Source organism: Brachyhypopomus gauderio, chromosome 6 (assembly GCF_052324685.1).
Source record: "Brachyhypopomus gauderio isolate BG-103 chromosome 6, BGAUD_0.2, whole genome shotgun sequence".
Lineage (NCBI taxonomy): Eukaryota > Metazoa > Chordata > Actinopteri > Gymnotiformes > Hypopomidae > Brachyhypopomus > Brachyhypopomus gauderio.
Genome location: NC_135216.1, coordinates 4128744 through 4198674, shown reverse-complemented (window position 1 = coordinate 4198674; position 69931 = coordinate 4128744). Strand labels below are relative to the sequence as shown.

Below are 69931 nucleotides of genomic sequence, written 5' to 3'. Positions count from 1 at the left end.
GGCAGTTGAGCATCTGAACTGATGCTTATGCCAAATAAATAACACCGCCAGGAGCCCTGGTTAGCTCAGTCAGTTAGGTGCTGCCTTTACAGTTCATGACAGTATAATGCCACACACAACAGGGCAGGGAGCACCAAAACTGCTTAGCTGCCTTGATGGTTGAGTCACAAACTGCTCCCTACCCCCTATAATGTGCCAAGTGCACTATATACGGAATGAAAAAAATGGTTCTGGCATCCTAGGTAGTGCACTGTATGTCAGATAGGAAGTCATTTGGCATTTAGACAGCCAGCCCTGCATAAGCAGTGTCTAGCTTCCAACCACCTGGCTACCGACAATATTATGCAAATGAATTCAAATACTGTTTTAAATCGCTGCAAGTTAGTTCTTGCATTTTAAATGTCATCTCTTCACTTATTTAAATGTACTCCATTAAGTGTTAAGGAGACCTTAACAAGCCATTTTCATTTCTTCAGGTAGAAAACGTTTGACTCCATCTACTCAAACCTCATTACATCACAAGAGCCGACCCTGGCAGACACTCGTAAAGGCGTCCAGTTCTGTCTGTGGCTCTGGTCAACTGCAAAATGCCATCGCATGATGCTCAGGGCACAGGAACATAAGCCCAGTTCTGCTCCAGTATGGCAGGAACACTCCAGCTAAGCAAAGCATCTGCCCAGGGCCCAACCCAGAGTTCACTGGTCTCCTTCTTTATATCCAGATGTAATCGAGATCCAAGACATTTATAAAGCGGATTGCATAAGCAGTGATCAGACGCGTGATCAGACGTGTGATCAGATGTTCACGGTTCATGGCGAGGTTTCCCTACCCAGTGCTTGAGAAGCCCCAGATAGTGCAATATGTTTGTAATATTCCAGCTATTACCACAAAAATGTTCCTTCTCTGGGGGTCTGTGAGGCCTGGCTGATCTCAGACTACTGAACACAGACTAAGGAAACTAGTTTATGGTGTCAGTAGTCTTCAGATTGTACCTTGCTGTAAGGACATGCTGCCAAAAGCTCAACTTTACAACACTGCGATGTTATTAAATACATGTATTAAATTATCTCCAGGGGGGGAAAAAATATTTTTTTTGTAGTGTACCATGCTACATTCCACACAATGATAAATTAAATGTCACTAGAGTCAGATATCACAAATGAGTCACAGATCTCTGAATTTACAGGATCACCTGTACAGCGAAATTGTACTCTCAGTCACTGGGCCACCACAGCCACAAACGCACTGGCTACCACTTGTGTGTGCCTAAATACCTACTGTGAAACAGTACCGGGGGCTGCTTCCTCTTTTCCACACTGCCATTTGACAGATAAACCAGTTTGACACTGCAGCATAACCGCATGGTTTCTTGTGATGCTATGCGAACTAGTCTCTGTGATGCTTCCCCTGGAACTTTAATGCGGTTAACTGACAGCTTTTTCTCAAAGACTGCCCTATCCAGCACTGAAATGCACGTTTTACTAATTTCTTGTTCCAATCAACCCAATTAAATTTGAATGGCTAAGCCCAAACAGAAGTGTAAACATGGATAAAGCACTAACTCTATAGAGCTTCATCACAACTATCAAACAGGCTGTCTGCTAAAGGACGTACAACTTTATCGCAGCATTCTGGATTTAACAGCTGTTGTAATATCTTTGATGCATTGTTTTAACTAAGCGTTTCAAAGATTACACGCTTGAACAGGACACAGTAAACTTCCGTGGGCTGTGCATATTATTACAATGTAATAGGCGAAAAGAACTTTAAGCGATTTTGCAATCGGTTTGCAAACACAAACAAGAACACACCTGTACCTAATAGCTGTACGGAGAAACTACTGGTTTTACAATAGATGCGAAATTTTCATTTTGTGGGGATTTCATAAAAAGCCATAAAATATAATATAGCCAATCTATTAACTGTTAGAAAATTAAAGTAAATGTATCTTAACTACAATAAATCTGTATGAGCATTTATTAATATGCCAGATGGGTTAAAATCAGTTTTTACCGATCTGGGTTAAGAAGTTTGGACAGACGACTTTGCTAATGTTAGAATTGTTGCAATACAATACAGCAAAGTAAAGGCAAATATCGTGCCAAAAACATTTGTTATCGATGCAAATTCTGTTTATTTTGATCAATGACCGATATGAACTGATTTAAGAGGTTGCTTTGTTAGCCAGTTTAACAAGTTAGACCACTAGATAGTTAGGTTTATCTCTTTCGCTAGACAGGTGGTGTAGCTAGCAAGACAGATCAGCACGACTCACTAATGAGTCTTTCAATAAGTTTGACTTGATAAAACCAGTTTAATTAACATTATGTTTGGAATGTACGCATGCCAAAAATGTTGAACTCAGAAATATTCGCTTAAAATGTACGCTATTATATTAATTATATATCTTGGATAGTTAAATTAGATAGTCAGCAATACCAGTTAAATAAAATAATACTTAGCTGGCTTGCTAACTACATGACCAACAAAACCCCAGAGACCCAATTCAGAGTTATCCTGGTAGAAAATAGAGGGATGTTCTAGCTAACCAGATAGAGAGAGAGATGTTAGCTAACCAGATAGAGAGAGAGATGTTAGCTAACCAGATAGAGAGAGAGATGTTAGCTAACCAGATAGAGAGAGAGATGTTAGCTAACCAGATAGAGAGAGAGATGTTAGCTAACCAGATAGAGAGAGAGATGTTAGCTAACCAGATAGAGAGAGAGATGTTAGCTAACCAGATAGAGAGAGAGATGTTAGCTAACCAGATAGAGAGAGAGATGTTAGCTAACCAGATAGAGAGAGAGATGTTAGCCAACCAGATAGAGAGAGAGATGTTAGCCAACCAGATAGAGAGAGAGATGTTAGCCAACCAGATAGAGAGAGAGATGTTAGCCAACCAGATAGAGAGAGAGATGTTAGCCAACCAGATAGAGAGAGAGATGTTAGCCAACCAGATAGAGAGAGAGATGTTAGCTAACCAGATAGAGAGAGAGATGTTAGCTAACCAGATAGAGAGAGAGATGTTAGCTAACCAGATAGAGAGAGAGATGTTAGCTAACCAGATAGAGAGAGAGATGTTAGCTAACCAGATAGAGAGAGAGATGTTAGCTAACCAGATAGAGAGAGAGATGTTAGCTAACCAGATAGAGAGAGAGATGTTAGCTAACCAGATAGAGAGAGAGATGTTAGCTAACCAGATAGAGAGAGATGTTAGCTAACCAGATAGAGGGATGTTAGCTAACCAGATAGAGGGATGTTAGCTAACCAGATAGAGAGATGTTAGCCTGCTGGCTAACAAGCTTGAAGAAAAAAACCCACACAGGAAACCAAAATGTTGCGCACAGTTTTACGCTACACTTTTCCAAATGAAAATAATTAAAATAAACGCCACATCCCGTGGTTAATTATACATACTTGACACAGTATAACATTTGGTCGTACATGGCGAATAGTCTATATTCAACTCACCCATTATTTTGACGCTCCCAGCTGCCTCACTCAACGAGCTCTCACTGAGCCACACTCCCCTTCCGCAACTCACGGCAACTCCTCGATTCTCCACGATACTACGTAAACTATTTTACGTAGAGTAAAACGCCATCAACGTGGATGTAAGAAAACACGAACGTAGTGGAACTTTCGTGAATGGCGCCAGCATATAAATCTCGCGAGATGTGGCTGAACGAAAAAGATTATAATAACCAAATCACTGATAACGTGTTGGAACAGACTAGGATGTATGCATGATCAAATGATTACCCCAAATCCTATGCAGTCGAAGAAACGTCAATCTATTAAATTCAAGACAGCTCGAAAACTGAGTCCTTGTTCGTCACTGTAAGAAAGTAATACAAATCCGTATCCAAGTCGAACTGATATGCAGTAAATGGATATATTCTAATTATATAAATAAACCAAATCAGTTGTATAACGCAACAAAGACCAAAAGTAATGCAACAGCCTGTTGCATTGTCAGTGTCAAATGCTATCCTTTCTTAATCATATCATTTAAGAAACGAGTATAGGCTACTGAATAGATTTCGTTGTTTATACTGAACGTTTGATATTCAATACATACATGTGCTACAGTACTGCCATCTAGTGGTCAAAGTCATGACAGTGCAGTTTAACAATCAAACTCATGAAGTATGGAGTGAGATTACTGTCTTTAATATGAGAGCGCAAAGATAAGGTTAGAATCAGTTCACTAAAAAGATTTGTTCAAAAGATTCATTCACCGAATTGTTCAGTGCTTGGCAGGAGGAGCCTGCGACCCAACTAACTTATACACAGCTGAACGATTCATGTTTCAGTTTAGTTCACGGCCGCCAGGACCAGGAGACGAGAGTTTTGTAAAAATGTATGAATAAAAACATGCAACTAAATGTTGGGTTTGTTATAGGAAATATAAATCACATTACAAATACAGTAATCCCTCGTTTATCACGGGAGATTGCCGAACCACCTGCGATAACCAAAAATCCACGAAGTAGAAAGGGTATATTTATTGAAGTATATATAGACTATATTAGGGCTTTATAAACCCTCCCCACACCTTTACATAAACCTTTCCCATTCACTTAATAACCATTCCCACTGTTCTGTGCATGTGTGCTTGTCCAGCGAGCAACCAACCGTGTTGTATACAATCTCATGTAGGCGAGTAGCGTCTCAGGCAAGTGATGCTGGTTCTCGTTTCCGAGAGTAAATATGCACTATTTACTGTAATTTGTACTATTTTATTATTTATAACATTCCACTAGCCCCCCACTAGTGAACGGTGGCACCAGCTGACGACCCGGCAGGTTTGCCTGAAGGCAGGCTTCCAGGCCTTTCGGGTTGTGTTGAGCATGCATCTGTGATATGGGAGCAAATACAGCATGCCAAAAGGGAGAAGGGCAACCTACACGTGGTATGGCTAGACTTGGCAAATGCCTATGGCTCAGTCCCACATAAGTTGGTAGAGTTTGCTCTGGAGTCCTTCCACGTCCCTGGATGCATCAGAGACATCATTGGCAAGTATTTTGCCAATTTCCACTGGAGGTCGGAATTGCCATGGGCTGCTCCATATCACCAATTCTCTTTGTGGCAGCATTTGAAGTATTACTCATTAGAGCAAGGCAGAGTCTTCCCCCAACAGGCGGAAGACTCCCTGCGCTCAGAGGGTACATGGATGATGTAATGAGCATCTTACAAACTGCTCCATGTACAGCACGACTCCTCAAACGATTCGATGAATTGAGAGCCTGGGCAAGGATGACGATCAAGGCAGCCAAGTCTAGGAGCCTCTCAATCAGGAAAGGGGTGAGGGACGACAAAACTGTCTTCACAGCAGGAGGAGAGAAGATCCCGCTCCTAGAAGAACAGCCCATCCGAAGTCTCGGGAGAGAGTATACACCAGAGATATCAGACAGGCAGACGGGGAGGACGGTACAGAAGAGAGGGCCTTGCCAGGATCAATAGTAGCCAACTTCCAGGGAAGCTGAAGGTGTGGTGCTACCAGGTCACTCTCTTCCATCAAGTGATCTGGCCACTGAAAGTGGGAGAAATCCCATCGTCCATGACCAGCAAGCTGGACAGCATCTCAAACAGGTACATCAGGAAGTGGTTGGGACTGCCTAGCTGTTTCTCAGACACCGGCCTCTTTGGCAAGAACGTCCTGCAACTCCTTCTGAAGTCCATCAGCACAGGATATAGATAGGAGAACACTGAAAAAAACAACTTGTTGGATTTACTCAATTCAATAGTGGACATTGGTTGCACACATTTGTTTTGCTTCAGCAGCAACTTACTCTCTCTGTGTGTTGTGTAGTTTTTACACAATAAAATTACATGTCTGTTTAAAACATGAGGCAGTTGTGTTAGATGCTCAAAATGCTTACATAAATCCAAAACATGGCTAGTCTCTTTTTTTCATTGAAGACTCGCCTTGTCCTTGAGCTGAGGGAGGCCAGAGACGAAGCAGTGAAGGGAACAGCGGTGACCGTCCGTTCTGGGCGGAAGTGGAGGGCACATGAAATGAAATGTGCCATATTTTGTCAATTGTGATTTTTACACCCCAATCGAAATTTGTCCTCCGCTTTTAACCCATCTGTGCAATCAGAACACACACACACACGCACTAGTGATTACTAGGGGGCTGTGGATCACACGTGCAACACAAGGAGATTCTTGGAAGAGTCCAAGTCAGTCGGGCAGGGTTAGGCTATCGGCAACCAATCCAGTTGTGGTCCAAAGCCACAAGAGAACAGAGGAAGGTTATGGTAGTGGAAGAGGTCTCTCAAGTGGTGCAGGACCACTACATCATTAAGGCGGTGTCCCAGGCAAAGCAGGAGCTTGGACTCGCTGGGAAGATACCATCCACAAAGCCGTAACATGGGCTGACATCTGGCGAACCCCACAGTCACGGCTCAGTTTCCTCCTGAGGGCAGCCTATGACACCCTTTCATGCCCTCGTAACCTTTCCCAATGGTTCGGAAGCAAAGGCAAGTGCCCCCTGTGTAGCAAGGAAAATGCAGGCATCCAACACATTCTTTCAGGGTGTAACGTTGCCCTAATGCAGGGGCAACAATCAGGTGCCGAGGAAACTGGCAGAGCTGGTGCAGGGTCGGGCCTTTGCATTGCGTGGCCTTTGCACAGCAGTGGGGAAGTTAGTGTAACCCGTGTGTCCCTCCTATCTGACCTCAGTAGGTAATAAGATTACACTCCAGAAGGGTGATGGACCAGTTCTAGGTTCTAGGAGTAGTTATACTCACTGGTATTACAAAAGAGAAGTAGACTCCAAATACCAAAAGACCATTAACAAGTTGGGTTTTAATCAAGACAATAAGGCTTGCAAGAATTCTACCAATTAAAACTCGAATCCCTTTTTCTAAAAAAGTAAAAAAAATATTTTACCTCCTAGATTTGATGTCTAATTATTTTATTTTTGTGACGGGCAGGGTGTGCGAACCAAAAGGAAGCGATCACGCCAAGTCTCAGGGAAAAAGGATGGTTTAATAGAAAGTGTGCAAACCTAAAACCCGTGCAATAGATCCAAATTAAGGATATAATGACCAGCGGTCAACTGGTACAAAGACAAGACATATATAGGCAAACAAACGACCCTCAGGTGAGACGGATCACGGGCTTCGCCCACCTGAGGGACGCACATGACGTCACCAGACAATAACAACAACAGCCGCTGTGGACAGAGACGGCCGGTAGGGGGCCGCCTCACCGTGACAATTTTCACTCATATATATATATATATATATATATATATATATATATATATATATATATATATATATATATATATATATATATATTTATATTTACCAGTTATAGAATTGTATTGTATTAGTAGATAGTATTGTATAGTAATAATAGTATTTTTAGGTTATTATTGACTTAATTAATTCCTAATTATTAATTCCTGTGACGTTCGGTGCAGCGTGAAGGACGAGACAGAAGTCCGACTTGACACTTGACATCACATTTTATTTTACACATATACAGTGTTGTATAAAGTATTAGAGACCCATACTTGAGTAAAAGTACAAGTACTCTATCAAAGAATTGACTTGAGTAGAAGTTGAAGTGTTCTTTAAAAACTTTACTTAAGTAGAAGTACAGAAGTATTCAGCATTTTTTGTACTTAAGTATTGCAAGTAGTTTTTTCTAAAATTTATTACTCAAGTACTGAAAGTAAAAAGTACAAGTATTGTGTTTTGATCTAATTAAAGAAAGCCATCAAAGTTTGATTATGAATTGTTTTTATATATGTCTTACAAATCAAAGATGTCAAAGACCACAAACACTGTATGTTCTGTATGTACAAACAAGTAGCAACTTAAAAAAACTGGGCTTAACACCTCGTACACAAAAAACAGATAACCTATGTCCCGCTACGTCATATGTTTGAAGCAGAAGTACAAGTTCGACTTAATTTAACTGAGAAAATGAGTTGTATTTTGGACGTAAAAACCGTTCGTCAGATACTGAGGATGAGCCTACTGCCCTGCGTTTACCCTCAATAAATGCCCTTACCCTATAAAAACACTATAAAAATGGGCACATGATTAGTCAGCATGAAAAGAGACATGGCTTACTGTTGCTAAAAACACAACATCGCTGACTGCCAGCTAATGTTAAGTGAATACTGCAGCACGTCATGAACATAATTAGTTTAGTTAGCAAAGATATATTCTGTGCGTTATGTTTATAACTTACATTGATGTGTTTCTTCAAGTTCGAAGGTGAATTTTTGAAGGCCAATATTTCACCCTCTTTAGGGAGTCAGAGATGGCACTTCATCCTATAGGAATTTACTTTCACTCCAGCAAACGCAAACACTGTCTCTAGGTAGGGCCAGGGTGGTCTCCTTCCTCACCCTGACCGCCACGATCACTCGATGTTGAAGGTGTGGAAGGTGCCAATATATGTACATTAAAACACCAACAAGCTTATTATGCAGCACTTATGCTGCTCTTCTGCTGTTACCAAACACGGTACCATTTCTTTTAATGAGATAAAAAACTAATTATTTGGAATAATTTCGAGTATATGTGTATAAGCTGAAGGTGCTAGAAAATACTGAAAATTGACCTTCAAAGTGCCTGCACAAAAATCGAGAGGTGCACGACCTCGTGACGCGCCTACGCGCATGGGCGGAGCCACCGCGATTGCGTCATTTTGCCGCGCGGACCCTTGTGGCAGTCACGACGTGTCAAGTGAACCTAGATTACGAAGCTCAAGTGTTCAGTGAAGGCAGCAGCAGAGTAAACGAGACGCAACCGGAGCATGCGTAGTTTTCTCATAAGACAGCCTGATCGCTTGACCCGGTGACAGCGCCAGCTAACTTGTTTATAATTGTAACGAGTAACTATACAGCACGTAAAAAATGTATCGGAGTAAAAGTATTAAACTGATGGAAAATATGTAGTGAAGTAAAAGTGGAAGTAGGAGAAAAAAATAATACTCCAGTAAAGTACAGATACAGCATTTTAGTACTTAAGTACAGTAGTGAAGTAGTTCTACTTCGTTACTATACAACTCTGCACATATACTGCGCTCGAAGCGCACGAAGAAACATAACACTCACGGTAACGTGTGGACTCAGACAACGACAAGCACAGGACACAGCGCGAACGCACATTAAATAGACAAACCACATAATCCCCACGTGATGACGAGACGAGCCACAGGTGAGACGTATCAGCACAAGACGTAACCGCACCCACGGAGATACACAGACGCAGACAAGTAGACGTTAACACACACCCAAAAGGGAGGGGCCGGGGACCTCAATGTGACAGACGCCCCCACCAAGGGCACTACCCGTCCCGGGGTGCCAACAGGACCAAGTGCCCCGAACCCACATCCTGCGTCTGGGAGATGACCGCCCTCGGTGGAGAGTCCGCCACGAACAGCCTAGAACACCTTCCCTGGGAAGATCGGGGAAAGGACGTTAGACACACATAATGGGACGATCACAAACACACAAACTGGTACATTAACACATAGAGGCACGAAATGGAAAAGGGATTAGGCACACATACGGGAAGACATACGAACACCGGAACAGACACACATGTAACAGGTGCCAGGCTTCGCGCCAGGAGGAGAGCGGCTAGCGTGGAGAACCCGGGAGCTGCGGGAGCTGCAGGAGCTACGGTGGGCGGTCCTCTTAGCTCTCCTAGCCTGGCAGTGGGAGAGCTGTCAGCGACTTCCATCTCCTCTTCCTCCTCACTGCCCAGGCTCCAGCACATGGGCTCCACCGGACTCTCACCCCGGGAGCAGTCCATAGCGCTCCCCTCCCCCCTTTCTCCCCTTGACGGTCCCAGCGGAGCACTCAGAAGGGGGCGAACTCCCCTCATCCTCTGTGCATAGCTCGCTGTCTGTGCACTCGGAAATACCCGAGCACACGGACGGTGGATATTCTTCTTCTCCGCCCCCACCGTAGCATTTGGTGGGGGCGGAGCATACAGAGGGGAGGTAGTCATCCTCCTCTTCCTCCTCCTCTTCCTCACCGTAGTCTACGGTGGGTGCAGAGCAGACAGACGGAGGGTAGTCCTCTTCCTCCTCCTCCTCACCGTAGTCCACGGTGGGATCGGAGCATATGGATGGAGGACGGTGTTCCTCCCCCTCCTCCTCCTCCTCGCTCAGAGAGTCCTCCTCCCCGAACTCGCTGTCGGGGGTCTTCTCTGTCGTGCAAAACTCGAAGGAGCGCACCCGGAGGGGTGAGAGCTCCCTGGAGGAGGAGGGGTGTCGCCTCTCCCAAATCAGCACCGCATCCTTGTGGAGCTTTTCCGCCATCTCGGGGATGGGAATCTCCCGAGCCTGACGCAGCAGGGACGCACACAGCGGGTCCTGCTCCATCAGCTTGGGGTTGACGGCGGCATCGCGGTGCTGGGCAGGGGATGAGGCGTGGCGGCGCTTGTCGGGATGCTTGCCCTTTTTTGGCCGGGTTGCATAGCCTGGCATTCTGTCTCTACAGAAGGCTCATCGTTCTGTGACGTTCAGTGCGGCATGAAGGACGAGACAGAAGTCCGACTTGACACTTGACGTCACGTTTTATTTTACACATATACTGCGCTCGAAGCGCACAAAGAATGGTAATGTGTGGACTCAGACAAGGACGAGCACAGGACACTGCGCGAACGCACATTAAATAGACAAACCACATAATCCCCACGTGATGACGAGACGAGCCACAGGTGAGACGGATCAGCACAAGACGTAACCATACCCACGGAGATACACAGACGCAGACGAGTAGACGCAGACGACGTTAACACACGCCCAAAAGGGAGGGGCCGGGGACCTCAACGTGACAATTCCTAATGGTCAATAAGCTAATTGTTTTATAATGGATATACTTAAAGCATTTTGGGTTCTAATGCTAATTAATGTTCTTTTTATAACAATGTAATACCTCAATATCGTCTTATGGATTACCCAAATTATATCAAAAGAGAGAAAAAAACAGAATGTAACAAGTTTTTCCTTCAAAACACAGAATAATAACACAATGGCGGTTACTTTACGTCTCACAGCGCTTTGACACTGGCTCACAGTTGTAATACGGCAGTCCTCAATATAAGGAAGAAAAATTAAATCTTCCCTGTGTTCACCGACTCCGCCTTACAGCAACTCCACCAATCAAAGTCCTTTCTACCGTAGCGATGCAATCTCAAAACAGTTCTTACTCAAACTGCACTACGCTCGCTGTCGATTCACTCTGAAGATCCTTTGAGAACTTGTGGGTGGCTCGCCATCTTGGCCCTCATGTAGTGACGAATGTCCATCTGCACAATTTACATTTTTTAATCTCTCGCTCGTAGCAGTTCGCTTTGCTGCTTCTTGATATCGCGTCTACGTAAAAAAGGGCGAACTATGTTCAGTCTGTCTAACTCGTTGTCACTCACAATTACGTCCTATTTCTTAAAGGGATATTAACCAATTTCCAGTCTTACATTAAAAGTAGCCTGGGTTACACCAGCATGTTTGTTTAGCCCTGGCAAGAGCTGGGAAATGCTTGTCGACTTGGACAAAAAGCTCATTTTTCCAACTGAGATAACTCAGACGATGCAAAGACCTGACATTATAATGTGGTCTATGGCCACAACCAAGGACGGAAATAGGTGCAGAAGAAGGATTGACGTGCATAAAACTTGGGTGTTGTTATGCAACACCCAAGATGGTGTTACGGTGACAGTTCCGGACCCTTCCCTGTGGGCGTGCCGCTATGTTGTCTGTGTGCTGTTATGTCCATATAAGTAGTTCCGTGGGTGTGGGTTGTCCGTGAGCGTGTTCGTAGTATCACCTGTGCCTTGGGTCTGTGTTAATCACATATATAATGTGCGTTCGCGCAGTGTCTTGTGCTCGTCTTTGTCTAAAGTTTCGTGTCTGCGTGAGTGTGAACTGTGTGCTGCTCGCGCTCCGCCCGGAGCTTCACGTCAGTCTTAATAAATCGTTGTATGTTCACTTTCAACGTCGTGGTGCCTGCCTCCTTCACCCCGTCGTTACAGATGGGATACTTTAGAGGGAATTGGTATTAGCATTGATTTACCTTTTAACTGATACTAATAATGAGCTCATCTGGCCCAGTACAGCTATAATCAAGGAAGACCGTGGCTACACAAATAACCAGATTTATTCAATAACCAACAAAATATAAAACAATAACATAACCATACTAGATTAAAGTAACAATAATACCTAATGGAAACAGATACCGACCGGTGCAGGCTGCCTCACGGAGAAGAACCCAGAAGAGGATGAGAGAGAGAGAGAGAGAGAGCCAAGAGCACAGATGAAAGAAGAGCAGAGCCAACAAACTTCTCCTTTTATATCCCCCCAGCATCTCAAAGGGACACCAGTCACAAAAACCAGGTTAACCAATGGGAATCAGGTTGCTGGTAAAGACAACAGAGGACATTTGCATACAGAGTGCATTCCATACAGGACTGCCACATTTGGGGTGAAGTCTACAAACCTTCTCAGGGAGTGATGGAACTCTTACCCTGTTAGCATAACCTTTCCCAGCACACACCAAGCTGCAAAATGAGACTAAATATGCCATACAAACACACTGATATAACTAAAATACAAATGGTCAGTTTTATCCCATTGCTCTGGGAACCTCTTGAGGTAACCCACCATTTGTTGCCCCCCATGGTTTTATGAGGAACACCAGATCCTGCCTCCCCCACAGGAACACATTCGAGCACTCCTACACTTGGGAGGAAGGAATACCAGTAGCACATGAACTCAAGCGGTCCAAGTACAGTGATCTGGTGCAGGAGTGCAAAGGTGGAGGCTGGGCCGCGACCATTCACCCTGTGGACGTCGGGTGTAGGGGCTTAGGAAGAGGGCAACCAAGCTAGGGGGCGAAACACCAGTAAACGGTGACACCAGCTGACGACCCTGCAGCTGACCTCAAAGTGCACTGGAGGAGGTGCGACAGGCAGAGATGCCAAGCAGCTAAACCTGTACTACTAAATGAAAATTGTTAGAATTTATATTTATAATATATTTTTATGCATTTTGGGATTTTTTCATGTAAAAAAATCATAAAATATATATATTTTCCACAGATCGAATTCCACAAACAACTGGCGAAAAAGCGATGACCCACAAATTATTTTTTCCCATTAATATCTTATTAAAATCTGCAAAAGAGTGAAATCACAGAAGGTAAAGCGTGATGTGGCGTGGAAACATAATACAAAAATAAGTATGAACTAACCTACAACTTTGAGTGCAAAAGAAACAATAAATTAAGAGCAAAATTAAGATAGAAACTGTACATTCAGAAGAAAATATCAACTTAATCAAAAAGAAAATGTGAGTGAGTGGCAGCGCAAACGTGAATCACGTCCTTAGCAACAGTTCTCTGGGTAGCAGCGTGAATTATGAATTATAAATGTGAATTACAGTGACAGTACATTCGGTGAACGAATCAGAGAGTGAATGAGAGCCCTCAGTTCAGTGAACGAATCAGAGAGTGAACGAGCGCCCTCAGTTCAGTGAACGAATCAGAGAGTGAACGAGAGCCCTCAGTTCATGAACGAATCAGAGAGTGAACGAGAGCTTTCAGTACAGTGAATGAATCAGAGAGTGAACGAGAGCCCTCAGTTCAGTGAAGGAATCAGAGAGTGAATGAGAGCCCTCAGTTCAGTGAAGGAATCAGAGAATGAATGAGAGCCCTCAGTTCATGAACGAATCAGAGAATGAATGAGAGCCCTCAGTACAGTGAACGAATCACTGAGCATGCGCAGTTCCCTCGCAATGAGAGTCTCCGCCTCCAGATTGGCGGGTGATTCGGTGATTCACAGATCACACTGCAGTTCCCCTGCATGGTCGCTGCTGAGCTCAACTACTGAACTGAGAAAGAAGCGAATCAGCTGAGGAAGTGATTCGATTCAGTACGTTCACTCAAATAATGAGATACCCCTCGCTGCAGAAGCAAAAGTCCAGGGGGTGGAGCTGGATCTAGATCCAACTCCTCCCACCATCGTGTTTTCATTGGTCTGAAGTAATTGCACTACGCAGGAGGAGTTGTATCAGATCAGCCATTTCAAATCACTGTTGCCATCCTAATTTGCTATTCTTATTTACTCACTTGCCGTTCATTTGTGAACAATCATGAATGTGAAAGTTAGTTCACAATAAACCAGTTTTCATCTTACTAATGCTAGTAACTAGTTTCCTTTGGTGATTATACTAAATCTGACTGTTTCTGTTTGCACGAACACTGTTAAGTTTATCTAATTTAGGTGTCTAAGTAAGTGACGGTAAAAACTGATGTTAGAAGACGAGCGGTTAAACAGAAAATAGATGTATTAAATACTTATGTATGTTGTGTTCTTCATATTGGACATAAACTGTTAAATTAATTAGTGTTTGCTGTAGTTACTTATAATTTGTAATGGTTGTGCTGTTCGGTACCGCATGGACATGTCGAGGGGGGGGTTATTCAGTAGTGCGTGCATGTAACGGCCATGATCCTCATTAACCAGTTCACTGAAAAACTTCACAACTAATATAATGCTATTTATATTTTGCCATCCATCTATAGATGCATATCATGGTTTTAAAAAAAGGACAGACGCTTTCAGTTGTGCAGTGCTCTACATGTTGTAGTAAATACCACTGTCCATTCTGCACATCTGAAGTGTACCATCCTAACGAAAAAAGTATTTTTATTAAAGGTAAAAAAAATGAAATAGTACATATTTAAGAAATGTACTTGTAACGTTTTCAGGGGCGGGTGTGACGCAAATGCAAGATCAAACTAATTTATTCAATAATAACACCACGAAAGACATACAGAATCTAGGGAGAAAACCAGAAAACAGACACTAAACAGACAGCTCCAACTAGACAATGCACATAGGGAAACACTACTGGTAACCTATAACAATGGAACAGTAACGGGATAGAACACGGCATACACACGTAACAAGAGAGCTAATCTAACCGCTAAGAAGAGGACACAACTAAAACGGGTAAACTAAACAACCGGGAAATACGAACACATGGGAACATAACAACTAACAAAACATAAACACAAGAGAATCAAAAAAACCAAGGGCAACTAGACACCAGAATTCTAAAGCATAAATGAACCACTAAACAGACAACGAGAGGACGAATATCAATGAATACTAATAACAGAGAACAAACACAAAGAAAGCATAAGCGAAAGACACTGGGAAATAAACCAACACGTGGAGACTAGGATTGAAACAAAAGGGAGAATATGAGTCGCAAGAGGAACAGGTCTTACAAAAGGAAACAGAGGGAAAGCGAGGGATTACTGTACAGGGAATGACCGACAAGGGAGTAAAACACTAGGGGGTTTTTATACACAGAGACAAGACGGTGAAACAAGACTCAGGTGTACGAGACTGATGACGAGGACGTGACAGACAGAGGGAGGAACGAATGGGAGCGGGGAGCTAGGCGGGACCAGGGAGGAGGGAGGGGCTGGACGTGACATAACCCCCCCTCAAAGCGTGCAACTCCGGGGCACGCCAACCAGGGAGGGCCGGACAGACGCTGGGGACAGAGACACCATGACACAAAGGGAGACGAGCAGGCGAGGCCGGGGCAGGGACAACAAACACGGGGCAGGATGGATACAACGGCCCGGACTCCGGACGCATGGGAGGACCAGGACAAGGAATGGGCGGTAACGTGGGAACGGGGCTAGACGGGATAGGTCTGGGGGTCGACACAGGAGGCGGGACCAAGGGGGCTGGACAAGACGGGGTCAAGGGCACAGGACCGGACACCAGGGAGGACTGGGACGCAGAGGCAAACAGGCGGAGGACGACGGAGACAGGGACGGGAACAAAGTGGGTGACGATCTGCGGAACAGAAACAGGCACAGGGATATGGAGGACACCACCAAGGACGGACACTGGGACAGGCACGCGGACGCGGACAGAGACGCACACAGGAACAGGGACCAACAGGAAGCCAGGGAGGGGACAGGGCAACAAAGGGAACACAGGCAAGTACAAAACAGGACGAACAGAGGGTTCAGCAGGTACATAGAATGGCACAAAACCAGTCCCAGGCCCACAGGCGGGCAAAGCAGTCACTGTGGGGGCTGGCGTATACTGAGGGGCGTCTGGGGGAGCCGGGGGAGCCGGAGGAGCGTCCAAGGGAGCTGGGGAAGGGTCCAGGGGCACTGGTAGGTCCGGCTGAAGGACAGCGGAGACAGGGGAGGACGGCGAAGGGGCCGCAGGGACCTGGGTGGCCAGGCGACGGGCCGCAAGGACGGGCCGATGGGCCGCAGGGACGGGCCGCAGGGACAGGCCGACGGGCCGCAGGGACCGGCCAGGTCTGTTGGCTGGCAGCGGGAACAGGCCGAGTCAGTTGGCCGGCAGCGGGAACCGGCGGGGTCCGTTGGCGGGTAGCGGGAACAGGCAGGGCCCGCTGGCGGGCAGCAGGAACAGGCAGCGACTTCCTCCGAGTTGCGGGCACAGGAGGCAGAGGCGCCAAGGAGGCCCTGAGGTGCCTGGGCGATGAGGAGGCCCCGGGAAGCATGGAAGCCAAGGGGGCCCCGGGGACAGGGGTGTCATCTGGGCCCGAAGCAGCCGGGCGGACGTCATCTGAGCCCGAGGCAGCCGGGCGGACGTCATCTGAGCCCGAAGCAGCCGGGCGGACGCCATCTGAGCCTGAGGCAGCCGGGCGGACACCGTCTGAGCTCGTGGCAGCCGGGCTGACGTTGTCGGGGGGCGTGGCCGCCGGACAGACATCATCCGGGGGCGTGGCCACCGGAACGCAGTCATTGGGTGGCGTGGCCGCCAGAATGCAGTCATTGGGGGGCGTGGCCACCTGACCGCAGTCATCGGGGGACGTGGCCACCAGAACGCAGTCATTGGGCAGCAAGGCCGCCGAGCAGACGTCATCGGGAGACGCGGCCGTCGTGCAGAACGTCATCGGAGGGCGGGGCCACCGTGCAGACGTCATCGGAATGCGGGGCCGCCGTGCAGACGTCATCGGAAGGTGGGGCCGCCGTGCAGATGTCATCGGAGGGCGGAGCCTCCGGGCCGACGTCATCTGGGGTCGGGACCACCGACGAGGTACCCTCGGAACCAAGGGACGCAGGGCGGAAGGTGTTTGGCGACAATGCAGACGAGACGCTGGGAAGCACGATTGACGAGGATGTGCCAGCCTTGCGGTCCCTGATTCTCCCCACATGGCTGACGGAGTCGGCCTGTTCGGATCCACGGGGTTGAGTACAGCCACCCGCAAAATTTCCTTTGGGGAGTGCCCCCGCAGCATGTCTCCTAATCCAAAGGGAGGAGGGCTGTATAGCGACACCAGCTAACCTAGTGCGCATGAACTTACAAAACCCCTCTACAGTTAAGGCTTCAGTCATGCGTTTGGACAACACTAAGTTTGCCCACTCAAGCGCTTTGGCCTTTAGGAGAGAGCACATAAATAAAACCAAGATATCCTCCGGGGGGGCAAGTTAGTAGCTGGATATACATTTTGCATTGCAAGATATAACTGTCCGCAGGCGTGGTCTCCCCATCATATTCCTCAGGACAGGGGGCTAGCGAAGGCAGGGCAATGTAGTTATCCCTCAAGTCCTTGACTAGTAAGGCCTGCAGTTTATCCAATCTGGATTGAAAACAATCCTTTTCCTCGGGAATCAAGGGGCTAACGGAGGTGAATGACTCTTGCTGCGTCATAGTCTGGTCGGTCATTCTGTAATGTTTTCAGGGGCGGGTGTGACGCAAACGCAAGATCAAACTAATTTATTCAATAATAACACCTACAGAAGACATACACAATCTAGGGAGAAAACCAGAACCAAGAGACACTAAACAGACAGATCCAACTAGACAATGCACATAGGGAAACACTACTGGGAACCTATAACAATGGAACAGTAACGGGATAGAACACGGCATACACACGTAACAAGAGAGCTAATCTAACCGCTAAGAAGAGGACACAACTAAAACGGGTAAACTAAACAACCGGGAAATATGAACACATGGGAACATAACTAACAAAACATAAACACAAGAGAATCAAAAAAACCAAGGGCAACTACACACCAGAATTCTAAAGCATAAATTAACCACTAAACAGACAACGAGGACGAATATCAATGAATACTAATAACGGAGAACAAACACAAAGAAAGCATAAGCGAAAGACACTGGGAAATAAACCAACACGTGGAGACTAGGATTGAAACAAAAGGGAGAATATGAGTCGCAAGAGGAACAGGTCTTACAAAAGGAAACAGAGGGAAAGCGAGGGATTACTGTACAGGGAATGACCGACACCGGGGTAAAACACGAGGGGGTTTTTATACACAGAGACAAGACGGTGAAACAAGACTCAGGTGTACGAGACTGATGACGAGGGCGTGACAGACAGAGGGAGGAACGAATGGGAGCAGGGAGCTAGGCGGGACCAGGGAGGAGGGAGGGGCTGGACGTGACAGTACTGTACATTACACTGTACATATTATTGTGTTGGCAATCACAGATGATTATTCCTGTCCACTTTTACGTTTTCTTGTAAACTTAAAAAAATGTCTATTGTGTTATTTAAATAACATTTAAAGAACATTTTGATCTTTAAACGGTAAAAGTCTTAAGGGTGAATTGATTGGATTTATATTTCCTGGTCGGAAAACGTAAGGGACACGTAGGAGAAGTTGGATTACATGCAGCTCCGCCCCCTGGACCGACCAAAAGAAACTATGGACGATGGGAAAAGTTGGATCTAGATCCAGCTCCACCCTCTGGACTTTTGCTTCTGCAGCGACGGGTACTTGCAAATAATTCGTTCATTCGAATATTAAATACAGTTTTAAAGTTTACAGTTGTAAAGACAGTAATCTCACTCCATAAAGAAGCTTCCTGTCTCACCACATGTGTGAACTCGTGGGTCGGCATGCCTCCATGTTTACCATTACAATAATAGGAAAAGTTGGACATTATTACCAAATATTATATATGAACGATATAGTAGAAAATAGTATTGGCTTTGATTTTCAAAAATTTGCCTTTCGAATTTTCTTTTGGTTGCTGATGTAAATTTTGATACCAGCTGCTTTTTTCTCAAGTAAATTTTGAACCTTTTATGCATTTATTTTGGCCTTGAACCCATATATTCTTGCATGTCTTTCCAATTAATAAATGTTTTACTTGCCAAATGTTACTTTCATAAATATGTTGGGTCAATTAGCCTCCAACCTCTTCATGTTTTTCAGAACGACACCACAAAATCCTTTAATCAGACACTCTAAAAATTCTAAAAAGCTCTAAATACTCTAAATGCTTTAAATTTTCTGACTTTTCTTTGTATGTGTGGATGCTTCTGTGTCTTCTCTTCTAATCGCTATTTGCTATATTGTCTGTATATTTCTGCTTTTCTCATAAAATAAAAAAGTAAACAAAAAATCAGGAAAAACAGACAGATGTAGGCATGTGTGTAATGTGAGCATTCTGTTAGGATAAACCATGAAGTTTTAATTAACCGTTGAGGGAGCGGCAGGAAACTAAGGAGGCAGACGGCTGCTGCCTCTCAGGGAGAGGCAGTAATAACACGGAAAGGCATCGGCATCTTACGTAAAGGTTACGCTGGCATATGAAATTGACATTAGCATCTTACGTACAGATGACAATGGCATATAACAACAACATTTTGTTTTCAGACACTGGCATGTGCCTATGCCCATGTCATTTGACTTTGTGTCTACGCACACAGATGTTTACACTACTGGAAATTATTTGAAAGCTACTGAAAGTCATTTATAGGTGCCAGTAGCACCATATTGTTTTCCTCTTGGGAAAGACTACAAATGATATTGGGACAAAAGTGTTGGTCGTAAAGGTCCCAGAGCACTGCACAGTTTTTTTTTATAGCTTTTATCCCGTCCATCACAAGACCACCAAACAAGTTGTGTTAAATTAAGTGCATCCTAAACAACAATCTCTTGAATTGGTATTAATAACTTTCATCTGTATTAGTGGTGGGCAGTTTTCGTTTAAAAATTCTATTGCCATTGATTAAATTACCCAACACAGATTCTTGCCTATAGAAAAGTAGTCCCCTTTATTCTAAGGATGAGCTCAATGTTCAATAAAAATACAAACATTAAAAGTTAATGTTATGTCTTAAGACATAAACTGACCACAACAAATAAGGCATAAATACCCAGCTAAGAGTTGGAGATTGTCGTACATCATGCACTTTATGTAATACAACTTGTTTGGTGGTCTTATGAAGGACCGTTTTAAAGGTATTGAAATTATTGCAAAAAACAGAATGTGCTGTGCTCTGGAGCCTTTACGACCGTCAATTTCGTTCGTGTTAAAGTAATTTGTAGACGGTGCCTTAGACGTTGCAGTGGCGAGGGTAGTGCATTTAAAACACGTCTATTTCTGACGTAAACAAAGTTGTAGGTGTTTACGTATTTTGGCACTTTTGCTAATATTGTCTTAGTTATTGAAGAAAGAATTCCGAATATGCAAACGTGACACCAATTTTACCGCAGTTTTTCAGCCGTAGCCTACATATGTCGATGCCACACTGTCACCTAAATGTAAGAGGTCGATGTGAGTGCCGTATGCCACTGTCGCCTGTACGTAAAATGCCTTTCAGTGTTATTACCGCTACTGCTCTCAGACGTGAGTGTTGAAACAGCGCAGATCACTGCAGCAACACAAACATCTCCACAAATGAGTTTTTAATGAAGCGGAACATACAAATACGTGTGTGACCCCTAATAAACCCAATAGTACTGTTGAATAAACGTGTTTTTACAACAGCTGAACACTCAAGTAGGTTCCCGCTTCCTTGGGTCAGGTGGGCGTGGCCACATATGAGAGAGAGAGAGAGAGAGAGAGAGAGGCACAGAGAGAGAGAGAGAGAGAGAGAGAGGCACAGAGGGAGAGAGAGAGAGGGGGGGGCAGAGAGAGAGGCAGAGAGAGAGAGAGAGGGGCAGAGAGAGGCACAGAGAGAGAGAGAGAGGTGCAGAGAGAGAGGGAGAGAGAGAGGGCGGGCAAAACTAGTTTGTGTCTGAAGTTTAGAAGCAGTCTGTTGAGTGTGTATGAGCCACACAGTATCGGTGATATGATAGACGGAGTGTGTTTAACTTTTCCCGACCTATGGGTGGTTGTGTTTACTAACGTGGATGTGCTGAATAAACGGGGCAGATAGCTAGCCTGCTAACCCGCTAACTAGAAGTTTGGTAGATGTTGTAACTACGTCAGGTAACGTTACATCGTGACATGAAGTACAAGTTTAGTGAGATCGGTTTGATATGGCATGTCTGACCTTTCCTAAATATTCCTGGCTGGATTTTCTTTTCACTTTAATCGGAGTGTGTACGTTTCTGCTGGACGTTGGCTCGGATATCTGGGTAGCTACGGAGTTTTACCTACGAGGGGATTTCTTCTGGTTTGGACTGCTGCTCGGTTTTATGCTAACGGCATCTGTAATAGTTCAGTTGTTCAGCTGGTTCTGGCTTAAATACGACCGTGAGCTCGAAAACTTCGAATCCGAAACGTCTGATAAATATGCTGTTTTCGGCGGGTCTGGACATGTCAAAGTTATGAGCTTGCTCCATGTGTGTCAGCTCGGACTGTTCTTCAGGTAAAGTTCACGGTGTTTGGCTAACGGTCACCACGGACTGCTTCATGACCCCGTGACGTCACCAGAGGTCTATAATCCAGGTTCAGAAAGTAAAAGTCCTCACCAGGATTTTGTTCAAGATAGATTTTCTAATTAGTGCAATCCAGGTACAATTAGTGGTATCAACACAATCCAGGAAGCCTGAGGAAATTCCTGGTGAGGACTTTTAATTTTTTTAACCTGGATTAAACACCTCTGCATCAGACTAGTGCTGTTTGCATGTATTGTTTCTGTAAGCCTACATAATGAGAGGCGTCTTGTCATTGGGGAATGAAACGTGTTCATACTCCATTCTTTGTTTGCAGACACATATCGGCCATCTGGCAGGGTTTCTGCGTGTGGTGGCGAGGAGAGGGAGGCTCGCACTACGTGATCTATCTGACCCATGACCTCAGTATGCTGCGACTCATCGAGACGTTCTGCGAGAGCGTCCCACAGCTCACCCTCATGATGTACATCGTGCTCCGCACCAACCACGCCAGGACCATGCAGTGTGGGTATCTGTCCAATGAGCATGACGTCTGTGCAGTTGGACGTGCTGTTCTTGGTGATCAATCAATCAAATTTTATTTATATAGCGCTTTTTACAACAGTTGTTGTCACAATGCAGCTTTACAAGTGCCGAGTCCTAGCCCCCAGTGGGCAAGCCAAGGGTGACAGTGGCAAGGAAAAACTCCCTAGTTTTTTGCATGAGGAAGAAACCTTGAGAGGAACCAAGACTCAGGGGGGGAGCCCATCCTCCTCTGGCCGGTGATGTGATGTGGGGACTTCTGTATGAGAACTCATACTGTATGTATGAGAAATTTTTTTTACTAAAAGAGAGTTTAGTATAAGTTTCAGGAAAAGTCTTCCAGGTCACTGAACTGTCTGTAAATGGACAATGAAGAACATGTCAATGCTGTAAATTTTAAAAGGAGATTTTTTTTGTTTATCACCAGTCATTTGAACTGATGAAGGTTCGGGATTGATTGGCTTTTATACATATTCGATCACCATGATTTCCAACAATAACACAAGTAATTTTATTACAACAGTGTCATTTAAGTGCTTGAGGAACTAGTAAATAGGAACTTGATACACCGAACAGTCTATATTGTGAGAAGCATGCAGATGCCTTTTTTTTTTCTGATGTGACCGTAACCGTGACATTGCTGCATGTGCCCTGCAGATGTCAGTGTGGTAGCCTCTATCATATCTGTGGCATGGATGCTGGTTGACTACCATCGTTCACTGCGATCCTTCCTGCCTGACAAGACCAAGCAGTACTGGTTCTCCTCTGTGGCCTACTTCCTGTGGAACCTGTTCCTGATTGCCCCACGAGTGGTCACGGTGGCACTCTTCGCTTCGGTCCTGCCCCCGTACATGGCCGTCCACTTCCTGTCTCTGTGGCCTGCGTTTGTCCTGTGGGCCTGGCTCCAGGACACGTGCTTCATGGACAGCACCGCCGGAGAATGGCTCTACCGGGCCACCGTAGCCATCATCTGGTACTTCAGCTGGTTCAACGTGACGGAAGGTCGTACCAGGTGGAGAAGCGTCATCTACCACTCCTTCATCCTGCTGGACGGTGGAATTCTTCTGTCGACGTGGTGGAGGCTGAGGGACCCCGAGACCACGCACGCGTACGCCCTGCCTCTCCTCGCTCTTGTGCCTCTGTCGTACGTGATTGGTCTGCTGCTCAAAGCTTTGTATTACAGTTGTTGCCACCCCACGCTGCAGTGGTCAGCCGACACCCGAAAGCTTCAGGGGGACGTGCCTGATGGGATTGTGTACCAAAATGCTGTTAATCAGACTGATGCTGCTTATTCCCAGACTGTAAACAAGAGAATGGCCAGTCATGTTGCTACGTTTTACAGCGTGAACACAACTGCTCTGGCTAGGACAAGTAGACAAGAAGGAACTGGGATTATATGAGGACAGAAATTAAGTGTCAACTGTCTTCTCCAGTTGACATTTTTTTTTTGTAATGAACTGTGACTCATACTGTACTGTCTAGGGTGTTGATCTTTTTTAAAAAAAAGCTTAATATATTTAGCCAAATAAGTGTTGAAACAGTTCTAAACAGGATTTTATTTGGAGATTTGCAAATAAAATCATCATCTCCAAATTAAATGGAGATTGGACATGACAATTTGATGTATTCCAAGGATTTATGATAATCTGAAAAAATGGCCTTCCGGTTATTGTTTTTTGATGTAGCAGTGGTAGTTATTAATGTTCAAAGTATGTAGGTAAAAGAAGTTTTAAAAGCTTAAAATGTTAATTCATTTAATGCACGATACTGTGTATCAGTTTATGTAAATTCTCTGTAGTGTAGTGTGTTTTAAGTCATGAAGTGATCATATGACCCATATGTATGTTTGTGTCCCATATCATCAGTTTCAGTGCAGAGAATCTACAGTTGGTTTGTAGTCATTTGGAAAATAATTTGTGGTTTTTGCGACTTGTTTGAAATGTGCTCTTGTTCTCACATGGAAGGGTTGATTTCACATTCTTGAATTTGCATGAAGTTATAATGTTGTAAACAATATGGTGTAAAGGTTATATACACACCCACGCTCATCTCACACTCTACCTATAACCTGCCTTAGAAAGGTGTTTATATAAATATTCTTTTTAAAAAGAAAATCTAATAAAGTCAGACTAATAAAGAACTGGTTAATTAGTAGGCGGGTGATTGTGATCTGAGGAGCGCACAAGAGGTGGAATGTTGTGAAGTGGGCGGCTCCCCTATGGAGCCGGTCCGGCCTTCCGTGATAAATACATTGTTCTTCAGATGTTATTAAATATCATATACTATTCTTCAGACATTATTAAACATACAATGTTCTTCAGATGTTGTTAAATATTATATACTATTCTTCAGACATTATTAAACATACAATGTTCTTCAGATGTTATTAAAGAGCATACATTGTTCTTCAGAGTTTACCATCAGTTTGTTTATTCTGCAGTCAGTAATACATCTTACATACCACATACACATATCACAAGTTAAGGTAATTTTAATTTATGAAGGTATAATTCTTAACATCTGCTGGTTTAAAAAACACAATAGAAGGGGTAAATTTCATACTGGTTTGCTTTGTACTCTGGTAGTGTATATATTGTATGTTTCACTGGAGGTTGGTCTGTCAGGAGCTTACTTATTAATTATTAACATGATATGTTATGGGACGTAACCTTATGTGTGTAGTATAAAAAGTTATGCAACTTACAATTGAAAGGCGTGCACTGGCATGACCTATGGATAAGTGACATTGTTACTTTCACTTTCTGCTTAAATACTTTGTCAGAGTTGCAAAGTGGCAGCTTCACCATGGAGGAGACTTTTCCATTTCATTTGTTCAAGGTGGACATTCTGCTTTCCCTTCTGGGTTTCATTTTTAGCCTAGTGGACATAGCACTGGATATCTGGGCTGTGGTGTCTCTCTATCAGGAGGGCTCCTACATCTCCCTGGGACTGTTAATATTCCTGCTGCTGGGATCTTCAGTCCTTCTCCATGTGTTCAGCTGGATCTGGTATTCAGACCCCTCAATTATTCTGGAAACCAAAACAGAGAAGTTTGCGGAGAAGTACGGTTTACTGGGGCTGCTTCACATCTGTCAGCTGGGCATGTTCCTCAGGTTCGTGTTGGCTTCACTGTCTTTTAATACTGTTGAGACAAGCCAGTTCATTTGAAGGAGTAAATACTATCCTACAATTGTGTACATTTGGAAAACTCATCAAATGCGCAAGTGTATTTGTTTTTGTATTAGTAGAAAAGATATTTTGTATCAGTAGCAAGTCTTTGTTTTATATTTTAGTAGAAAAGGTGTTTTGTATCAGATTTTTTTGTTGGGCAGTTAGGTTGCTAAAATGTATCTAAAAACATCTTGGACATAATTGACTGAGCAGACGTGTGCAGATAATAGGAAGTTTTTATTACCACTCAGGCGTGTATCAGGTGTAGGGTCAAAACAGTAAAGATAAACTAGCCAAAACGTGATCTATAAATGAAGTCAAAAAACAAAGTAAAAATACACAGAGGGCAAACAATATCAACAGGCAAATCCAAAGAGGGTAGTAGAAAACAGACCAGGTCAAAGTTACCAGAGAATGAAAAACAATACCACAATAATCCAACAATGCTCAGTTTGCTCACTAAGGTTAGACAATACTTTGCTCGTCCAGGTATATATACACAGTCATGGCCAAAAGTTTTGAGAATGACACAAATATTATATTTTCACATGATCTGCTGCCCTCTGGTTGTTATGTGTGTTTGTCAGATGTTTTTATCACATACAGAAATATAATTGCAATCATATTATAAGTAACAAAAGCTTTTATTGACAGTTAGAATGAGTTAATGCAGCAAGTCAATATTTGCAGTGTTGACCCTTCTTCTTCAGGACCTCTGCAATAGTCCGTGGCAAGATCTCAATCAACGTCTGGACCAAATCCTGACTGATAGCAGTCCATTCTTGCACAATTAATGCTTGCATTTTGTCAGAATGTGTAGGTTTGTTACGTTCTATCTCCCCCTCCTTGACAAGCCACACCTCCGTGGTTGCTAGGGTCGGCCCCTTTTTGATTTCTTTGATTTGTTTTGGTGGTTATGCCTTCTGTTCTTAGCTCCGCCCCTATTGATTAATGTTCAGCTGTTCCTAGGGGTTTTCTTGATTAGTTAGGTTTATAATTCTCTTGGGTTTAGTTCTTTGTTGTGAGTCGTTAAGAGTTCATGTTGGTTCTGCAGTTTGGTTGTGTTTCCATGTTTAGCATTTCTCCGCGGTGTTCGCATTCCTGTGTTTCTTGGTCTTTAGCGAGTGTCAGTGTTGTAGGTCGTGTTTGTGAATCGTACTTTGGATGTCTATCAGCTTGTATCCTGGTTTTCTAGATGGTGGTGTTAATCAAACGTCTGTTTTCGTATGTGTAGTTTGATTCTGAATGAGTGATTGTTGCTGTGGTCGTTGCATTCAAAGTAATGTCTCGGTAGTGAACAATTATGTGTGTCCTTTCTTGTTTGCATCGGTAGTAGAACGGTTAGGTTAGTGGAAGAATTAAATTAACCTGGTCACAGTTATTTCTGTGTTGCTCGTGTATGTTGTGTTAGTCTTACTGCTTTGTATAACCCAGTCTTTCATGCACTGTGTTGTGTGTATATCGATGCATCAAAGTTTACTTCAGCCTTCGTTGTTGTGTTAGTTCTACTGCTTTGTATAACCTAGTCTTTCATGCACTGTGTAGAAGACCAACATGCCGCGTCGATCTCGTACAATACGAATCGGCGTTACCGTGATTCAACCAGTCTCGCTCTCAGTTCAAAATAAAACACACTCTGTATCGCATTTGTGTCTGCCCCCTTGTCATGAGACGTTACAAGGTGTTTGTTTGTCCACCCGTCTCTTGATGATTGACCACAAGTTCTCAATGGGATTAAGATCTGGGGAGTTTCCAGGCCATGGACCCAAAATCTCTGTTTTGTTATCTGAGCCATTTAGACAAGACTGGTGGTAGCGCTCACCTCGTCTTCTCCGAACAAGCTGTTTTCCAGATGTCCCAAACAATCAGAAAGGAGATTCATCAGAGAAAACGACTTTACCCCAGTCCTCAGCAGTCCACTCCCTGTACCTTTTGCAGAATATCAGTCTGTCCCTGATGTTTTTTCTGGCTTCTTTGCTGCCCTCCTTGAGACCAGGCCTTGCTCCAAGAGTCTCCACTGCAGATGCACTCACACCTGCCTGCTGCCATTCCGGAGAAAGCTCTGCACTGCTGGTAGCCCGATCCCACAGCTGAAACACTTTTAAGAGACGGTCCTGGCGCTTGCTGGTCTTTCTTGGGCGCTCTGGAGCTTTTTTGGCAACAATGGAACCTCTCTCCTTGAAGTTCTTGATGATGCGATAGATTGTTGACTGAGGTGCAATCTTTCTAGCTGCGATACTCTTCCCTGTTAGGCCATTTTTGTGCAGTGCAATGATCACCACGTGTTTCTTTAGAGATAACCATGGTTAACAGAAGAGAAACAATGATGCCAAGCATCAGCCTCATTTTAAAGTGTCCAGTGGTGTCATTCTTACTCAATCATGACAGATTGATCTCCAGCCCTGTCCTCATCAACACCCACACCTGTGTTAATGGAGCAATCACTGAAACGATGTTAGCTGGTCCTTTTAAGGCAGGGCTGCAATGAAGTTGAAATGTGTTTTGGGGGATAAAGTTCATTTTCTAGGCAAATATTGACTTTGCAATTAATTGCTGTTAAAGCTGATCACTCTTTATAACATTCTGGAGTATATGCAGATTGCCATAAAAAAACTGAAGCAGTAGACTTTGTAAAAATTTATATTTGTATCATTCCCAAACTTTTGGCCATGACTGTACATAGGTTCCCCCATCTCAAAATGGACAAGGCATTACGTCTGAGACTGAGCACCCCCTGAGGAATTTACGGAAGACTAAGAACCGCATGGATGGGGAGGTGGGTGTGGTGCAGGACGGCAGGGTGCCACTGGTCGGGTTTTAGGAATCATCAGAAGATTACTGTTTGAAGACCTGAGAGACCTGACTGGAACATATCTAACCATCATTTTACTGAGGTAAAGAGGAGCAAGACCATGAAGACATTTAAAAACCATCACTAGAACCTTAAAATCTATTCTAAAGCTGACAGGTAACCAGTGCAGTGAGTGGAGTGCAGGTGTAATATGATCTCTCTTTCTCCTGCGGGTCAGAACCCTTGCAGCAGCGTTCTGAACTCGCTGTAGGTGAGAAATAGAGCTCTTTGGAAGAGCAGATAGAACATTGTTACAATAATCTAGCCTTGATGTGATAAATGCATGGACAAGTTTTTCACTGTCAGCAGGAGAGCATATCTCGGACCTTAGCGATGTTTCGAAGGTGAAAATAAGCTGTCTTGCATGTGGTCATGATGTGTGATTTGAAGCTGAGCTCATTATCAAAGGGGACACCCAGATTCTTAACACATAGTTAGGCATTCACATTAATTTGATTTAAATAAGTCTGGACATCATTCCTTTGTGAATCACTACCAAGAACAAGAACCTCTGTCTTCTCTTTATTTAATTGCAGAAAATTGTCAGACATCCATGTCTGTATATCATCTATGCAGTCAAACCGTGAGCAAATTGATTTTAGGGCTTTAGGTTCTAGAGAAATGTAAAGTTGAGTGTCATCTAGATATTGATGATAACTAATACCATGTTTATTAATGATGTGTGGTAACGGAATCATATATAGGTTGAATAGTAACGGCCCAAGAATTGATCTTTGTGGGACGCCACAAATTATTTTTTGACGTGTGGAGGAAGAGGTATCTAATGCAACATAGTAATCACGCCCAGTTAGATACGATCTAAACCAGTCTAAGACTAAGCCACTAAGGCCTACTCAGCTCTGTAGTCGATCAAGAAGTATTTCATGATCAATGGTGTCAAATGCCTGCATCCTTATTCAATCTCAGGTCATTTACTACCTTAATTATCTCAGTTAATGAGATATTGGATAGTGGATCCACACCTCTGGGATTCTAGGATATCTCAAATCATGTAGACTGGGGTACTATCATAATCTATGACCACATAATTTTATTTGTAAATATAGTGGAATGTTTTCAGGTGTGGCCTAATCCAGCGGACCTGAAACCACAGGCTTTAACATGGAGACATGAATTGGGGACATAAATTAGGGTCCTGTGTCTGAAGGGGCCTCCTCTGTACTCTGAAGTTCTGAAAGACATGCTGGACGAGTGCTTTGGCTGGCTGGAAAGCGGTAGGAAGACTTGAACAGGATATAAAACGTACACCTCGATAGAATCGGTCGGTTACCAATAGTGGTGTAACCCATAGACTCTGGCAGGTCCGTCATGAAGTCCAGAGCCATATTTGACAATGGTCTCCCAGGTACGAGTGGGTGTAACGTGCCTGCAGGAAGAGTCTTAAGGGTCTTGTATTGGAAACAGACAGTGCATGAAGCTACAAAACGTAAGTGTCTCCCACCAGTAGTGACATGTGAGCAGCTGCATGGTTCATGCCTCAGCTGAGTGTCCGGAGTTCAAGGAGGTATGTGCACAGGTAAGAAGTCTGGGCAGGGGGGAGGATCATATATCTTCTCTGGCGGCCTCCTGTTCTTCCTGGTACATCTAGGATAGGATATCAGCTCTGATGTTCCTTGTGCCTGGTCTGAAAGTAATGCAAAAATGTAATCTTACATAGAACAATGAGCATTGTGCATGCCTTGCTGACAGCCTCTTGGCATTATGCAAAAAGTCCAAATTGTTGTGATCTGCAAGTACAATTATGGATGTTTAGCCCCCTCCAGCCAATGTCATCATTCCACCAAGACTAATTCAATAGCCAGCAGCTCCTGTTGCCCTATACCATAATTGAGTTCTGTGGGTTTCAGTTTATGGGAAAAGAATGCCACTGGGTGTAGATGTGACACGGGAACTCTTTGAGAGAGAACGGCTCTAATCCCTACCTGGGAAGCATCGACCTCTACCACAAATGGCATAGAGGGATCCAGGTGTCTGAGGACAGGTGTGGACCTTCTATGGAGCAAAGTGTCTGATAAGTCATCAATAGAAATGGGCAAATCCCAGTTGCACAGTGTTTCTGTAGTGAGCCAATGTTGAATGGCGAGCCAATGTTGAGATTTTTCTGTCATCCATTGTAATTCAGCTGTGGCCGATTTCAAATGCCAGTAACAATATCACCTGTTGATAGAACTTGCATTTCTCAGGTTTGATGTACAACTGGTTTTGCAGTAGAGTTTGTAACCAGGTACTTATAATGTGGTAACGAATGCAATTTTCCATTCATCACCTTTTCATGTTTTCAGATTGCATACACTCCATAGATGTAACTTTGTGTAATATTTGGCTGTCCGAAGTTGGGTAAGGCTATTTTATTAAGTCCTCTATAATCTATACATGAGCTCCCATCCTTTTTCTGCACAAAAAATAATCCAGAAGCTGCAGGGGATGTGGATTTTTGGATAAAATCATATTGAAGTGTCTTATCAATGTATTGAAAGGCATGAAAGGATAAATCCTCAGTTTGGGGAGAGTGGGCTCTCTTGTTCTAGTCTATGCTGGGAACGGTTTCTTTCTCTTTACTAACAAAAACTTGCAGGTCCTTGTACACAGCAGGGATGTGAATGGAAACTGCAGAATCGGAACTCTTCATAGAAATGGAATTAATTTGAAATGGAATGGACAACCCATTGTGAAAAGTGACCAGTAGGGCTGGCTTTTGGCCTTGATCCTTGAGCAATCCTTGAGCTTGCACGAGACTTCCTTGATCCACTCTGGGAAGAATTCTGTGATGTCTGAGGCATAATCCAGTGAACAGATGTGTGCAGATAAGAGTTTATTTAACACTCATTGTAAAAACAGGTGTACATAGGGTCAAAACCAGAATAAAGATAAGCCAGCCAAAACATGATACAGAAACAAAGTAAAAAAACAGTCCATGTTCAAAAACACAGAGAGAACAAATACCAAAGGGCAAATCCAAAGAGGGAATTTGAAAATGGACCAAGTATGTTTAGTACGCTTATTTAGGTTTGGCAAATCTTCGCTTTGTGTTAACCAGTCCAGGTATATGTGGGCGTGTCATGTATATATGGGGTGTGTCATGGCCTGGTGGTTAGGGAAATGGTCTTGTGACCGGAAGGTCGTGGGTTCGATCCCCAGACCTGAGGCCATGACTGAGGTGCTCCTGAGCAAGGCCCTTAACCCTCAATTGCTCACTTGTATAAAAATGAGATAAAAATGTAAGTCGCTCTGGATAAGGGTGTCTGCTAAAATGCTGTAAATGTATATGTGTGTGTACTGGAATTGGGAACAGGTGTAGGTTCAATAATGAGAGGAGGAGGATCAGGTTGTGAAATCCTGGGAGTTGGAGTTCCTAGAGCTTGCATGCATGAGACAGTAGATTTGGTGACACTGATAGAATTGTAAGAATAGTCTGGGGTGCATGCCTAATGAAACTACACAATTTCTGTAATATTTACATTGCAATTTGGTTGCTTAGTAAAGCCGACTGGCTGGTTATGTGGTATGTAGTTTTATATTTAGTGATGACCCATGTTTGACAGTCCAGATCATTGCAACCAGTGGCGTAGTCCTAAAAAAATAAGTGAGGGGTCGACTTGGGTGTGGCAGGATGGGAATGGGGGGAGGGGGGGTAGCGAGTGTAAGTTGTTGGGGGGGGGGGCGCTTGGGGTGGCAAGTGTAAGTTGTTGAACAAATTAAGTATTATATCGCAATCGATCGATCGCCAGTGGTTGGCGAATTACTAACGCGTCAAGTATAAACCTAGCTTTAGACGTAACAGTCTCAGCAAGAGCAACACCTGTTAAAGTGTCTCCCCTTATTGTCTCCCCTTATTACACCCCTGATTGCAACACTGAGCGAAGTTAAATGAAACACACAACAAATGTGCAATGAACACACAAAATGTATAATGAATTACAATTATTTCAAAATTGAATGTCAATTTAATTTAAAAAGTAAGGTCATATATAACAACATAATATCATTCTTAAAAACTTAAGTTGTCTCTTACACAATAAAAAAAAAAGAACATATTGAGAATCAAGTTTAGGTGTCCAACTTTTGTCACTTTACCAGTGTTCACCCTCAATGTAATAAGTAAACATGAGTAAATAGTGCAATTCCACCCACCTCTGGATTTTATCCTGAAGAACAGGTCATGGGCAGAACTTGTAAAATGCACATGGGGGGCCAGAGTCTGAAGAACAATCATCAGGAGTAAAAGCAAAAAATAAAAATAAAAAGAACAATGAGATGATAATGAATAAAACCATTTTTAAGATAGATTGTAGTTAAAAAGTCTATCTGAACATGAATCAAGATTAAATCTAGTGCTTTATTTAGATATGAACTGTATTCGTGTATTATTGTTATCAACAATGTTTTTAATGCAGGTGTACAGGTGTGGTGGAAATCGCCATCTACGTCAAACAGAAGGACATTTACAGTGAGGCTGTGTATCTGTTCATGATTACCAACCTCAGCACGCTGCGTCTGTTTGAGACGTTCTCCGAGAGCATTCCCCAGCTCATTCTCATGATCTACACTCTTACACAGGAGCAAGATCTGCGGCTCGTTTCAGGTCAGACACGCTGATGTTGCCCTGTGAAAGGCCCTTTGAGTTCAATGTATCACTTAGGATATAAAGTCAGTCTTTAGATGCTAACCCAAGCATTGTTGATAGGACACATCTCACTTTTAACACATAATGCCCTTGTAACAGAAAAATATTAATGATAAACATTATTTACATTTACATTTACATGTTTTTCCTAATAAATAATTTTCTATTTCTCTGACTTCTCTAAATCATACTGCAAGTAGAATGTGCTTGGTAATTTTATAGCTAGGTACATGAATTTATTTATTTCATAAGTTCATAAAAACAAATATACACCCCATCCAACAAAATCTTCCTTTGTTTTTGCAGTGGCTAAAATTGCTGGTTCTTTTGCTACCATTGCTTGGAGCGTCACCAACTTCCATCGCAATATGCGCAACTTTGTTCCTGAGGTGTCTAAGATGAATTGGCTTTCAACCCTGGTCTACTTCCTGTGGAACCTGTTTCTTCTCGTCCCACGGGTGGTTTCTGTGGCCTTGTTTACTTGTGCCCTTCCCTGCTACTTTGCCATCCACTTTTTGTGTCTGTGGATGCTGTTGGTTTTCTGGGCCTGGTGGCAGGACACTGACTTCATGGACACCAGAGGAGGTGAATGGCTCTACCGGGCCACCGTAGGTCTGATCTGGTACTTTAGCTGGTTCAACGTGTCATCCGGTAGGACAAAACTGAGGAGCATGGTGTACCACCTGTGTCTAGGGGTGGACATGGCCCTGCTGCTGGCTCTGTGGTGGTGGAAGTGCAGTGTGGAGTCAGCACGCCAGAGACCGCTCCAGATCAGCCCTTATATGTTGTTTGTCGTAGTCCCTGCCCTATACATTACAGGAATCCTCCTGAAAATGGTTTATTACTGGAAGTTCCATCCAAAGAACATGGAGATCAGGACAGCTGAGAGCCCAAGGGCTACACTTGAGAGTGGTAGTTTGGCAACTGGAATGGCCAGTGAGCCTGAACACCAAGCTAATCCTGAACGTTCCTTCCACAAGCGAATGATACTTATGGCTGAACATTTCTACAACTAGGCTGGATTTTGCAAATTTTTTTTTGCAAAAATAATTTTTTTATTTTTTTCACCTGTTCTTTTCAAACTAATATACACTATATTACCAAAAGTATTTGCTCAGCTTCCTTGACTTGCATATGAGCTTAAGTGACATCTCATTCCTAATCCATAGGGTTCAATATAATGTCGGTCCACCCTTTGCAGCTAGAACAGCTTCAACTCTTCTGGGAAGGTTGTCCACAAAGTTTAGGAATATGTTTATGTTTTTTGCCCATTCTTCCGGAAGCACATTTTTGAGGTCACACATGATGTAGGACGAGAAGGCCTGGCTCTCAGTCTCCGCTGTATCTAATTCCAAAGGTGTTCTTTCAGAGTGAGGTCAGGCCAGTCAAGTTCATTCACACTAAACTCTGCCATTCATGTCTTTATAGACCTTGCTTTGCACACTAGTGAAATGAAATGTGCCATATTTGTCAATTTATTCACCACAATCGAAATTTGTCCTCCGCATTTACCCATCTGTGCAATTAGAACACATACAATAGTGATTACTAGGGGGCTGTGGTGCACACAAGCCCAGAGCGGTGGGCAGCCCTAGCCCAGCGCCTGGGGAGCAGTTGGGGTTAGGTGCCTTGCTTAAAGGCACCTTAGTCACGGCCTCAGGTCTGGGAATCGAACCCATGACCCTCTGGTCACAAGACCAGTTCCCTACCACAGGACTATGACTGCCACAGTCATGTTGGAAGAGGAAGGGGCCAGCTCCAAACTGTTCCCACAAAGTTGGCAGCATAGAATTGTCTTGGTATGCTGAAGCATTCAGAGTTCCTTTCACTGGAACTATTGAAAAACAATCTCACACCATAATTCCCCCTCCACCAAACTTTGGAACATCCTTTCCACAGTTCCATGCTCAAATTCGCTGAGCTCCTGAGAGTGACCCATTCTTTCACAAATGTTTGTCTGCATGCCTATGTGCCTAATTTTATACACCTGTGGACATGGAAATTACTGGAACACCTGATTATGATCATTTGGATAGGTGAGTGAATACTTTAGGCAATATAGTGTATACTCAGCAGTACTGGGTTTCTTCAGAGATATTTCAGCAGTAAAAGCAGCATTAAACAGGAGTTGGTGGTAGACTGCCTGAAACTGATGCTCCCACCACTTGTGTTCCTTTGCATTACTTCATTCACATGAACTTTGTCATGAATATGATTTCTATATGTAAAAATGTTTGATGTGTAAAATAATTACTATTCTTTAAAGCTCGGGATTCTGGTGTGAAACAAAACCAAAGCAAACGATTCAGAATATCAGGCTTAACAACTGAAACTGAAGTTCACATTGGTCCAAATATGGTCAACCAGCATCAGTGTCAAGGTGTTACATCACATTGATGTCTATTGCAATATGCAAATTATTGAACAGCACTCAGGTGTTACCAACATGTAAAACTGTTCAATTGACTTGTGTGTTGATATAGTTGGATTAGATTGGAGACTTAGTGGATTAAAACATTAGTCTGTTTCTCAGAGTTCAAGGACACAACATCAGATTCAGCTTTAAAAGGTTTTATTGATGGAGCCACATCCATTCTTACAGTACCCAAGAAAACTCTGCTGGGTCAAACAGTATTCCGGTCCCATACAAAAACAAACAAACAAACAAACAAACAAAAAAGGATGAGGGGGTGATGGGGTGAGAGGGTGAAGGGAGTGAAAAATAGCATTCAAACACAATATTTACTAAACTACATCCTCCGTAACGTGGGCAAATGGAGTCTCATCTTGCAATGTGTTAAATGTGAGTAATGATGTCCCAGTTCACAGAATAATAACCACTGAACCTGACTTCTGATGAATGATGACATCAGAATACTAACCACTGAACCTGACTTCTGATGAATGATGACATCAGAATACTAACCACTGAACCGGACTTCTGATGAATGATGACATCAGAATACTAACCACTGAACCGGACTTCTGATGAATGATGACATCAGAATACTAACCACTGAACCTGACTTCTGATGAATGATGACATCATAGCTGCATAATACTGCCCCCTTATGCACACGCTGTTCTGAACGAGAGGAAAAGCCCCACCCATGACCTCCTGCTGCTTTAAAAGGGCATGTTTTCCAACACGCCGTATTCCACAGGAGGGTTTTCTTTTGAGCACATCAGGCACGTATCTGGGAGAAGCACCTTTTACGGACACCCACTCCCACCAATGAAATCTCACTACAAGCCACAAAACAAACTACCCCCCCCCCCCCCCCCAACAAAAACAAACGAAAACAATACCTCATAGCACAAATGTGTCATGGATGGGACACGCCACTCCTTTCGGAGATGGGAAGAAACGTTTGGGACCAGGATCACAGCAGCCTTTTGGTTTTACATGGTTTTCTCCAGCACTCAAGGAACACAAACACGTTGTGTGATGCAGACATCACTTCAGACATCAGACTGGATGTGCCCGCACTTACAGCCCACAAGCCAAAGACCCCAAACCTGAAGCACAGGAGGGAAAACCCAGACGATCTACACCGTTTTGCTGGAAAAGCTGGACCTGTTTGACAGTTTTGATTGTCCGGGCATTTAAGTCTCAAAGTGATTGACTGCTCAAAAGGACCAGATCAGTGTTCATATCCCTCCACACACACAACTGGTGATGGAAGTCTTCAGCATGTCGGAGGCGGCTGCATGCGAAACAGAAACTATCCAGCCAACAGGACACAGGGGCAATCGAGTGGGCACCCCTGTAAGGACAGTGGGCAACACAGTCGAGTGGGCACCCCTGTAAGGACAGTGGGCAACACAGTTGAGTGGGCACCCCTGTAAGGACAGTGGGCAACACAGTCGAGTGGGCACCCCTGTAAGGACAGTGGTGCTTATGCAGAAGGATTTAGAACATAATGACTGCACATTTTTTTTTTCTGATTAGAAAAAAAACATTTGTTTTTAAAAAGTAAAAGTATGTAATAAAACTGAAAGAACATTCATATGAGTGCATGCACATAAGAAGGAAAATAACACCACATGGACAAAAACAATAAACATACAGATTTATGTTTTCCATATTTAAGGGTTTAAGAGATGTATGTAGTTTATGATTAAAAGGCACAATATAAATAACTACAGGAAAACCACCACACCCAGACAGCCAAATGAAAAGCACACATTCGTAAATCTACACTTTGTCTTTAGGCTCAGTATTGTCATGCTGAATTGTCCACGGTTACTGACCCTCCTATTCTCAGACCTTCAAAGAATCAACGGTTAGTGCCGACATTGAGCATATTGCACACGCAGTTCGTCTCCTTCTCCCACAGTATGTCATTTTTGAGTTTGTTGTGACGCATGGTTAAATTGCTTCGATGGTAAGCCATATTGTCAGTCACGGTTTCCCCCCTTTTTTTCCACAGCGAATCAAAAGCACACAGCATAGAGCAATACAAGAATCGGATTATTCACAAACTAACAATGCGATATAACGTTAGCTCACGTGGTTTGACTGAAGTAAGAGTGGTGAATGCTTAGATAAATGGTCGTCGGTTAGATGGTAATTAGCAAGATGGTTGTTCCCTCTAAAGGACACTTTGGACTAACGCTCAAAAGACACAGCAACATTCCAAATGGCTGTTCCCGTCATCGAGGACCTTGTACTGACTGTGAGGAAAGAAGAAAAAAGCCCACAATAACAACAAAACCCCAGTTTATACAGCAACCAATAAAAACAATCATGCCATCCAGTGAAACCTAAAACATACTGAACAGCACAACAGCCACACAGGTTACTAATCTGTTTATAATGTGTGCGATATTGAGGGCCCCCTGGTGTACACTGTAGCACTAAGGAACATCTCAAAAGACAAATGAGCTGAACTGAACTGTAGGAAACCCTGCAAGTACCATTACAGCAAAAGTATAAAAAGGACAAACCTGCCATTTCTAAACTGAAGTAAACATGTAAAACAGGTTTTGAAACTATTCTACCAGCACACACAGTCAGTCCACTCATCAGGGCCGGTCCTCCACGTCTTACGCTTTGGAATGAGTGCAAAACCAAAATCTAAATGTTCAGGCCTTTTGAAGCAAAAACAAAAACCACAATCATGACGATGAACATGAAACCAGAGCAGAAAGTCTCCAAAACTCCCACGCGTGTCCATGCCAGTGCAGACCTTTGGTTGTTCCTTTGGTGAATCCAGTTCCAGGGAAGGTGGTAACTTCAGCCTGTGGCGGAGGGTCGGCAGTATGTGGCTCAGAGTTTTTTGGAGCTCTCCGCGGGTCCGTAAGCAATGCCAGGCTCAGCCCCTGGCGTCGTAGCTGCCGTAGAGGTAGTGGAGTACAGGACAGACCAGCAGCCGCCTGCCTGCCCAAAGTCTTCTCCAGTTTACAAGGATCTGACTCCCCAAAGCCGAGCTTGGCCAGCCCCCAGCTGAAGGGCCAGAAGGTGGTAGGTGTGTTGGGAGTGGGGGCTCCTTCCTCCTGCTTTATAAGAAGTCCAGCTCTAGAGCCTGGTGCAGGGACACCAGGTCCCCTCGAGCAGAGATTCTCCAGAAGGGCATGTTGTGCTGTGGAGACATGAAAAATTACAACTTACAGGGGGGCAGCCATGGTACAGTGGGAGGGGTACCGATCCTGTGATCAGGAGGTTGTAGGTTCAGTTCCCAGCTAGACCAAGTCTCAAGTGCGGTTGAAGACGACAACCCCAACTGCTCCCCAGGTGACATGCAAAGTAGGAGGACTTGAGAACCATCACACCTTTTAGTATGAACACAATATTGGTAAAATAAACTGAACGATTCTTAATAGGCATAAACACACACTCCCTGGATGTGTTATAGAAATAGGTGTAACTTGCTCATTCATGTAATTATCCAATGAGCCTATGATACAGCAGCAGCACAATATCATTGAGACGTGGGTCAGTAGCTTTATTTCATCTTCAAATTAAACGTTATGTTTTTGTTTAAAGCAATTAAACCACGTCCTTCCAACTCCACAATCCCCAACAGAGGGTAGAGGTAGTTAAGGGCACGACATGTACATTATGTGCGCGGATTGGAGCCCTGAATCATATTTCATCAGCATCAAAAAACACCTTGTGGATGAGAGAAGTCAGAGGAGAAGTGGCAGACTGATTGGCAATGTGAAGCTTCTCACCTGCTAGAGTCTCCGCTAAAGCCTCCACATCACTATACAAGCTTACGCAATGTAGATATAAGGGAGGTACCTGTTTGGCTGCAAACTCCTCCTCCCGTCCGTCGCCTATGACGACATAGGTCACCTTCTTCCCAAAGCGAGACACGATGCGCTCGAAGCAGCTCTCCTTCCCTGTCAATCAAAACACGACTTCAAAGCTCAAAGGACACAGCAGCCCCAAACCAACAGACTTTTAACAGACCCAAAAAAAAACTAACAGCATTACTGCATTTTTAAAAGTACGCTTTAAATTAGGGATGCACCGAATATTCAGCAATTGAAGTGATTAGTCCAAAAAGGGCAAAAAGTACAGCTGAATAAGTGAAACGGCCAAATAAGTTATACCGAACAATGACGTCTTTACACAGGACAGGAACCAGAGCTCTGGGGCTAAATCTAACTGCACTAGTGTAACACACACATTAACATGTTATTTTTTACAGGGTAAGTCTCACCGGAACAGACAAAGTTTCCCAGATTACTCAATTTCAGACATTTAACATTATCGAGTAAAGGAAAAGCAAAGAAAACAAAACTGCTGTGTTAATAATCATTACAGCTCATCAGGGCCCCTCTGTCTCTCCTTAACACACACACACACACACACACACACACACACAGCGTGTGACGCTAGAGTGTGTGTATCTCTCTCACACATTCTCACAGTTCGAGTGCCCACTTCCTCTATAAAGACCTGCAAACCCCAATTTTACTACAATGTATTAAAAACCGTGAAGACAGGCACTCTATGTAACTGCAGGAAACATGTGGTTTAAGAAGTATTTTAAGTGCATATGTGAGAATGTCTTCAGGACATCAAGGATGGCTGCGCAACAGAACACCAAGAGCAAAGGTGTCATCAAAATATAGGATAGACACTTCAAAAATGTTTCATTGGTTTGGTATCTTCCCTGTTCATTTTTTATTTTGAAAATAATAAAATTAAACAGAGTAGGTGTGTCCAAACCTTTTACTGGTACACAGTAGTCCAATAAATAATTTTAAATCGCAGTTCTCATTGTTATTCATTTGAAAACCAAGACAAAAATTAATTTAGCCAATTTAATTTATGAAATGGTGTAAAAGTGGCAAAATTAACACAGTGAAAAACCATGTTCGGTATTCTGTCAAATATTTCTTTTTGTTTGGTTTCGGCCCAAAATCGACACTTAGATGCATCCTTACTTTAAGTAGGTATTTGATGTAATTTTCGACAATTTGTGGATACCTAAAACATGTTTTTGTTCTCCTTTCAGTTCTACTATACAGAGAGGAAGCACACACTTTACCTATTTTAGTGGCGCTGTAGATGCTGTCTACGGGGAAAACGTCACCCAAACCGTAGAGCAGAACTTTAGCCAGAGCAGGGACCAGCTGAGTGGTGGTGACCAGAACGTTCATGCACCTGCCCCTGATCACAGCACAGAGAGCCTGGTTAGCACCCTGCACACCACACCACGCCTGTGGGAATCGCTGTAATAGCCATGGAGGCGGAAGTTCCCCAAAGTTCAGTAACTGACGCATAACTGAATGACCATGTATTTTACCGTTAATAACCCAGGAGTTACTGTAATCAGTGTCATCACCAGAGGAACTATGAGGAGTGAGTGAGTGCCCTCACTGTAAATCACTACAGGAGTGCGCTTACTGTAAATCACTACAGGAGTGCGCTTACTGTAAATCACTACAGGAGTGCACTCACTGTAAATCACTGTTTTACACAAATGAAATGACAACAAAATGAAAAATGTCAAAGTTCAAATAACCACGTTTTTGTTGGGTTTACGGGTATAAAAATAAAAGTAGTTTTAATGGTGTGCAGACTCAGGGCTGCAGGCTCAGACTCACCTCGACTGGATGAGACACAGTGACTGGATGGCGGTGCTCAGCCAGCCGTCCGTAACGGCCTCGATCTCGGCCCGAACTCGAAGCAACAGCTCCCTCTTCAGGGGACTCAGCAGCGCTGCGGGAGAGTGCAAGAACCACTTTAATTATACAATATTTTTAATTACAAGTAGCAATGTTGCCAAGATTTTAAGCAAGGGCCAGTTGCCCAGTCAGGTATTATGCCTCGCCTCGAACCAAAACAGATTATCTGGGGTAAATCCTTTTTCGTCTACATTTACGCTTACTCTGGGACTAGGGATCTGGCCATGAAGGTTTCAGAAATTATTTTTCCATGTCATTTTTGTTTTTAAATTTCCTGTAACAGCTCTACGAAAGCAACGTTTAAATAAACAATAACATAGACCAGAAGCTTTATTTACAAAATGTCATTTTGCTTTAAAATGCAATTGCAGTATTTATATAGATCCCAGATCTGGTCTGAACGACGAGGTTTGCCCCATTCGTTCAACTCCAGTTGGTGTGTGGCACAGGGCTGCCAGGCCCACTGGGCTCTCCGACGAGGCCATGCTGAATGTGGGCGGAGCCAAGCAGGAGACTGGGCCTCACCTCCAACGTTTCCTTTGTAGCTGCTGTAGATTTCTCGGAGACGGCGGTACCTGAAGGCCAGCTTGCGCATCCACTCCACCCCCCCCTGCACCCCAGTGGCGGTGGAGCCCGGCCCCCCCGCACCGGCCGTCCCACTGAAGCCGTCGCTCGTGAAGCTGTAGTTGCTGAAAGAGGAGGGACAACCTGCGGTACTCCACCATAACACCAATAGTGATCAAGGGGACAGTAAGGGGCACCGGTGGTTGACTGAACTGATACATCCAGAACAGGCTGGTTTTCACAAGATCAGTTAATGTTATTATCCTAAATCCCAATGACCCAACACGTCCGGTTCCTGCATTACCTCAGATCTTGTCCGTTGTCATCGGAGGCTACGTCCTCCACATGGACCTGATCACACTCCTAAACTCAGAGAAACACCAGTTTAAATCCCCACCGAACCACAGAAAACAGACATTTAGCTCAAAATGTTACGACAGAAACAGAAGCGATCACCTCCAGGTCGTTGAAGAAGAGATGAGTGTCCGCTAGCTCAAAAATTAGCTCCTCCATCTGCAGACCCAGATTAAGGACAGTGGCCGGGTCCTGGATGGAGACAACCAAACTCACACACGGGCACTCAGACCTACCAAACCCAACAGCATTATTACTGTGTAATATAGTCAGATGAGCCGCCTTTCACTTCTCTACATGACTTCTACATAAGCACCTGTGTGGATTACCACAATTTGAAGAAGTCTTTGTTAGAAACTGCTCAGAAATGTGTATAATGTGCATATTCATATAGAACTGCTTGCTGTAATTTTCTGTACTCGGTACCTTGCCAAACTTCTGTGCAAATGACCCAGTGAGGAGTGAGTGGAAAACGATGATGGTCTCATCCAGATCCCACAAGAAGATTCGCTGGGAAAGAAAAAAGGAGATTAGAAACCAAACCTTTCACTCCTGATTTGTAAAGCACCAGCCAGTGTTTGTACAGGCCACACCTCCAGGTCGTTGTCGGCAGACGGAGAGCTGTCTGGCTTCTTTCCCTTGCCTTTGGCCTTGCTGGGGGCGTGTCTACGGGTGGGATCGTCCTGGTCGTGTGCGGCTGTGTGGGGCGGTGCTCCAGAAGGCAGGGAGACACCAGTCACACCACCTGGAGATGTGGCTGTAAAATAGAGCAGCTCCAATGAGCCATTACTCATTCACTCATCACAACGCTGCTTTATAAGTACACCACCACTCTAATGCAGGGTAACACATTCACTCACTCAACACTTAGCTTCTTTACATGCACAGCGTCATTTAGAGGGAGACCCCATAAAATAATAATTGCAACATTTTAAATGTGGTTAAGATTTCTAGTATTTTTCTGTCACCAAAATTAAATTAAGATGAGAAAAACATTAATTTTCATTTATATCCATTAAAGAAGCAAAGTCAGTGCTGCAAGGCCATTTCATTTAGCAAGGCTTAAAAGCAAGATGTACAAAAATAGGTTGAATCGTTTTATAACTCCACAAAATTGGAAGGGTGAGTCATTGTCTCAATTTAACATCATTTCATTTCATCTCCTGTAGTGTCAGCATCTCCTTGAAGATCTGGTCAACTGAGGACACCATCCAGGAGCTGTACTTACGCTACTCAATAGCTAGTGGAGGCAAACTCCAGTTTATTGGCTGAAACACTGCATGTGATTGCGGGTGAGAGGGCACCTGTGGTGCTGGGCGGGGCTTCAGGGGCACTGCCTTCAGTCTTCACAGGTGAGTAAGGTGGAGCTACCACGCCGGCTCCACCCTCCTCACTGGGAGGAGCAGCCGGAGGGTAACTGAGGGGAGGTGCGTAGTACTGGGGAAACTGGGCCTGTCCCAGTGAGTTATAACTGGAAAAGTCCTGCAGTCAAACAGGAGGAAATTTCAAACAAGTGACAAATGGGTTTTTTTAATCCACATATAACCATATACACACTAACACCATTTAAATGGGCCTCAGTCTGCTTTTGACACAATTTCATTCATTTATATGGTGCATATTTAAAGTGACTCAGCCACTCACCTGATGTGTAGCGGTAGCTGTCGCCGTGGTGACTGCAGGAGCTGTGGGTATATTTGTGTACACACTAGATGTGGTGAAGCAGGACCCTAAATGTGGAGAAACAACATATCCCAGAATGCCAGGTCAAGAGCAAACACCACCAAAGAACACTGAGCAACAAAGCCTACAGACGAGGAGCAGGAATGATCATGTGGAACAGGACATTTTATGATGAAGAAAGAAAATGATGTATGCAGCGTGGGTCCAGTGCTGAAGGCGGGCCTGCGGTCCCGTGCAGGACGCAGAGGGCGTGGAGAGCTGGAGGAAGGAGAGGGGGGCAGTGCGGGGGGGCAGGCTTGCCTTGGCTAGGGTAGGAGAAGTGGGCCTGGCCTGCCTGGGTTGAGGTATAGGCTGTGCTGAAGCTGAGAAACCCCGTCTGGCCAGCAGGGGGCGCCTCAAGCAGCCCTGGCTCACTCTTAACGCCCGGCCACATGGCACCTGCGACAGTCACGCACAAGCACGCACGGAGAGAGGGGGCAACACACCCGCACGCACACGCGGAGGAGAAGAACGCAGAGGTGGAGGAGGACGTGTGAGATGGTTAGAACGGGCGGAGGAAAAGCAGCCGTGGGCTGAAATGAGAAAACGGGCAGCCGTGCGGCCGGTGAACAGTGGTGTAAACGTAGCACGGTGGTTTTAATGCAGCACTGATCAGGGCCAATGCGTGGTTGCAGCGTAAGCATTGAACGGCCGTTAAATGCAGCGTGGGCTGCCGTGATTGGTGGATGGGATGCATAGGCAGATGAATTAGAGTTCAGGTGGAGGAGGGAGAGGGACGAACCGAACGGAGGAAGGCCGTAGCTCTGCCCCGACTGACTGAAGGCGCTGTACACGGCAGGTTGGCCTAGAGATGGGAACGCCACCTGGCTGCCATACGCAGTAACTGCAGGGCTGTGGAACACAAGGGGGAAAGGTTATGTCCAGTAGTTCAACATGAGCTTAAAGTGAGCTCAAGGGTTCATTAAAGCCGGGCTTCTTACCTGCTTCCTTGATAAATGTGTGAGGTATACTCAGGAGTGGCAGAAACCTCTTTACAGGTCACCACTAAGTGGCAAAGAAATACAACAGAAAACCCATATGATAAATAGTTCTGATCAACTTTAAGCTGAACTGGTATGACTATTGTTAATAGTGGTATATGTAACTATTAACATAATACCTTTACTAGTATAAGAGCTGTCTGCATCACGGGTCTTGTCTCGTGATAGTTCTTGATTTGACAGTTCATTTCCAGAAACTGACAGACATAGAAAACCATTTAAAAAGGTAGAGAGTGACCAATATGAGCTGAAAAGCAACTTTTATGAACTTCTGGATGGAGGATAAAGAGCAAGAGAACAAGAGTGAAAGAGAGAGATAGTGAGAGACAGATCTGCTGACCTGCACCTAGTTGAGTGGCAGAGGACGGGGGATAAGTGGTAACCTCTGACCTCAAGATGGCTGGCTCTCTCCTGTCAGGGGGGTAAAGGTCATTAGCAATGCCACCCCAATAACAATAGCAACTCTTAGGTCTGAACTATTACTGTCTCAGTGCAAAACACCTACAACTGAGAAGGCAGGTGCACTATACAGTGTCAAAGTGGACTTTATGAGGGGACAAATTCTGTCCTTGTGCAGTTAAGTAGCTAAAACCTGTCCTGGCTTGTGAAGATTACTTCAGCTTTAACGACTAAAAACAGTGAGGGTAGGAAGAGCTCTGAGCGCTCAGTGATCAAACACAGCAGGTCTCAGATAGCAGAGGCCTCTCCTGTATCACCGTGCACTGCCGTCTCAGTCCGACACTCGAGTTGAACGGAAATGGCTTTGTTTGGGGGAAGATGGGCGAGTCAGTGGACAGAGAAGCAATGCAAAGAGTCTCTGGCACTGCTAGCGTCTGGGCAACATACAGGCCACAATGAGAACTGCCTTTGGAGTCGTAGTTAAGCCCTTCGCTGACAGATTCTCAGTCAAAACACTGATCGCACTCACCACATCCCACACTGAAACTAATAGCACTCAATGTGAGCCGGGTAAATGAAAATCATGGACAAACAATAGTTTACCTTGGGTTCTCCTCCAGATTCGCATTCGTGTCATGCCGAGCTTTCTTGGCCTATAAGACCCACAAAGATGAACAATTTATTTAAAAATTCTTCAATATTTATTAAGTAAAAAAAAAACAACAACACAACTTAATGTCTAGGCATATGAGGTGTGAGTGTACTAGTAGCTGTGTGTTTAAAGCAGGCGTGGGGCGTGTCAGTGTACTAGTAGCTGTGTGTTTAAAGCAGGCGTGGGGCGTGTCAGTGTACTAGTAGCTGTGTGTTTAAAGCAGCCGTGGGGCGTGTCAGTGTACTAGTAGCTGTGTGTTTAAAGCAGGCGTGGGGCGTGTCAGTGTACTAGTAGCTGTGTGTTTAAAGCAGGCGTGGGGCGTGTCAGTGTACTAGTAGCTGTGTGTTTAAAGCAGGCGTGGGGCGTGTCAGTGTACTAGTAGCTGTGTGTTTAAAGCAGGCGTGGGGCGTGTCAGTGTACTAGTAGCTGTGTGTTTAAAGCAGGCGTGGGGCGTGTCAGTGTACTAGTAGCTGTGTGTTTAAAGCAGGCGTGGGGCGTGTCAGTGTACTAGTAGCTGTGTGTTTAAAGCAGGCGTGGGGCGTGTCAGTGTACTAGTAGCTGTGTGTTTAAAGCAGGCGTGGGGCGTGTCAGTGTACTAGTAGCTGTGTGTTTAAAGCAGGCGTGGGGCGAGTCAGTGTACTAGTAGCTGTGTGTTTAAAGCAGGCGTGGGGCGTGTCAGTGTACTAGTAGCTGTGTGTTTAAAGCAGGCGTGGGGCGTGTCAGTGTACTAGTAGCTGTGTGTTTAAAGCAGGCGTGGGGCGTGTCAGTGTACTAGTAGCTGTGTGTTTAAAGCAGCCGTGGGGCGTGTCAGTGTACTAGTAGCTGTGTGTTTAAAGCAGGCGTGGGGCGTGTCAGTGTACTAGTAGCTGTGTGTTTAAAGCAGGCGTGGGGCGTGTCAGTGTACTAGTAGCTGTGTGTTTAAAGCAGCAGTGGGGCGTGTCAGTGTACTAGTAGCTGTGTGTTTAAAGCAGGCGTGGGGCGTGTCAGTGTACTAGTAGCTGTGTGTTTAAAGCAGCCGTGGGGCGTGTCAGTGTACTAGTAGCTGTGTGTTTAAAGCAGGCGTGGGGCGTGTCAGTGTACTAGTAGCTGTGTGTTTAAAGCAGCAGTGGGGCGTGTCAGTGTACTAGTAGCTGTGTGTTTAAAGCAGGCGTGGGGCGTGTCAGTGTACTAGTAGCTGTGTGTTTAAAGCAGCAGTGGGGCGTGTCAGTGTACTAGTAGCTGTGTGTTTAAAGCAGCAGTGGGGCGTGTCAGTGTACTAGTAGCTGTGTGTTTAAAGCAGCAGTGGGGCGTGTCAGTGTACTAGTAGCTGTGTGTTTAAAGCAGCAGTGGGGCGTGTCAGTGTACTAGTAGCTGTGTGTTTAAAGCAGCCGTGGGGCGTGTCAGTGTACTAGTAGCTGTGTGTTTAAAGCAGGCGTGGGGCGCGTCAGTGTACTAGTAGCTGTGTGTTTAAAGCAGGCGTGGGGCGCGTCAGTGTACTAGTAGCTGTGTGTTTAAAGCAGCCGTGGGGCGCGTCAGTGTACTAGTAGCTGTGTGTTTAAAGCAGGCGTGGGGCGCGTCAGTGTACTAATAGCTGTGTGTTTAAAGCAGGCGTGGGGCGCGTCAGTGTACTAGTAGCTGTGTGTTTAAAGCAGCCGTGGGGCGCGTCAGTGTACTAGTAGCTGTGTGTTTAAAGCAGCCGTGGGGCGTGTCAGTGTACTAGTAGCTGTGTGTTTAAAGCAGCCGTGGGGCGTGTCAGTGTACTAGTAGCTGTGTGTTTAAAGCAGCAGTGGGGCGTGTCAGTGTACTAGTAGCTGTGTGTTTAAAGCAGGCGTGGGGCGTGTCAGTGTACTAGTAGCTGTGTGTTTAAAGCAGGCGTGGGGCGTGTCAGTGTACTAGTAGCTGTGTGTTTAAAGCAGGCGTGGGGCGTGTCAGTGTACTAGTAGCTGTGTGTTTAAAGCAGGCGTGGGGCGTGTCAGTGTACTAGTAGCTGTGTGTTTAAAGCAGGCGTGGGGCGTGTCAGTGTACTAGTAGCTGTGTGTTTAAAGCAGGCGTGGGGCGTGTCAGTGTACTAGTAGCTGTGTGTTTAAAGCAGCAGTGGGGCGTGTCAGTGTACTAGTAGCTGTGTGTTTAAAGCAGCAGTGGGGCGTATCAGTGTACTAGTAGCTGTGTGTTTAAAGCAGGCGTGGGGCGCGTCAGTGTACTAGTAGCTGTGTGTTTAAAGCAGCCGTGGGGCGCGTCAGTGTACTAGTAGCTGTGTGTTTAAAGCAGGCGTGGGGCGCGTCAGTGTACTAATAGCTGTGTGTTTAAAGCAGGCGTGGGGCGCGTCAGTGTACTAATAGCTGTGTGTTTAAAGCAGGCGTGGGGCGCGTCAGTGTACTAGTAGCTGTGTGTTTAAAGCAGCCGTGGGGCGCGTCAGTGTACTAGTAGCTGTGTGTTTAAAGCAGCCGTGGGGCGCGTCAGTGTACTAGTAGCTGTGTGTTTAAAGCAGGCGTGGGGCGTGTCAGTGTACTAGTAGCTGTGTGTTTAAAGCAGGCGTGGGGCGTGTCAGTGTACTAGTAGCTGTGTGTTTAAAGCAGGCGTGGGGCGTGTCAGTGTACTAGTAGCTGTGTGTTTAAAGCAGGCGTGGGGCGTGTCAGTGTACTAGTAGCTGTGTGTTTAAAGCAGGCGTGGGGCGTGTCAGTGTACTAGTAGCTGTGTGTTTAAAGCAGGCGTGGGGCGTGTCAGTGTACTAGTAGCTGTGTGTTTAAAGCAGGCGTGGGGCGTGTCAGTGTACTAGTAGCTGTGTGTTTAAAGCAGGCGTGGGGCGTGTCAGTGTACTAGTAGCTGTGTGTTTAAAGCAGGCGTGGGGCGTGTCAGTGTACTAGTAGCTGTGTGTTTAAAGCAGGCGTGGGGCGTGTCAGTGTACTAGTAGCTGTGTGTTTAAAGCAGGCGTGGGGCGTGTCAGTGTACTAGTAGCTGTGTGTTTAAAGCAGGCGTGGGGCGTGTCAGTGTACTAGTAGCTGTGTGTTTAAAGCAGGCGTGGGGCGTGTCAGTGTACTAGTAGCTGTGTGTTTAAAGCAGGCGTGGGGCGTGTCAGTGTACTAGTAGCTGTGTGTTTAAAGCAGCCGTGGGGCGTGTCAGTGTACTAGTAGCTGTGTGTTTAAAGCAGGCGTGGGGCGTGTCAGTGTACTAGTAGCTGTGTGTTTAAAGCAGGCGTGGGGCGTGTCAGTGTACTAGTAGCTGTGTGTTTAAAGCAGGCGTGGGGCGTGTCAGTGTACTAGTAGCTGTGTGTTTAAAGCAGGCGTGGGGCGCGTCAGTGTACTAGTAGCTGTGTGTTTAAAGCAGGCGTGGGGCGCGTCAGTGTACTAGTAGCTGTGTGTTTAAAGCAGGCGTGGGGCGCGTCAGTGTACTAGTAGCTGTGTGTTTAAAGCAGGCGTGGGGCGCGTCAGTGTACTAGTAGCTGTGTGTTTAAAGCAGGCGTGGGGCGCGTCAGTGTACTAGTAGCTGTGTGTTTAAAGCAGGCGTGGGGCGCGTCAGTGTACTAGTAGCTGTGTGTTTAAAGCAGGCGTGGGGCGCGTCAGTGTACTAGTAGCTGTGTGTTTAAAGCAGGCGTGGGGCGCGTCAGTGTACTAGTAGCTGTGTGTTTAAAGCAGGCGTGGGGCGCGTCAGTGTACTAGTAGCTGTGTGTTTAAAGCAGGCGTGGGGCGCGTCAGTGTACTAATAGCTGTGTGTTTAAAGCAGCCGTGGGGCGCGTCAGTGTACTAGTACCTGTGTGTTTAAAGCAGCCGTGGGGCGCGTCAGTGTACTAGTAGCTGTGTGTTTAAAGCAGGCGTGGGGCGTGTCAGTGTACTAGTAGCTGTGTGTTTAAAGCAGGCGTGGGGCGTGTCAGTGTACTAGTAGCTGTGTGTTTAAAGCAGGCGTGGGGCGTGTCAGTGTACTAGTAGCTGTGTGTTTAAAGCAGGCGTGGGGCGAGTCAGTGTACTAGTAGCTGTGTGTTTAAAGCAGGCGTGGGGCGTGTCAGTGTACTAGTAGCTGTGTGTTTAAAGCAGGCGTGGGGCGTGTCAGTGTACTAGTAGCTGTGTGTTTAAAGCAGGCGTGGGGCGTGTCAGTGTACTAGTAGCTGTGTGTTTAAAGCAGGCGTGGGGCGTGTCAGTGTACTAGTAGCTGTGTGTTTAAAGCAGCCGTGGGGCGTGTCAGTGTACTAGTAGCTGTGTGTTTAAAGCAGCCGTGGGGCGTGTCAGTGTACTAGTAGCTGTGTGTTTAAAGCAGGCGTGGGGCGTGTCAGTGTACTAGTAGCTGTGTGTTTAAAGCAGGCGTGGGGCGTGTCAGTGTACTAGTAGCTGTGTGTTTAAAGCAGGCGTGGGGCGTGTCAGTGTACTAGTAGCTGTGTGTTTAAAGCAGGCGTGGGGCGTGTCAGTGTACTAGTAGCTGTGTGTTTAAAGCAGGCGTGGGGCGTGTCAGTGTACTAGTAGCTGTGTGTTTAAAGCAGGCGTGGGGCGTGTCAGTGTACTAGTAGCTGTGTGTTTAAAGCAGGCGTGGGGCGTGTCAGTGTACTAGTAGCTGTGTGTTTAAAGCAGGCGTGGGGCGTGTCAGTGTACTAGTAGCTGTGTGTTTAAAGCAGGCGTGGGGCGTGTCAGTGTACTAGTAGCTGTGTGTTTAAAGCAGCCGTGGGGCGTGTCAGTGTACTAGTAGCTGTGTGTTTAAAGCAGGCGTGGGGCGTGTCAGTGTACTAGTAGCTGTGTGTTTAAAGCAGGCGTGGGGCGTGTCAGTGTACTAGTAGCTGTGTGTTTAAAGCAGGCGTGGGGCGTGTCAGTGTACTAGTAGCTGTGTGTTTAAAGCAGGCGTGGGGCGCGTCAGTGTACTAGTAGCTGTGTGTTTAAAGCAGGCGTGGGGCGCGTCAGTGTACTAGTAGCTGTGTGTTTAAACCAGGCGTGGGGCGTGTCAGTGTACTAGTAGCTGTGTGTTTAAAGCAGGCGTGGGGCGTGTCAGTGTACTAGTAGCTGTGTGTTTAAAGCAGGCGTGGGGCGCGTCAGTGTACTAGTAGCTGTGTGTTTAAAGCAGGCGTGGGGCGCGTCAGTGTACTAGTAGCTGTGTGTTTAAAGCAGGCGTGGGGCGCGTCAGTGTACTAATAGCTGTGTGTTTAAAGCAGCCGTGGGGCGCGTCAGTGTACTAGTACCTGTGTGTTTAAAGCAGCCGTGGGGCGCGTCAGTGTACTAGTAGCTGTGTGTTTAAAGCAGCCGTGGGGCGCGTCAGTGTACTAGTAGCTGTGTGTTTAAAGCAGGCGTGGGGCGTGTCAGTGTACTAGTAGCTGTGTGTTTAAAGCAGCAGTGGGGCGTGTCAGTGTACTAGTAGCTGTGTGTTTAAAGCAGCCGTGGGGCGTGTCAGTGTACTAGTAGCTGTGTGTTTAAAGCAGCAGTGGGGCGCGTCAGTGTACTAATAGCTGTGTGTTTAAAGCAGGCGTGGGGCGTGTCAGTGTACTAGTAGCTGTGTGTTTAAAGCAGGCGTGGGGCGTGTCAGTGTACTAGTAGCTGTGTGTTTAAAGCAGGCGTGGGGCGTGTCAGTGTACTAGTAGCTGTGTGTTTAAAGCAGCCTTGGGGCGTGTCAGTGTACTAGTAGCTGTGTGTTTAAAGCAGCAGTGGGGCGTGTCAGTGTACTAGTAGCTGTGTGTTTAAAGCAGCAGTGGGGCGTGTCAGTGTACTAGTAGCTGTGTGTTTAAAGCAGCAGTGGGGCGTGTCAGTGTACTAGTAGCTGTGTGTTTAAAGCAGCAGTGGGGCGTGTCAGTGTACTAGTAGCTGTGTGTTTAAAGCAGCCTTGGGGCGTGTCAGTGTACTAGTAGCTGTGTGTTTAAAGCAGCAGTGGGGCGTGTCAGTGTACTAGTAGCTGTGTGTTTAAAGCAGCCGTGGGGCGTGTCAGTGTACTAGTAGCTGTGTGTTTAAAGCAGCAGTGGGGCGTGTCAGTGTACTAGTAGCTGTGTGTTTAAAGCAGCAGTGGGGCGTGTCAGTGTACTAGTAGCTGTGTGTTTAAAGCAGCAGTGGGGCGTGTCAGTGTACTAGTAGCTGTGTGTTTAAAGCAGCAGTGGGGCGTGTCAGTGTACTAGTAGCTGTGTGTTTAAAGCAGGCGTGGGGCGTGTCAGTGTACTAGTAGCTGTGTGTTTAAAGCAGGCGTGGGGCGTGTCAGTGTACTAGTAGCTGTGTGTTTAAAGCAGGCGTGGGGCGCGTCAGTGTACTAGTAGCTGTGTGTTTAAAGCAGCAGTGGGGCGTGTCAGTGTACTAGTAGCTGTGTGTTTAAAGCAGCAGTGGGGCGTGTCAGTGTACTAGTAGCTGTGTGTTTAAAGCAGCCTTGGGGCGTGTCAGTGTACTAGTAGCTGTGTGTTTAAAGCAGGCGTGGGGCGAGTCAGTGTACTAGTAGCTGTGTGTTTAAAGCAGGCGTGGGGCGCGTCAGTGTACTAGTAGCTGTGTGTTTAAAGCAGCAGTGGGGCGTGTCAGTGTACTAGTAGCTGTGTGTTTAAAGCAGCCGTGGGGCGTGTCAGTGTACTAGTAGCTGTGTGTTTAAAGCAGGCGTGGGGCGTGTCAGTGTACTAGTAGCTGTGTGTTTAAAGCAGGCGTGGGGCGAGTCAGTGTACTAGTAGCTGTGTGTTTAAAGCAGGCGTGGGGCGTGTCAGTGTACTAGTAGCTGTGTGTTTAAAGCAGCAGTGGGGCGTGTCAGTGTACTAGTAGCTGTGTGTTTAAAGCAGCCGTGGGGCGTGTCAGTGTACTAGTAGCTGTGTGTTTAAAGCAGCAGTGGGGCGTGTCAGTGTACTAGTAGCTGTGTGTTTAAAGCAGGCGTGGGGCGTGTCAGTGTACTAGTAGCTGTGTGTTTAAAGCAGGCGTGGGGCGTGTCAGTGTACTAGTAGCTGTGTGTTTAAAGCAGGCGTGGGGCGTGTCAGTGTACTAGTAGCTGTGTGTTTAAAGCAGGCGTGGGGCGTGTCAGTGTACTAGTAGCTGTGTGTTTAAAGCAGCCGTGGGGCGTGTCAGTGTACTAGTAGCTGTGTGTTTAAAGCAGGTGTGGGGCGTGTCAGTGTACTAATAGCTGTGTGTTTAAAGCAGGCGTGGGGCGCATCAGTGTACTAGTAGCTGTGTGTTTAAAGCAGCCGTGGGGCGTGTCAGTGTGGACCCACCGGGAGCTCCGTCACCTCCTGGGACTCCTCCATGTCAACAAGTGTACAGCACCACCTGCCGTGAAGTGTGTGCTAGCTAGCTCACTCTCTGTTGTCGCCTCTGCTTTCCTGCAGGCCCTGCCACACACACACGCACACACAAATTGCATGCTCACACAGTGCATGTGCAGTGTTCTGATCCATCCTCTCTGTGACCCACGTTGCCCCGTCCTGGACGAGTCCTGACCCGTCCCTCTCCTTACTGACCACGTTGGCTCAAATAACCTCGCTGCTCGCTGGGCACCCCCAACCCAAACATGCCCGCCTCTTTCCTGCGAGTTGCCTTTAAGGATGAGACACTGGTGTAGTACCCTAATCAAAACTACAACAGAGAAATTACCTAAAGGAAAGATTAAGTGAGCAACAGGGAGGCAGCAGAGGAAGACAAAAACAATCTGAATGTTGGTTTTAACCTTTTCATCTCTTTAGTATCTTTTAAATAATGTTTAAAAGATCTAATGTCAGTACGGTCTCCAGATGAAAGATATAAACTCAGACTCCTAATAACACAAAGGCTGAACCGTTTCAGCTCAGTTGTTCTACTCTTCAATCCTTCTTTATGTTTGAAGGTCTTACGTTTTAACAGCAATATCATAATCTTGCAGAACCTTTTATTTGCCATCTTAGTTGACTTTAGGTATTTAGGTTTTAATTTCCTGCAAAAAACGTTAGAGCTGAACTTTAATTTTTAACCTTTTTGGATGTTTCCAAATAAGCACGAGTGACCTGTTTAGAAAGTCTAAAAGCCTCTCAACCCTCCAGAGGGGAGTAATGTGAGTGTATAGTGTAGTTACACCCCCGACGTGTCGTGTCCCCTCACCCCCCCCCGACGTGTCGTGTCCCCTCACCCCCCCCCGACGTGTCGTGTCCCCTCACCCCCCCCGACGTGTCGTGTCCCCTCACCCCCCCCCCCCCCCCGACGTGTCGTGTCCCCTCACCCCCCGACGCGTCTCCTCACCCCCCGACGTGTCGTGTCCCCTCACCCCCCCGACGTGTCGTGTCCCCTCACCCCCCCGACGTGTCGTGTCCCCTCACCCCCCCGACGTGTCGTGTCCCCTCACCCCCCCGACGTGTCGTGTCCCCTCACCCCCCCGACGTGTCCCCTCACCCCCCCCGACGTGTCGTGTCCCCTCACCCTCACCTGCAGTGGCTGCATCGGCGGACTCGAACCGCTGCAGGCCCAAACGAACCGAGTGTGTGTGCATTACTGTTATTATTACTGGTGTTAAAATAAGGGCGTCACGTCGGTTGTTGAGATGATGAATTCCAGTTCAAGGACAAGAACACGCTGAAGGTGAAGCCCGCAAAGTCCCCGCACATCTAACACCAGGCACGACCACATTTACTCACTAGCGCGCTACACACCTAGCCTAGCTAGCGCGCTACACACCTAGCCTAGCTAGCGCGCTACACACCTAGCCTAGCTAGCGCGCTACACACCTAGCCTAGCTAGCGCGCTACACACCTAGCCTAGCTAGCGCGCTACACACCTAGCCTAGCTAGCGCGCTACACACCTAGCCTAGCTAGCGCGCTACACACCTAGCCTAGCTAGCGCGCTACACACCTAGCCTAGCTAGCGCGCTAAACACCTAGCCTAGCTAGCGCGCTACACACCTAGCCTAGCTAGCGCGCTAAACACCTAGCCTAGCTAGCGCGCTACACACCTAGCCTAGCTAGCGCGCTAAACACCTAGCCTAGCTAGCGCGCTAAACACCTAGCCTAGCTAGCGCGCTGTGGTGCTATAGTGATGGAGCTAGCTGTCTCCACCTGCAGGGTAACACTGGGCGGGTACCTGGCCGACCACCCGTCTGAACACACGGTGTGGTGTGTAGAACAAATGCAGCGGGGATGATGAAAGACGGGCTCCCTGCACAACAAACACCACGGAGTTGGCCAGCTAACGTGCTAACAGCAGGACGTTGTTGTGATGGCTGTATAGCAGTAAAGGACCCGTTAATGTGAACTGGTAATATGAACTGGTTATACGAACTGGTAATGTGAACTGGTACCTGTAGAGTTATCTACACCATTCTAAGGTGAACTGGGTTTGTTACTGCAACTTTAGCCTCACTAATGTAGCTTGCTAATGGCTAACCCAATTACACTGGCATCAGTTAGCCGGCCAGCTAGCTGCTTAGCCACCGCGTTAGCCTAGCCACGAGCGAATCCCTACCGTGACCTGAGCGATCAAACTAAGTGGAGATCATACCGCATCTATATAAGCTGCGTGCTTTGTCCAAATATCATTGGGATATTTATAATCTTACCATGGCAGAGATGTTCGCCTCAAGACGTTAGTTAGATACACAGGTAGATATGTAGATAGCTGAGGTTCCTTGTGCTGAATTAACTCCCTCGGTGAAGCTCTTGTTGTTAGGGACCACTATTTTGCAGGAAGTCTCAGTATTTTGCAGGAAGTCTCAGTAGTTTGCAGTGCGCACGCGCCGCCAAGAAACCGCCGCGTGCGATGGTTCGATATGGTCTGTGTTATAAAACCTGCTGCAACTGAACCGCAGACTGTAGCAAGAACTGATTCTCCAGTTCCCTGTTGTTGACCCTGTCAGGGTGATATGACGAAACCAAATGTGTTCGTAGTTACGCGAACTTATCTACACCTGGGGTCTCATTTATAGTAAGTAAGTAAGTAAAATACATTTATATAGCACTTTTCACAGGCACAAGCCACAAAGTGCTTTACAACGGAAAATAAAATAAAATAAATCAAAGACACAAAAACACACACTATAAAACAGAAATAAAATACAGTGTACAAGGTCAACGGCTGCAACCTCCACCACTAACTAAACGCCTGCGTAAAAAGGAAAGTCTTTAGCTGTTTTTTAAAAGTATCTACAGTGTTAGCTGATCTTAAATGTGGAGGAAGTGTGTTCCACAGTTTTGGAGCAACCACCTTAAATGCTCGGTCTCCACGAGTCTTTAGACATGAGCGTGGCACAGACAGTAAACTCAGGTTGTTTGACCTGAGTAATCGTGATGAAGTGTAGGGGTGGAGCAGGTCAGCGACATACACAGGAGCTGTGTTGTGTAGTGCTCTGTATGTTAAAGTTAAAATCTTGAACTGGATCCTGAATTCTACAGGAAGCCAGTGTAAGGATTTTAAAATGGGTGTTATGTGAGACCGTCTGCTTGACTTGGTCAGTAACCTCGCTGCAGCGTTTTGAATTATCTGTAAATGTCCACGAGCTGATACACTGAGAGATGAAAACAAGGCATTACAGTAGTCTATGTGAGATGAAATAAACGCATGGATCAGCATCTCTAGATCTGCTGTTGAAACCATAGATCTCAGTTTACTGATATACAACCTGGGGTCTCATTTATACAACCTGGGGTCCAGAAAGCGTGGATTTGAAATTGTGTGTTCACACACAATAGGAAATTGAACACACTTCCAAACAAGCTGAGAATGCACATCTGCACGTCGTTTCCTTGTTATAAATCAAAATCGTCTTACAATGTTCAATGAGCATCATATGCCACTCAGTTATCTGCCTGTAAATATCCATAAATGGTTAATGCAAGTTACACGATGGATATTTAAATATCATCTCATTTATTATTTAACGACACAATTACAATTTTTTGAGGACGTTATTGTGAGTGATATTGAGGCAAAATCATGTTTCGTGGCCTCACAATAGTATCACCACTGATCAAAAATATTGTATTAAGTGACATCATGTTGCGCACCATGCAATAATGTTAGTTAAACAAGGCCAAATGTTACTGTGGTCAGATTTAAAAGTAGAAACAAATAACTAATTTTGCAAAGGCAGCATGTAACTGCAAGGAAAGCCCACACCTTCACCCTCTATATTTGATGTGAAAGTGGGTTCAGCTACTGGAGAATATCTCTTATGGATAGTGAAAAAGAGGGAGATACTGATTGTCCCTACGTGCCCAGCAGAACAAGGTAAATGCTTTTATATTATTTAGTATATTTGAGTGAAAGATACAATCGACACAACCACCTGCCCCAACCGTGTCAATGATGCTCCACACAGTAGCATTACAACTTACAACTGTTGAAAAGATGACAAATGAGTAAAAAGAAATAAAGGTCATAGTGTCTGCAATTTCAATGACATTACAGAGCTTGTTAAAACAGAATATATTTGCACCATTAATTATCCATTCATTCCCAGTGAACTCTTCACATTCTCACTGGCCCACATCATGACAGCTCGTCTTCTCGGGCAGGGTCATACAACTGGTTCCGGGTCATGGATGAAGATGGATGGTCCGTTCTGCTGTGCCACGTTGTACAACAGAGCACATGCCCTCACAACCCAGAAGATATTTCCTTGTTGATAGGACAGTCTCCAACCTAACACACCCAAACAACATGATTGACTTACAATCCCAATGGTATGTTCGTCAGTGGAACACCCCAGAGTGTGTGAACACCCCAGAGTGTGTGAACACCCCAGACTGTGTGAACACCCCAGGGTGTGTGAACACCCCAGACTGTGTGAACACCCCAGAGTGTGTGAACACCCCAAAGTGTGTGAACACCCCAGACTGTGTGAACACCCCAGAGTGTGTGAACACCCCAGAGTGTGTGAACACCCCAGACTGTGTGAACACCCCAACACCCCAGAGTGTGTGAACACCCCAGACTGTGTGAACACCCCAGAGTGTGTGAACACCCCAGACTGTGTGAACACCCCAGTCTCTTCTCTGCACTATATGGGTTATGGGATGGGGTAAGGAGCCAGTTCATAAGGGGCTATTCGCGGTCACCTGCAGCAGTGATGCAGTGTTTAAGACTGCTATGGCACGATTAAAACAGATGCTTAAAGTGCAGATGTTTAAAGTGAGTAATATTTGTACTGACCATCCTGTACAACTCCACATTCAATTTTATTTCCTACACTGCTGTCTTAGAGTGAAGGAACCATAGGTGGTTCTAGGCAATCAAGCACATTCGTTAAGGGTCATTGTGACTTGCATGTTTAAAGAATGACATTGCTTTAACTTGACAGTCTCATTCTCAATAGGTGCCATTCTAGTAATATGACTGCAATCAATAGGTCTAATTGCATTTGGAAAACTGCAAGCTGTGCTTTGAAATTTGCTTGAACATCCGCCATGTAAGGAAATCCAATGCATCAACATGTCAATTTTATTATATAACCAAATACACCTGGCATGATTCTCTTCAGGACTTGGGGCATTGATGAACTGTCAGCTAATTCTAGAAGCAACCAGCAACCAGCAATTGCCAGCAATCAGAGGGTCATATTAAGACATGCAAGTAGATTGTACTGTTTGCAAATTACTCTTTCTAAAACTGGACCCAACTGAGTAGAAAGTTCAAAGAGCTCTTGGAAATTAAAATTGCCTCATGAACTAGACATCATATTTGTAAAGAAAATCCTCATGGTTTCTAAAAACCCTTTCTTGCCTTAGTTGTTTGGTGTGTGGTCTTCAAATAATGGCTGTGCACTAATGCCCTGCAATGTGCTCATTCCGGTTTGCCAAGATGGAAAGAAACAACTATAACTCATTTCTAATCACCCAGATAAGGGTGTTCGTTAATGAATTTAATTAACATTTAATAAAGATCACAATTAAATATTTCAGGATTTAAAACTTTAAAGCAGTATAATACAGTATGACATGTAAATAAATATACAATAAATGTATAAAATAAAGCAATAACTTCCAAATATGGAAGAAAATAAATTGAACTGTACTGAATTAAGTGTTAAAGATGCATAAGAGTACTGGTTCAATGGTGAACAATAAAATGATAATTACAGTGCTTGCATTTTTGAAAGTTCCCCTATGAAAGGCCCGTCTGCAATATTTAATTCTATCACAGCTAAACATTCATCATGTAATCTTTAAAGTAGCCATTAGCTACATCTCAAGTTTTTCTGTTTCATATATTGTTCAAGGTAAAGTCATATTTTGTCATTCTATGAGTGAGGGGAATAAAGCATGATATAAATCACAATGTGCGTAAAGTGTTTGGACAGGTGCATTTTGCGAATGATATGACATTCACAGTTCTTTCCGTGCTACTACCTACAACAGCTGTACATGATGCAAACATTTTCAGTACAGTCTGTCAGACAGTGCAGTGTTGCCACAAACAGCAAACACCCTGGGAAAAAGATAAAATAGTAGCAATATGTTTAGTAAATATTACTTGTATAAAACATAGAGCCCATTTTATGGTTGTATGATACATTTCTATTCTTATTAACAAGTAAATGATCTATCCACACAGTATAAAAGTGCTGGTTTGGGAGAAGGACAGAAGATTTCAATGTTTCATTTGGGGGTTTATAAATATCTACTCATTCACAGCTAACTGATCCAGATAATGGAAGAAATATGTTCTTTCAAGGGAAGGAAAACCCAATAAACACTTTATCAATATAAATTTAAAGTATTTTATATATATTTAAATCCAAACATGCCTGATTAGTAAAGTTGACACATCATTATTAAAGAAGAAACTTCTATAAATTATTTATTTCATAATTTTTGCTACCCTTTTTCTCCTTATTGTGCAATAAAGCAACCCCCCACCCACCCACCCAAAAGTACAGTTAATTTATTTGATCATTCGGAAGATAGAGGCACATTGCCCACTAGCTGGTGTCAAAATTTCAGGGCCCCATGACTTTGGTTTGTCCAAAGCCTTGTCGTTACTGTTTTTAATTCCTTAAATGTCCAGGCACTTCTTAGCTATCCTTCTACAATCCTCAGTACAGTTCTGCTGTAGTTGGAGAACAGTTCCCCACACTTGAAACAAGCCGCCTTGTTCCAGAAACGCTAGGGGTGCTGACATTCACGTCCAAGATATGGTTCGCTTGTTGTCCGTAAACCCTGTGTGGGCGATCACAGACTCACAGATAGCGAGTTAGTTCCCATCACTTATACAGTATGTGTCGGTGTTCCAAGCACTTGTAAGAAGTGATAAGTAAATTTTCCTCCGTGGTCCCTCCTGGGTGTCAAGCAGCATCTTATCAGTCGCAGCTCTGTTGCGCGTTCAGGATCAAGGGAACGTGCAACATGGAAGTAGCGGTTACTGAAAGGCGAACTCGGCCGGAGGGCCGTAGGAGAAGCCTGGAAAAGCGCCGGCTGCTTCTCGCACGCTGCTGGTCACGTGCAGGCTGTCCGTGTTGCACAGGGAGGTGGAGACGGGCAAGTGCGTGAACTCTGGGTCGAAGTGTCGAAGGTCGGTGGGACCAGTCTGGGAAACCAAAAACAGCTCGTGTTCATACCCATACGCTTGAAATGTTTACTCCGGTCATTATTCGTGCAAGACACTAGTATGCAAGATCCATCTCACTTACCACCGAGGGGAGGAATGGAGGGGTGATCTTCCTGGCCATCAGGTCATCCCAGTTAATAGGTGAGAAGAAGCTATGACACTTGAGCTCCAGCTAAAACAGGACATTCAGACCGTTAGCTCGTTAGCTTCAATCCCAACGTAGCCATGCTCTCCTCACGCTAGCAGCACAAGCGATCAGATACTTACGAAGTCATCCTTGACGCCCAGCCGCTTGGTGCGGTCCTTCTGCAGCAGACCTTCGAGCAGCTCACGGCCCGCGTTGGACACATTGGGCTTCAGGACCAGATCCTTGTGCAGTATGTTGTTGTACATCTCGGCAGTGTTGCGACTGTAGAAAGGAGGCTGAAGGACGAAAGAGATGTGCTAATGAAGACTTTAACCCTCACTACAGTGGTATTAGGTGTAGCATACTGTAGTGACTGTGTTTTTTCTCCTCCTGTATCTCTCTACTCACCAGTCCGTAAAGCATCTCATAGAGCACTGATCCCAGACACCACCAGTCCACTGTACGGTCATAAGCTTGTTTCTGCAGGACCTCTGGTGCCAAGTACTGTGGCAAACAAACGCAAAATCAGACCAAAAGTGCAGCAGCATTCCACCCCGTGGTGTCAGCACGACGGAGCCGATGGACAGAGAACGCTGGCCGCACAAACCCACCTCTGGAGTTCCGCAGAACGTGGTGGTCGTTCCACTGGGCTCCAGTCCTTCCTTGCACAGGCCAAAATCGGTCAGTACAATGTGGCCCTGAGCATCTAACAAGATGTTCTCTGGCTTAAGGTCTCTGCAGGAAAAGACAGGATTACATGCCACAGCTGCCATGCATGTTTTGGGCCAGGCAAACTGGTCGGGTCATACGCTGTCCACCAGGGGGCGACACGGTCACGTACCTGTAAACAATGTGCAGGGAATGAAGGTAGCCAAGAGCGCTGGCAATCTCGGCTGCGTAGAATCTGGCCCTGGGCTCCAAGAAGATCCTCTCTCGTTGCAGGTGGTAAAACAACTGAAAAAAAAAAAACAGCATGCTCTATTTGAACACGTCTTACCCAGTAATAATGAGTTGGTTTCTATGAACAGGCTTGCACGGTACTGGTCCTGGCATGGTTCTTTTTGAGACATACCTCGCCTCCGTTGACGTAGTCCAGCACGAAGTAAAGTTTGTCTGTGGTCTGGAAGGAGTAATGGAGGCCCACCAGGAATGGATGTTTGATGTTCTTCATCAGCACGCTACGTTCAGCCATGATGTGCTTTTGCTGAGGCGAGAGACCAAGAATGAATATCGGTATTATGGCGGTACTTTTACACACCTGTCCTAATCTCACCTATCAACATGCTATATAGAGAAGAGAGAAGTTCATTTTGCTCTTGACTTGGTTATAATGATAGTTATAGTGTTCCTTCTTAAAGCACGAGGTCTCACCTCCTTCTTCTTCAGAATGATCTTCTTCTGTAGCACTTTCACAGCGTAGTACTGCTCTGTTTCCTTATGTCTGGCCAGGAGAACCTGGAACAGGACAAAGGTATCATGATTGGTCAGTCAGAAATCACCAAAATAGGCTACAGCAGGATCAACTGAACACACTACTGAAAGGGCCAGTGAAGAGGAATATACTCCACATACCTTCCCAAAACTCCCCTTGCCAATGATCTTCAAGTAGTCAAAATCAGACGGTTTTATCCTGTTAGAAGAAGAAATACAAGGTTGTGAGTGCTAACCAACTGAAGGAACTAAGGTGGTTTATTTTGAGGGAGGACATGAATGGATGTCTGTTGTTTGATTACTTACTGAGACTCTTCAGTTAAAGAGCTTCTAGGAGAAGTCAGGCCGAACTGTTTCAAGAGAACAGAGATGATGTTATGTTATGCATTCAGACGCAAAGAGCCATCAGCAGCCACACTGCTATGGAGTATTGCATTTGTGTGTTTAATGCTCACCTCTGCTGAGCTGAGCTCGTTTCCTCGCCTTTCTTCATTCTGGTTCTCGTCGATATTCAAGAAACCGCCGACCTGAGAACTGAAGATGACCAAAACGTTGGTTGCGCGTAGGAGGCGATGTTATTGCTTTTCTCGCCACTATGTGGCGATATTGCTAACGCATGCAACGTTGAACTTTAGAAATGTTGAGTGTGGAGAACGATTTAACTGATTACACTTTAAAATGTGATTGCAGTTGGAAAGCCTACATAGCAAGTCTTATCACGATTATTTTAGACTGTTGATCGTCTGTTGAATGTAATCACCTACAGGCTATGGATAGATAGATCATTGTTAATTGAGGTTTTCTTATTATTTAATCTAATTGGTTCCAAGTCAAACTTGGCCATGGTTGCTATAGTCTAACTGTAATTGGACGTCTGGAGCTGATGGAAGATGTAGGGCGAAATATGCTGCCCGACACTGACCTACACCTGGGCCAAATGAGATGTTTCAGTTAGTGTTGAAGATCATTATTTTCAGGGTGCTATGTTTACTTAAAGACGCTTACAGAGACGTCCTGACATCTGAATGAGAATTATTCTGGCGATAGCTGCGTTGTGCAATGCAGAAACGTGACTGTTTTAGGAATGTGCAGCCGAACTTCGAGATGGTTCCGATAAGATTCATATACGATCAGATGTACAAGTACAGGTCAACACGAGAAGCTAAGATGAATGAATATGAACGAATACGAGAATCTTCTTAAGGTAGCTTTGAAACCTGCGGCTTGGTAGGTGATTATATACGTTTATACTGTACTGACAATACACGACTACCTGCGTATTTGTATATTTAAACGCGAATAAAAAGACAACTTACTGTTGGCAGATGTGAGGGCTGGAGACAAGCTTTTGAAGGAAGTCGTTTAAACCCATCTTTCTTTCCTTGATGAAGGCTGTAAATGAAAGAGATGTATGTACGTCAGTGGGGGAGCCACAAGACTGCAGCAGCAGCTGGACGGATGTTCAGAGCAGACACACGCAGGTGGGGACCCTCTCTTTACAGGTACATTTGACATAGTCATAGCCCACTTCTTGCGAAATCCCCAAATGAGAAAACCGTGGTAGCCTATTTGACGTGCAATTTTCATTTGCCATATATTTTTACTTTGCAGTTATATCATACAACATATCCTAGAATTGTTTTGCATAACAAGAACAAAAATAATTTAGCACCATGCATAGGCGACTTGACAAACACACAGACTATAAAATCTACAGATGACAGTGATCACAAGTAAATAACGTATTTTTGCCCATCAGACGTCTAATTTATTTAACATTAAAATTGACAAACAGTGACACATTCAGTTTAAACAGGTCTGAAAGAGACAGCTTCTTTTATCGTTGCCGGCTAAAGTGCTTCCCAGTTTTGCAGTGACGTGTAGAATACGACACCATAAAAATCTAATTTATCACTACATACCGGTCAGAAGTGACATGATCCCTCTCATCCTGCAATATGTCACATCACAGCGAGTTTCAGTGACAGCCATCCTTAAATCAGCAGTAAATCCAACCGTAATAAGCGATAAATATGGCCTAACAACCACGTTTTGATATAAACGCACTGGAGTCTGAGCGGATAACTTATTTTCTGCCCTTTTGAGCGTCTCGCCCGTGTTGCACTCAGCTCTGTCTAAAACTCTCTGAGCTGAGCGGCTGTTTTATACGGAGCACGTGGTTCTGGAGGACAGCCCGTGACGTCGTGTTGTCAAGGCAACTGTCCAGCCGTGACGTCGCAGGAACCCGCAACTTCTCGTTCAGCCTACAGGGGGGATGACGGGCTCGAGGGTGCCTTCACAGCACTATCAAACACCAGCCCGTCGATGGAAAATTACTGGCCGTAATCCCATTAACGTGAGCAGATCTTCGCAGCTTTCAGTAACAATCACCACTAACTGGTTAGGCAGACTCACATAAATACGTGCACTTATTTTGGGGAAACCAATGAATGACTATGGGTTACACAGATAGGTCATGACTACGCTGACATGACGCAGGAATCCTGAAACATTTACTGCACAAATGAACTTAGTTGCACCAATCAAGGTAGTCTGTAATGGACAGTCAGAGGTGATGGTGCCATTGACCTACGTGATTACATTTAAATTACTCTCATTCTTACGCAATCATTCCTTGTTATTATTTTCCATCAGGTAAACAAAACATTATTTATCTGCCATCGATGGCACTGATTGTAATTCATTTTTTTCAACACAAATACAGTCCCAGGACTTCAACACAAATGCACTACTCTGACAAAGGCTATACCTTGTTCCTGTGCAGTATCTCAAATTTTACAGCTGGAGTAAATTAGATCTGCCCTGTAATAAACCAGGCCTATTAAAGTATCATAAATCCCATTTCAAGCCCACTTCAGGCCAATTTCTGAATGAGTCCTCATATTCACTGGTTAAAGTGTCGAGAGGACACTACCAAATATCCAGAACCTCAAAGCTGCTTTGGATGTTTTTATCATATCATTGAACAGTGCCAGAATGTATGTTTGTTCTACAAAATGAAAGTAATTCAAGGAGAAATAATTGCTCTTCTAGTCAGATTAGTCTGAAACCTGTCAGCCAGTCAAGTGGTTTCATCTTAAACATGTATGTTTGGAGGAAGCAGATACATGTGCCATATTTGTCAAATGTGATTTTCACCACAATCAAAATTTGTCCTCTGCATTTAGCCATCTGTACAGTGAGAACACACAAACACACACACTAGTGATCACTAGGGGGCTGTGGTGCACACATGCCCAGATCGGTAGGGAGCCCTAGCCCAGCACCCAGGGAGCAGTTGGGCACTCCAGTCATGGCCTGGGGCCCGGCAATCAAGCCCACGACCCTCCGGTCACAAGACTGGTTCCCTAACTACCAGACCATGACTGCCCCATGTAATACATGTGAAGTTGGAAATTCTCTCCCAGTGATAGCAGTAATAGTGCTAGTGCTGTCTGATAAAACTTGTAAAGTGAACACTGATAAACTGATAAACTGATAAAAGCATGTGCTTAGGAGCGGACCAGGATCGCCGGCAATGTCACATGCAACCATCATGACCCCAGGCTGGAGAATGTGAAAGGGAAGATACTGACCATCTGTAGATATCACGTGATAAGAAGTAATCTTATGCACAAGCATGTGATTCAGACTCTTTTTCATCCAGAGGACTTCACAGAAGAGCTCAAAGACCTCGTCGTCCTCCATGCACGATAGACGCACATTTGAAGAGGAACCGTGGCATTTCTCTACGAAACTTCCTTTTTGAGCTTGTGCTATGAGTGAGAAGCGGCTTTGTGAAAGGCATGCATGCACCCTGAACCTGCTGCTTGACATTTGACACCTGCCTCGTGCTCATAATAGATGTCTTCCTCTTTTCATTTTGATTGTTTGGGGACATTAGTCATCCACCATTGTCTGGCTCTAGTACTGGTTATTAGTTTACCTCAAAAATGAGTCATGACCCCATTCAAATGTTTCACATTTTTAAAGTATCTTATTTTACAAAAGAGTGAGCAAGAGATAAGAGAAATAAGGGCACAGTTTCACATATTAATGTTAAAGGTTAAAACTGAATTGAACAGAGTTGAATATGAAACAATCCAGAAAGTGTTTTGGTTCAGTATAGTAACAGAGCGAGCTGTTCAGATGGAATTCACGACAGGGACGCTGTGAGAAAGGGTTAAACTCACTCAGCCAGACTTACCCTATCTGTGCCTTAACCTGACACTTTGTCCATTTCTGGATCAGGTGACTTTGCATGTCAAGTCTGTGGCTGTGTGAACCACCCCAACACTTACTACACACTGACATCTCCTCTCTCTCTCTCTCTCTCTCTCCCTCTCTCTCTCTCTCTCTCTCTCTCTCTCTCTCTCTCTCTCTCTCTCTCTCTCTCTCTCTCTCTCTCTCTCTCTCTCTCTCTCTCTCTCTCTCTCTCTCTCTCTCCCCTACTCAGGTTGCTATAACACACATCGGTTCTCCCATGTACTTCAAGCTTCCTCTTTTAAGAAAAGCTTGAATCCCCAGTGTTAAAGAGGTTGATATTTGCCAAACAGCCAGGTGGCCAAACCAGCACTTCCGTTGCCACTCCATTTTCAGTCGTTCGTCGTCACCGTCAGAGTTCCGGCTGCCACCCTCCCGCTGCTGCTACTTTCACTCTGTTTCCATAGAGACAGCCATCCGTGCTACCCGATTGGAGGTGCAGGAGCGTGTACATTTGCATATCAGAGAGGCAGTGTGTCGCTGGGTCGGATTCCCCTCCGCTTTGCTGTAGCGTGCTGGCAGAGCAGAGTGAGTCATCCAGACACCCCCCCCCCACCGCCCCTCCCTCCAGATGGTGGGTCTGCTGGGGTTTTCGTCAGGAGTTTCCCTAGCAGCACAGCACAGGGGGACCTCAGGGGCTTTTTGTCTTTCAGACAGTGTAGTTTTGACATCCCCGTGCCATGTGTCTTATGTATCCTGCACTCATTAATATCTCTCTGGAATAAAATCTGAAATTGGTGCATGTTATTAGATCACTACTGAATGATCCTGCGTGATAATATATGAACAGAGTTGACTACAAAAGCAAAAAACAAAATGAATATGAAGTCTATCCATCTCTAAATCTCTGTGTAAAGGTTAGAGAATTTACACAGGATGCTGGGTCATGAATAAACTTAATTAAATTAATATCCCTGTCACGACTGAGGTAAGAATGCAGGTTTAAAATCCCTGTGTAGTCCACCTAACAGTATCCACTGTGGCTGCAGTGTCCAAGCTGGGGTTATTATGTGTACCCATGTGCAAAATGTGAGTACAAATCCTGTAAGATTCACATATGCCTTATACACACATAGAAAACAAATGTGGTGTAGAACTAGCAAGCAAATGTTTTCTTATAATTATAATAAATTGGCCATAATTATGTAAGCATGATCATGTATGATCATATATGACTTTTACATATCTTGTACAAAATAATAAACACAGAATGATTATTTTGTCTTTTCTCTTAAAATCTTACCATGTATTGATAGATTTTCTCTATTACAGCTCTTAATAAAGACCGAGTTAACAGACAAGGCTCAGATCCCTGTTTTAAATGCATGTTCTCTGGACCACATCTCCACACATCTTGAGCAGCACTGTTGGACACAGTAAATCATGTGAGTGGTTATGACAGGGACTGTCTCCTCTTAGAGGGAATGTGGGAAAAGGTGTGGATGGAGGGATGGATGGATGGATGGATGGATGGATGGAGGGATGGGTGGATGGATGGATGGATGGATGGATGGGGGGCAGATGGAAAACTAATGACAGGGCCCAGGCAGGAAGATCAGGCTTATTGACTGTGAGTGTTTCGGCTTGTTGCTGTTTGAAACTACAATTACTGATAAGACTTAAAAAACCAAAATGAAGATATCTGGTTCACAGTGGTTCAAGGAGAATGGTTCAAACTGCGGCACTCTTACCCATAACATAACAACTCTTATCCATAACATAACAATGCCTGTATTTAAATTATATAACGATACATAACCACCCACCTTGAAATCTTGTGAAAGGTTAATATAACACCATTATTTTTTTATTTCAGAAATTTCAAAACTCAAACACCTAGATTTCTGAGATGGTAAAAAAAGAAGTTCCTACCTATGAAGGACTTCCTGCCTGTCTTCATGTCCGTGTGGGTGTGTGACCGATGTGTGTCCAGGTTTAGTCCTTCTTCCAGTGAGGGCACAAACCAAGTTAAACGGTGAGATTGTTACATCTGCGTTCTTATCAGTGTATAATCCCACATCTGTAGAGAGTGAGTGTATATGAGTGTGTGTGTGTGTGTGTGTGTCAGACAGACGCTCTCTGTCTTAGTGATGGTGCAGTAAAGACTTGTCCCTTCAGTCTGGCAAATCGTTTCCTTCTTTGGCTCTTCCCTCCCTCCCTCCCTCCCTCCCTCTCTCTCCCTCCCTCCCTCTCCCTCCCTCCCTCCCTCTCTCTCTCTCTCTCCCTCCCTCTCTCTCTCTCTCTACCTGTCTCTCGCTCCCCCCCTCTCTCTCATGCCCAACCCCCACCCCACTGAGTCGTGATGCACCTGTGCTCACCTCTTGTGCGTTGCCGGGTTGCAGCAACAAAGCTAATGCAGGTGTCAGGTAACAGATCTCAAGAGCATCTCAGCCCTGCTCTGGGTAAACTGGTCTCTAGGTACCACCTGGTTACACGCCCAACATACATATGATCCCTCCTCTAAAAAAAATCTTAATTGTACTACAAGGTGATAATAGTGGCCTCACTCCTCTCCTGCAGTGGCTCTATCCCAGAAGAAACTGCCTAGCCTGCTAAAATTCTCCTCTCCGGGTCTCAATGCTTCCATGACAGGGAAATATACCGCCACACCTGCACTCCCAACGAAGTGCAAATAGGTCACTGCTGATGTGAAGAAGACAGTCCGTGAGGAAGATATGGATTCTCAGAGCTGTTTGCTGGGTGTGGGTACTACTCTGAATGCTTTTTCAAGATGCAGAGCAGGCCTTTGTGTGCCTGTAACGGACTGGAATTTAAGTCGTCCTCATAAAGATCTGCAGGAGTTCTGGAGGAGTTTAATGTTGTGTTTTAAGGTCGTGAAGTTAAATGGCTGTTCTAACACTCACTCACAGAGCCGTATGGATTTCTCACTCATTTCTGAGAAACAATCAAAATGGTGACGACCCTGCCTCTGTGCCTGGCCTGCACATCTTTATGGGTGAAGCAGTCAGGTTCTAATGGCCTTGGGTAATGAAGGGTGTCCACCCTCTGCAGCGAGTGAAATTGGTTTCTCTGGGACGTGCTGAATAACAGCTTAAATTATCTACAGCTCCATTATATTCATATTATCATCCACTTAGTCTGAGGTTATCGCTCATATTTATAACCCTCTGTAATTCTGCAGAGCTTCCCAGATGGCCACAATGTGAAGAGATTGCATAAAAACATCGATCGGTTGTGTGTCTTTATTGATCCCACACCTGTGTCTAAATCATATTCCAGGTTATTCTGTGTTCCACCACCTCCCCTGCGGCAGTCTAATGACATCACTCCAGGATGGAACACACAATCATGCTCTTTCTGCGTTCATCGACGTCCCCTTGGTCCCCGGAGCGACTGTACATTTGCACGGTGGTGTCACGCAGGGGTCACACCAAGGTCAAATGTTTACATTGTGTGTGTAGCATTTCCTTCCCCTGAGGTTTGCGCTGTCAGAATGCCTGATTGCCACATTTTCGTCCACAGAACATGCAAATGTACATTACTATATCAGCATGGAAACTGGAATTTTCCATATTGATATGGTGGAATCTTTTTGTACTATAGCAGAAGTTTTAAGCCGCTTGCCACATTTCAGTATGACTAGGACTTCATGGGTCAGTAATAGTTTGCAAAAATACAGATTTAATTTTGCCAAAGAAAGAGGAAGCAGAAAATATTACTTTAGTAACTGGTTAAGTAACATACAATCATTTTTCCAGTGCCCTCAGATGTTTTTATAAATAATGATTTTTGTTAAAAGATTCTCTAAAAGATTATTTTACAGGATGTTTAATGATCCATAATAAATAAATAAATAGATAGATAGATAAATAAATGTTCTATAACATTTTAAATGACAATGTCAAATTTGAAGCATGTTTTGCACTTTAACTTACCTGCACCAGGACTAATCAAATACATTAAATTTAATGGATTGAATGAAATTAATAATCATGAATGTAAGTGTTTTATGTAAAAAAATATTGATTAAAAAATTTACTGATTCACTTTATTTTGGCT

At 44.9% G+C, this 69931-nt stretch overlaps 4 protein-coding genes and 2 long non-coding RNA genes across 8 annotated transcripts; 4 read left to right on the top strand and 2 right to left on the bottom strand.

The window, feature by feature from the left end:
• The first annotated feature begins 20969 nt into the window (after positions 1–20969).
• Positions 20970–24585, top strand: xkr8.3 (XK related 8, tandem duplicate 3). Its single transcript, XM_077008181.1, has 3 exons — positions 20970–21630; positions 21975–22162; positions 22838–24585. Exons 1-3 carry the CDS (start codon positions 21299–21301, stop codon positions 23578–23580), a joined length of 1263 nt encoding a protein of 420 aa, XP_076864296.1. The 5' UTR covers positions 20970–21298; the 3' UTR covers positions 23581–24585.
• A 135-nt stretch (positions 24586–24720) lies between these two features.
• On the top strand, positions 24721–36117 carry LOC143516525 (XK-related protein 8-like). The gene is made up of 3 exons (XM_077008182.1): positions 24721–25293; positions 32618–32805; positions 33154–36117. Exons 1-3 carry the CDS (start codon positions 24986–24988, stop codon positions 33861–33863), a joined length of 1206 nt encoding a protein of 401 aa, XP_076864297.1. The 5' UTR covers positions 24721–24985; the 3' UTR covers positions 33864–36117.
• eya3 (EYA transcriptional coactivator and phosphatase 3) lies at positions 35403–55332 on the bottom strand. Of its 2 annotated transcripts, XM_077008176.1 has the most exons (19): positions 55106–55332; positions 52799–52915; positions 45636–45685; positions 44974–45044; positions 44753–44830; positions 44574–44637; positions 44375–44484; positions 43894–44031; positions 43555–43640; positions 43215–43392; positions 42504–42667; positions 42337–42420; positions 42013–42102; positions 41861–41919; positions 41518–41681; positions 40912–41026; positions 40353–40474; positions 39095–39195; positions 35403–38432 (listed from the first exon to the last, which is right to left on the bottom strand). In XM_077008176.1, exons 2-19 carry the CDS (start codon positions 52829–52831, stop codon positions 38352–38354), a joined length of 1788 nt encoding a protein of 595 aa, XP_076864291.1. In that variant the 5' UTR covers positions 52832–52915; positions 55106–55332; the 3' UTR covers positions 35403–38351. The 2 variants fall into 2 exon arrangements, with proteins under 2 accessions (XP_076864291.1, XP_076864292.1); XM_077008177.1 differs by lacking the exon at positions 43894–44031 and having other exon boundaries at positions 55106–55327.
• LOC143516526 (uncharacterized) lies at positions 53973–58967 on the top strand. Its single transcript, XR_013131727.1, has 3 exons — positions 53973–54131; positions 57005–57227; positions 58025–58967. It is a non-coding gene; the product is annotated as an uncharacterized LOC143516526 (long non-coding RNA).
• Positions 58968–59402: 435 nt separating this feature from the next.
• Positions 59403–67996, bottom strand: LOC143516523 (serine/threonine-protein kinase Sgk1). 2 transcript variants are annotated; one of them, XM_077008179.1, is made up of 13 exons: positions 67784–67996; positions 62965–63040; positions 62104–62182; positions 61955–61998; positions 61790–61847; positions 61589–61672; positions 61290–61421; positions 61059–61171; positions 60829–60952; positions 60626–60721; positions 60358–60513; positions 60173–60262; positions 59403–60069 (listed from the first exon to the last, which is right to left on the bottom strand). In XM_077008179.1, the coding sequence occupies exons 1-13, from the start codon at positions 67809–67811 to the stop codon at positions 59902–59904; spliced, it is 1248 nt and encodes a 415-aa protein (XP_076864294.1). In that variant the 5' UTR covers positions 67812–67996; the 3' UTR covers positions 59403–59901. The 2 variants fall into 2 exon arrangements, with proteins under 2 accessions (XP_076864294.1, XP_076864293.1); XM_077008178.1 differs by lacking the exon at positions 67784–67996 and adding an exon at positions 63571–63704.
• On the top strand, positions 62346–66090 carry LOC143516527 (uncharacterized). Its single transcript, XR_013131728.1, has 3 exons — positions 62346–62875; positions 63040–64004; positions 65165–66090. It is a non-coding gene; the product is annotated as an uncharacterized LOC143516527 (long non-coding RNA).
• Positions 67997–69931: the final 1935 nt, after the last annotated feature.

Bases quoted from the DNA above. Each gene is read 5' to 3' on its own strand.
- xkr8.3 (XM_077008181.1), top strand. From the start codon at position 21,299: ATGGCATGTCTGACCTTTCCTAAATATTCCTGGCTGGATTTTCTTTTC. The intron at 21,631-21,974 runs GTAAAGTTCACG...CTTTGTTTGCAG, and splicing joins CAGCTCGGACTGTTCTTCAG to ACACATATCGGCCATCTGGC. The intron at 22,163-22,837 runs GTGGGTATCTGT...TGTGCCCTGCAG, and splicing joins CCACGCCAGGACCATGCAGT to ATGTCAGTGTGGTAGCCTCT.
- LOC143516525 (XM_077008182.1), top strand. From the start codon at position 24,986: ATGGAGGAGACTTTTCCATTTCATTTGTTCAAGGTGGACATTCTGCTT. The intron at 25,294-32,617 runs GTTCGTGTTGGC...TTTTTAATGCAG, and splicing joins CAGCTGGGCATGTTCCTCAG to GTGTACAGGTGTGGTGGAAA. The intron at 32,806-33,153 runs GTCAGACACGCT...TTGTTTTTGCAG, and splicing joins AGATCTGCGGCTCGTTTCAG to TGGCTAAAATTGCTGGTTCT.
- eya3 (XM_077008176.1), bottom strand. From the start codon at position 52,831: ATGGAGGAGTCCCAGGAGGTGACGGAGCTCCCG. The intron at 45,686-52,798 runs GTGGGTCCACAC...TGGGTCTTATAG, and splicing joins AGGAGGTGACGGAGCTCCCG to GCCAAGAAAGCTCGGCATGA. The intron at 38,433-39,094 runs GTACCTCCCTTA...ATGTCTCCACAG, and splicing joins AGGAGTTTGCAGCCAAACAG to CACAACATGCCCTTCTGGAG.
- LOC143516523 (XM_077008178.1), bottom strand. From the start codon at position 63,640: ATGGCTGTCACTGAAACTCGCTGTGATGTGACATATTGCAGGATGAGA. The intron at 63,041-63,570 runs GTATGTAGTGAT...TTTCATTTACAG, and splicing joins GATCATGTCACTTCTGACCG to CCTTCATCAAGGAAAGAAAG. The intron at 60,722-60,828 runs GTGGGTTTGTGC...TGTTTGCCACAG, and splicing joins CGTTCTGCGGAACTCCAGAG to TACTTGGCACCAGAGGTCCT.